Consider the following 72,089-nt stretch of genomic DNA (forward strand, 5'->3'; position numbering starts at 1 on the left):
GGGAGCCCCGTTAAGTTTTCCCGATGGCTTTTTTTTTTTTTTTTTTTTTTTTTCAATTTAATGATTAAGAAAATATTGTGAATTTTTCTCTTTTTTAAAAAATATTTAAAAGTGTTAAAAAAATAATGTGAAAAACAAAACAAAAAGATTAAATTAAAAAAAAAACTAAAAACAAAAATTAAAAAAAAAAAAAAAAAAAAAAAAAAAAAAAAAAACAATAATCGGGAAAACTTAACGGGAGCCCAAAACGGGCTCCCTATCATTTTTCCTTAAATGTAACAACAAAACACATGTGCTAATTATATATGATAAGCATGTACATGTAGTACTCGTTTAACGTGGATTTGAAGCATATATGATAAGACCCGATCCAAGTGATGTGTGCTATTATAGACCATATATACCTCATCACAGTGTAAGATTTTTTTTTTTTTTTTTTTTTTTTTTTTTTTTTTTTTTTTGCCCTCTTTTTCTCTCTCTCTCTCTCTCTGATATTGGAATGAACAGTACTTCCTTTAGTGGTAAGACCCCCACCGGCCACCTCCCTAGCTAATTGTCAGTTTCCAATCTGGACTAGGTCGAAAGAGACCCTTCTGATCCCTCCCAGCTTCCTCTCTCTCTCTTAAAAAAAAAAAAATATCTTTATTTTCTTTTTACTTTTTGCCATTTTGTCATGGAATACACATTATATACATCCGTTAATTGTCCATCCCTGGTAGGCCTGATCTCTTGATCTCTGATTTAACCTCTCCACCTGTAAATCCACTATATATATATATATATATATATATATATATATATATAATATATGTGGCATGCACCATGCATATCACAACGTGCGTGAATCACGTACATGTCGCCTTCCTAAGCAGTAATTTGTGATTTCTCTATATCTTCTCTATATATAGTAGGTACCTTTTTAGCAAACATTGAAGTGAAGTTGCTCACCAATGTTGTCTCTCTGTCCAATCAAAGCAAACCCACCCCTTAAGATTTCTTCAAAGTAATTCTTAGCATGCATCCGCTTCTTGGCCGCCGGCGGCGGCCTATTGGTCAAGAAGATATTGGATCAACCTTTGGTCCTTTATTATTTTATTTTAACCTTTTTTTTAGCAGTATAGGACTGTATTAGAGTAAATATTAAGGCGGCCTTTTCTTTCATCTATATAGTGGCGTTTTTTAGCAGTCTAGGACTGTATTTAGTTTTGTCGTGACCCCAAATTTTCCACCCTCGGAAACCAAACCAAAAGCAATATTGTATATACAGTATATTATATGGTTGTGGAGCTTCTCTGTATTGATCTCCCATGTCTAACATATATTAATTGTCCAGGCTTTCTGGATCCATGACTTCAACACACTTAGACCCACCTCAATGATCAACGACAAGTGGTAGTAGGAGAAAAGTGTAACGCAGTCGACCAACTTGATGTTAGTCCCGATTGTTTGTTTGCTTTTGAAGAACATGTTGAGTGTACGTATATCTGTATTCATATGTCCTGTCTACAAAACATTTAGGGCCTCTCGATCGCTAGCTTTCTTTGCAAGAGTAGTTGGCTTAAGTGTGGCTTGAAATCGAAAGAGAAACGGAAGTACTCTTGATTCTTTGCCTTGCAACTTGTTAGGGTTACCCTCGTCCAGCTGGAGAAGAGAGAGAGAGAGAGAATGCCCCATAGCTGTCTTCAATATGGCCAGAATAATATATACACAGACATATAGATGAGCACGAGATGTATAGGTAGGAGGTGGGGGAGGTGCCAATTTGTCTGTTACCTATATATAGCTAGCTAGCTAGCTAGCAAGATGCATGGCATGATGGGAGAATTTGTGGGGTATTTATTGTCCGATTGTCAATCACAGAAATGAAGAAATGGGTGTGATTTTTTTTTTTGATAAAGAGTCAAGAATCACCTATTTACGAGTGACCCCGTCCCGATCTTGCAATTTCCATACAAAATCTCCAAGCATTGAATCTTACTAAGGCAACTAATAAGAGATAGATTAGAAGAGCATGATTGGATTGGATTCGTTCTCAATACAATATTCATACCTGCTACTCAAATCATGGACTGTGGGACACATGCATCGGAGAACACCCGTCCCCATTCACAGATCAGAAAACGATAGCTAGCTAGCTATGGATCAAAGTGTATGTGAAGACGAGATCAGAATTAATGTACGTTTTAAATTTAAGGAATACTATAACTCTTTACTCGCCTAAAGATCAGTTTGTTATTATTATCAATATTATTATACTAATTAATTATTCTATCCTATATAGTTATTACTTTGTCACCGACTTTTAAAATGTCATAGTTTTCCTCATTTTTAAGATTTGATGGTTATCATTGATGATAATAATTAATTGTTGCAATATGTGTCATCTTCGTTCACATATTTAATTAGGGGGACCAGCTAGGGCTTTCTTTAATTTGGGGCTCAAATAATGAGTACTGTTGCGTTGTTATATATATATTATTAAATTTTTTTTGGAGACAATTCCCGGCCCCCATAATATAACTTTGCCCCTGCATAATCCTACTGACAGCAGCAGCTAGCAGCATTAATCATATATATATACATATTTATATATATATATATATATATATATATATATATATATATATATATACACATACATATTCCATGGCAGCTGGGCTTATCCCAAGATGCAGATTAATCTGAAACAGAGTAGATCAAAAATTGGTCGGATTAATACCTTAAACAACTATTTGAGCATGCTTCAGCCCTAATTAGTAGTATTGGTACTCCTAGTTGGTGATCATCAATGATTATAAGTTACGCTCAGGAAATTCTAGGCCTCTGTTACTATATATATGAGGGATCAAATTAAGCAAGAAGATATATATACAGCATTCATGCATGCAGCTAGCTAGCTCCTGCCAAAATGAATTAAAACGAGGGTGAAGCTAAGATAAGTTATATATATATATATAATATGTAATTACTACAAGAAATTAATTTATAGTTAATAATTATATTAACTGATCATCATCCTAGAAACATTTTTATATTTTTTTGGTCATAGCCTCTCCAAAATTTAGGGCCTTTCATTGATCAACATAATGATCTCTCAACAAGAAGTCCAAAACCCCCATCATGATATTATATATATATATATATATATATATATATATATATATATAAGAAAGTGGAAACGAATAGTAGCTAGCTAGCTAGTCATGAGCCAATTAATAAAGCAATTAAAGCACAAATTCAAGTACAAAATGATGAAATTGAACAAACTTATCTCTAAACAAATATCAGGCCGGCTATATTATATGATGATCATTGATCACTAGATTCTCTCGATCGATCTTTTTCTACAGCCTGTTGGGTCGGGCATCATTACGTTCATGAACCATGGATTATTGATAATAATTATTGATTTTCTTTCCAATTAAATTAAGTAGTAGTTTTACTAAAATGATGGAACCACTAAGACCAATATTATAGTGGGGAGTTTTAAGCACCTTGTCAATAAAGCTAAACCTAACAACAACAACAACATCATCATCATCATCATTCATTAGTTTTTTTTCTCTGTAGAAAACCAATTATTTTAGTTTGGTTGTTTTCCACTGTCTTTTGCCGCCTCCTAGATATGATCTCCAGGCCAAGGTAAAATAGATTTAGATTATCCCAACGCCATATCAAACAAAAACTATGAAGATTCAGTTAATCTTATCCAGCATCTCGGGCGCCATCTCTGTGTGTGTGTGTGTGTGTTATATTGCCTTTTACAAGTAGATAAGAGGACATGAAAAGACCATATTCGGACATTGATCATCTAGCTTAATTTTCCATATAATATTACATATATATATACATGCATACGACGCATTTTGACCATAAAAACTGTCCCTACGTAGACCAAGTTTTCTTTTTTTCACTTGACCAATTTGTTACTGTAAAAATAATATATTGCCATGCATGCTGATCTTAAGAAAAATTTAATTCAATTGAATTGTAAATATGATGAGTGCATGGAATCTAGGTTGCAATTAGAATACAAGTAGTGCAAAAATTGTAAATTCACAACACTTGACCATATCGGTCTAGTTAGAATAAATCATACATAGCTTTTGAATCTCATAATGGACAGCTAATTAACTCAATTATATAAAAATTCATGTTTCAAAAGGATCTTCAAATTTTAACTTTTAGTGGGTCAAAACAACTCTATAATGTCACAACTGAAAAACTGGACAGAAAGTTCACTCGACAGTTGGGTCGAGCAAAATCTCGAGAAATACTTTTTCACTAGTGTTTGGACTCTCCAAGTGGCCTAAACAAACTCTAAGTGTATATAAAATAAGAAAAATGCTTAATACAGTTGGTTGGGGAAACCGCGAGAGAGTCGGTGCCCGCGTGGAAAATAAAACGCATCGTTTCCCTTTTACTAAACGAATTGTTTTGTTCAAGACGACACACGAAGACTGCCTCTCCCCCATCTCTTTCTCCCTTTCATTCTCCTCCTCCTCCACACAGACTGCGTCTCATGTTCCCCCTCTAGACCATAAGATTCAATTAGAGCTTGATATAAGAGGAGAGGCCGGAACAATCACCCAAGAATAATATGCCAGATTTTTCTGGTTCAATTATAAGGAAGTTCATTGTACATTTTCTTCCTGTTATAGTTTTCGAGTTTTCTTGAAAAATCAGAGTTGGTAAAGTGAGTATTTGGTTCAAAGATTGGTCGAGTGTGGGCATTCTAAGTTTCTAAAAGTTAGGGTTCTTTCATATTTTAACCTCACTCTGAAGTAAAGAAGATTTTTACCCAATCGAACCCGTAATACACAGATATGTTCTTTGGTCTTTCTTGGCTTCAATGCAACAACCCACCAACGACAAGCACTGAATCTCTGTTGAAGCTGGTACGAAGATAGTGGAAGCTCAGCCTGGTACGATGGCGAAGAAAAACTCAGCCTAGTAAGACGGTGAAGACAACTCAATCAATTACCCACGAAGATTCAGTTGAGATTAGTATTTGATTGAGAAAAGAAAAGCAAAGATATGTCTTCTTCATCGTCATGTTTTCTATTTTTTCAATTTTCGTCTCTTTTGTTTTTTTTAATAAATCGGCTGACACGGCAAGCGGATTGCCCCTCGATTACTCACAACGACTGTTCATAGACGAACTGATAAAATAATATTCATGACTTCTAGGACTTGGAGAGATGCCAGAGTTGTGTTATTCAATGTATTATTAAGAGAAAACCCTAATTAGAAGATCCATTACTCCTTGAAAATTGATTTTTCTCTTGATAAACAAACCTCCACCACATTGTACTTGTGTTAGAGTATTGTTGAGTCCATTTGTGTGGACTTATTCATAATTGGTTGGAAGGATTTCTTGGAGCTACTTGGGTGTAAAGATCGGGTTGGTGCTCTCAGTGAAACTATAAAAAGATCGGTGGTTCGAAACTACTAGAGTGTAGAGATCGAGTGAAATACTCGTGGTATTGCAAGCCATATTTATAAGTTACTTCAGTGTTTTTAAAGCACCAAATTGAAGGTTTTATTGAACATCTCTTTCGGATAACCCAACATTTTTAAAATCTACCATACTAATGTTTACGTATTTTTACCAAACAATAAATAGTAAAAACTTTTGGTAAGATTCTACGTACAATGAAAGCTCTATCTATTTGCTACCGCAATGATATCGAACTCCATTAATCTATTCCGTGGTACTTAAAGCATCGTTATAGATTCACTCGCCCTACCAAAATCTAACGCGGCTAAAAGTGCAAGACTGACTCTGCTTTTTCTTCATTTTATTTATTTAATTTTATTTTTTGCCTGGAGATGGTTAAAAAACTTTTTGTTTTGGAATTACTCGAGACTAGACTGGACAGGCGAGCCTAAGGGCTGGCCCAGTTCACGATTTTAAAAAATACAGTCAGCTAGTGGTTGGGTTGGGTTGGGTAACTCAGATGCATGCACTTGACATAGATACACCTACAATTCACTCGTGTCGTTTTACTATCTCGCATAGGAAAATCGTTCTGAAAAGTATTTAGTACGACTCTTTCTTACGAGTAATGATCACATCAGCACCACCCCATCGAGCTTCCTATGTGTACGAAACCAAAGCACCAGTTTTTTTTTTTTTTTTTTTAATTTATTTTTGCATGAGATCATTTTAATTTTGTTCCCTTAATTCCTCCGATCCTGATCTATTTAAACCCTCCTTCAGCCCCTCACTTCCCTCTCATTCTCGCAGTACTCTCTCGCTCCCTAAGCATATACATACATACATATTAAGCAAAATGCCTTCTTCTTCTGTCACCCTTGTTTCCAAATGCACAATATGCCCTGAACAAAAATCCGACATGAAACCCCTCAAGCTGTCTGTCTCCGACATGCCCATGCTCTCATGCCAATACATCCAAAAGGGCGTTCTGCTCACCCTTCCTCCCTACTCCATCGATGACCTCCTTTGCTTTCTCAAACGCTCTTTGTCTCTCACCCTCACCCACTTCCCCGCCCTTGCCGGCCGTCTCTCCACCGACTCCGATGGCCACGTCCACATCGTCTGTAATGATGAGGGCGTCGATTTCATCCAAGCCAAAGCCAAGCATCTATCCCTTCACGCCCTCATCTCTCCGGGCCTCGACGTCCCTCCCTGTTTCAAAGAGTTCTTCGCCCTCGACAGAACTCTCAGCTACTTGGGCCACTTCAAGCCCTTGGCTGCCGTCCAGATTACCGAGCTAAATGATGGCGTTTTCATCGGCTGTACAGTCAACCATGCCGTAACGGACGGGACCTCCTTCTGGCATTTCTTCAACACATTCGCTGAAGTTTGCAGGGGAGGGAAGAAGTTACCCAAAGCACCAGATTTTTCTCGCAACACTGTGTTCAATTCGCCGGCGGTGCTCAAATTCCCACCCGGTGGTCCCAAGTTGACCTTTTCCGGCGACGAGCCGCTGCGGGAGAAAATCTTTCACTTCAGCAGGGAAGCGATTCTGAAGCTGAAACACAGGGCCAATAATTATAATCACTTGCAAAACGGTCATGTTGATCAGTCCGCTGTTGAATTACTCGGAAAGCAATGTAATGACAGCTGGAAAACGGTTAATGGAGATAACAGTATGCCTAATGGTAAGATATCGTCTGTCTTGGAGGGTCTGCTGAGGAACAACCTCTCGAATCGGACGATGGAGATTTCGTCCTTTCAATCGCTCTCCGCCCAGCTGTGGCGTTCGGTGACACGTGCGAGGAAGCTGACGGCAAGAAAAATGACGACCTTTCGAATGGCTGTGAATTGCCGCCATCGGCTCGAACCGCAGATGGACCCGTACTACTTTGGAAACGCGATACAGAGCATCCCGACAGTTGCCGCGGCCGGCGAGCTTCTGTCCCGGGATCTGCGATGGTGCGCCGATCTTCTGCACCGGAACGTGGCTGCGCACGATGACGCCACGGTCCGTCGGGGAGTAGCGGATTGGGAGAGTGAGCCGAGGTTATTCCCGTTGGGGAACTTCGACGGTGCATCGATGACGATGGGGAGTTCCCCAAGATTCCCCATGTACGAAAACGACTTCGGGTGGGGACGGCCTCTGGCGGTGCGTAGCGGTGCGGCGAACAAGTTCGATGGTAAGATCTCGGCGTTTCCGGGAAGAGAAGGCAAGGGAAGTGTGGATCTTGAGGTGGTTTTGGCACCAGAAACAATGGCGGGGCTTGAGAAGGATACAGAGTTCATGCAATACGTATCGGGCAGTACCGCCGTGTGATCAGAACTTTGTGAGGTTGAGGTTTATACCAGAGCGAGAAGGGAGGTGCTGCAGTTTGATCGATCGTTCATTATTGGTTGTAGTGGATGAGGATCTTGATAAGTTCAAGTGGTATGGCGCTGTGAGGTTGCTGGTTTGGAGGGTTGTGAACTTGTGATTGATTTTCCTTGTTCATATAAATTAATTCTCGTAGAAAACGACCGCTTAAGCAAACGACGATTTGGCTGTTTACTGGAAAAGTGTAGTGTTGGTGTTTTGTCTTAATTTTTAATTATTATTATATTTGCTTTCACTTTGACCAAACACAATTAATAAAAGGTACTTTCTCAGCGTTAGTACGAGGGGAAAATAAAATCACACAACCTGAAATCGCCGGTAAACCAGAGGGCCGGGGCTCGTCTTTTTCTCCCTCTTTCGTTTTTAAGATAACAAACAAATCCAAGCAAGATCCCGTGAGCCTCCGTTTGGATATATATAGCTACGCAGTAAAGTTGACGTGAATTTTAGATGATTTATAAATAATAATTTAAAAATAATGAACAGTAATAAAAGATAGTGAATAGTTTGTGAATATTAATAAATAATAATATTGAGATAGTTTGATGTGATCTTACTGATTAAATATAGATTTTAGATGATTTGTAAATAATAATAAAAATAATAATAAAATATATATGAGTAAATAATTTGTGATTAGTTTGAAAAATTCTTAAAACAGTTGTGTTCATATCTAAATATAATTCCTATAATATTATATTCTTATAATAAATACTATACTAACCATCCCATGAAAATTATACAATAAATTACATTAATTTTTAATGTGATGGTTTAGGAATATGGGATTTCTCCCCACTTCATAAGCCCACTAGACTTCGACCTGATACTCAGCCCCAGGAGTCAAACTTGCTCATAAAGTAAGTCACCTGCAAGAAAAAGTAAACAATGATGGCTGATGAAATAGACAGGCCTGATGTCGCTTGGTCGCATCCCGCTCATGGAGACTTGTACAAGGCAAAACAAAAAAGATGAAGAACCTTTGATCTTCTAATATATGAATATCGGACCACTGAATATACCAGCAGAGTAAGACAAATCAGGAAACCATGTCACATTAATGACACTACTTCCTGAGCAACACGCCACATTAATGACACCGTCACAGGGGCATGCCAGATTTAAAGGACTCTGACAAAAGGAGTAGTAAAAAAGACATGGGCTCCACAAGGGCAGACACGATCTGTCCCCCCTAGACTCCTGATATAGATAGTAATTTCAAAATACGAGAAACGTTTTCTGATCCCTAGACACTTATTATTTACAAATTTTCAAAATACTCTACTGACTTTGACATCGGAGACTTCACAGCCCCAAGGCCACCCTCTCGTAGTGTCTTTCTTCTCTATCTTCGCAAGCCTAGTTCTGAATAGCTAAATTGCTGGAACCTGGCCCAACAGCGTACTAAACATGATGTTAACAGTGGCGCTATCTATACGATCCTTATAGATCTTACGTGTACTTTATATGCCTGCAACAACCCGTTCTAGACAACTAGGAAGCTCACCAATAGTGCTGACGAATATGGAAATTAACCAACGAGGAAGCCAAACTCCTAGGGTTGGAGGAGGAGACATCGCGGAAGAGAGGCGGGAACATACCTAGGAAGGGGTGCCTCCGAGTGGCAAGGTGAACGCAGTATGCCCTACAGTGGATGACTACACCTTGCCACTACCGCCTGTCTGTGCCCCAGCTAAAGGCAAAATCCAAGATGAGCAAAGGCTTAGAAAAGTGGAACCAAATGAGCCGTTGAAGTTCGTTCCCCTAAACTCGGATCGGTCAGAAGCCATGGCAAGGTTTGGTATTGAACTGGCACCTGAGGCACAGAGCATTATGATGTATTCGCTTAGAGCCACGAGGACATGCTCAGAATAACTCCCGAAGTCATACAAGACAACCTTAGCGTAGACCTAAAGGCCAAAGGAGTGAGGCAGAAAAGTCAAAGTGTCAGTGCAAAAAAGAACGTCGCCATAACTGAGTAGGTGGACCGTTTGTTAGCCACAAGATTTACTCGAGAAGCCCACCATCCAGAATGGCTGTCCAACATGGTGCTCGTAAAAAATCCGAGCAGCAAATGGAGAATGTGCATCGACTTCACCGACCTCAATAAAGCCTGCCCAAAAGACAGCTTCCCACTTTCCCGCATCAATTTGATCGTTGACTCCACAATGGGTCACTGTATACTCAGCTTCATAGATGCTTACTCTGGGAATAACCAGATTTACATGAACCCAGATTCGCCTTTGGCGTTGGATCGGAGAAGTTCCTTGGATTCATGGTTTCCCAACCCTAAAAAGGTGGAGGCCATCCTCAACATGGCCCCGCCTCGAAGCATAAACGAGGTGCAAAGATTAGTCGGATGAGTGGCAGCTCTCAACAGGTTCATATCAAGATTCACCAACAAGTGCCTACTTTTCTTCAAAGTTCTGCGAAAGGCATAGACATGAGACGACGAGTATGACCTGGGGTTCGAGGTACTCAAAAAGTACCTCACAAGCCCACCGCTCCAGCCAACCCAGGTATGGGGAAACACTGACCTTGTACCTGTTAGTCTCCCCCCAAGCAGTCTCTTCGTCATTGGTGCGCAAATTGAAGAGACATCGATCTCGTCAAACAACATTTCTAAAGGCCCTAAGAGGACAACTACCTAATAAGGGCGAACGAAGACGACATAACCAAAAGAGTTTATGGCCAGCGAGGTTGTCGAGAATAGGTTAGGCGTTGGCGGGGTAGACCATAAAGCTCTGTGTGACGACAATCCCCCACGTCTAACGCCTAGGCTGGCCATAAAAAAAGAGAGGGAAGAATAATAAGGAAACATCGGAGAAGAATATGCAAAGACAAGTGGCCTGGCACAACAAAGTATAAGATAGTTTCATTAATTATCAGAAGTTACAACATGAAGCCGCAAGTTACAAAGAACAAGCGTACAAAGAATAAGGTACAAAGAACAAGGCAAGTTACAATGTGAAAAGCCAAATTACAGCGACATACAACATAAGTTGAGTTGATACAATAGAAAGTTGTAAAGGCGCAAGCAAACCAAAGCTTGATTAGATCATATTCCATTAGAAATAGTGAACATGAGGGCAAGATGACGATATGGGGTAATCTTGGGGCGTGAGAAGAGGCGTTGCGTGATGGAGTGTGCGAAAATGAAGGATGAAAGCGAGGTTGAGCTTTGGAAGAGGAGGTTTGAAACTGGAACCTCGAACAGCATAGAAGTGCAAGACCCATCAAATGAGTTGATCGAAGTGCTGCCGAGGAGAATCGACCATCTGCAGGCAGGATTATGTCCAGTAGAGCTACCCCTAAGGGCGTTTGGGATTAGATCCCTCCCGAGGAGGGCAGTCTGTTCCATGGGCACTTCATCCGGAGGAAGCTCCCACACACTTAGAGCCTTTAAATTGCATCGGGAATTCCAGAGGATGTGAGTCTTCATCCTCTCCAAGCTGTCAGTATAATCAAAGTGCCAGGCATCATCGCGGACACCATGGACATACGACAGCTCCTCCCGCAAACCCAGGATGGTAGCATCATAGGCCTCTAAAGCGTGCCTTGCCTCGGCCTAATTGGTCTCCAAATCCTTCATCCGTTTCCTCTTGCCTTCCAGGGCATTTCTCTTGTCCGTCAGAGACTGGGAAACCTGCTCGTACTGCCCCGACAACCACTTATATGATCGATCTTCGAAGTCTTGCTGCTTGCACAACTCCAAGTTTTCGGCCCGCAGCCACTCAAGCTCCTGCTGACAGTTGTCATAAAAGACTTTTGTAGCCTCTCCCTCTCCTCAGAGCCAAGCACCACCTCGAGATAAAGAAGGCCAACCTCATCGTGAGACTTCGACAAGTCAACAAAGGCATCCTCAACCTCTTCATTCTTCTTCCGCTCCTCCGCTGCACAGCGTAAAGCTATCTGTGTGAGCGAATGAAGTGCTCTATTCTAGCTCACCACCTCCTCTAGGTCATTCACAATGAACGCTGCCAGACGCTCCAAGCCCTGCCACAAAAGTCTGGGTCAGAATCAAAGAAGGAAACGAAAAAGAGGTGCAAAGAGCTTACACAAAAAGATCTTATCCAGTGAAAACCCTCTTAAGCATGCTATCAGCCTTGCAGATATGGTCGGCACAACTCTTTGCAGTCGTTGGCAGAAAGTCCGTTGAGATCTCATCAACAGCCTCCTCGTATGTGCCAAGGATTACAGACATCGTAGCTACCTTAGCCAAAGGAATGCCTGCCATCGCCTCCTTGACCCAGGCAACGACCCCTGCCACTTCATCACTAGCTGAGGTGACCTTGACCTCTGGAGAGTGTAGTAGAGGAGACTTCGGGATGAAAACCTGTTCAAGGGATCCCCCGTCCTCAACAAAAAGCTTTGCAAGCGAGGACGAAGGATCCTGCTTGAAGGCCATGCCGAGGGATGATGAGACTATTGAAAGCCCCCTCGCAACCAAAGGGCCCGATGGGGTCTTAGGAATAGTTTCAACGGCAGACCCGAGGACTGGCTACTCAGGTTGAACATTCGCGACAACTCCTAGAGCCAAAAAAAAGCACGAGGAAGGTTCGCGATTGTCATCCCATTCTTGGGCGATGACAACTCTGGCTGAATAACGATCACCTCCGCAGAAGGACCCCTTGGAGGAATGAAAAGGTCATTGAAGTCAACTCTAATGGGGGAAATCTTCCAAAGTTCCCTCTCCTCTCCACTAGCGGGCTAAGAGAGCAGCTACGGACTCGGGACATGACCTCCCTTAGTGGGAAGGCTACGTCAAAGAACAAATTGGCTGGGGGGGCCAAATGCCGACAAAGGCTGTCCTCAGCTAACGGAACCTCCAAAAGAACTTCTTCCAGATGGGCCTGCACCCAAGCACGGACGACCTTGATCCTGAGTGTCTCGACTAGGGTTGGGGTAGGACGACGATCCTTATCATTGCCCACCACCCCCATATGGCACAAATAGGGAATGCGTGCCAATTGGCCTGGCCAGTAGAGAACTCTCACCCCTTGACAAGCAAAAAAGAAGAGCAGACGAGTCCACCCCCTCGCATCAATATACTGCGACTGCAACCGAACCAATGTGGGTGAGGAATTACTCACACACCGTGAGATTTGGGTACTTAGCCTCGGCCTCCTCCAACGCGTGATGCCAAATGACGCAGCACGACACAAGGATCCTCCACGCACTAGGAGGGAGCTGAGCAAATGCCAACTTGAAAAAATTCAACATTTTTCGCACTGGATGATAGAAGAGCAGTCTGAGGCTGCTAAAGAACATGGCGGAGTACACTGCCACTTTGGAGGTGTAACCCTTAGATTCTACCACCCTTTCGGTAGGTGGAGGCACCTCGAGTTCTATAGTCTGAGGAACTCTGTAGGTTTCCCTCAATGACTCCAACTCAACGGGAGTCACCTCCAAACGCCACGAGAAACCAGCAAACTCCTCTGGAACGGTGTCGCCCTCTCTGTCTGCAGCACGGGCAGTGTCAGAAGATCTAGCCAACCCAAAAGGACGGAAGGATTTCTTGGGGGCCATTAACAACACAAGGAGATTTCTTGGGAGCCATTAACAACATAAGGAAAAGATTTCTTGGCGGAGTAACTGTAAGAGGATTTCCCCACTTCATAAGCCCACTGGACTTTGACCCGATATCCAGCCCCAGGAGCTAAACTTGCCCATGAAGGAAGCCGCCTGCAAGGAAAAGTAAACAACGATGGCTGATGAGACGGACAGGCCTGACGTCCCTCGGCCGCACCCCGCTCATGGGGACTTGTACAGGGCAGAACGAGAAAGACGAAGAACTTTTGATCTTCTGACATAAGAACATCGACGAACCACCGAAAATACCAGTAAAGTAAAGCAAATCAGGGAACCATGCCGCAAATATGTCATCACTACACGAGCAACACATCACATTAATGGCATTGTCACAGAGACATGCCACATTTAAAGAACTCTGACAAAAGGAATAGTAAAAAGGACATGGACTCCACAAGAGGCAGACACGATCTGTCCCCGAGACTCTCGGTATAAATAGTAATTTTCAGATATGAGAAATGCTCTTTGATCCTTAAACTCTCTCATTATTTACAAACTTTCAAAATACTCTACTGATCTTAGCATCGGAGACTTCACGGCCCTAAGGCCACCCTCTCCTAGTGTCTTTCTTCTTTATATCTGAAAGTCTAATTTTAAAGACCTGAATTTCTAGATCCTAGCCTAAAACCTTACGTAAAACCACGTTAACACTGTTTCCATGTACAGTGATCCACTAAAAAAAAGTTTTATTTTCTCCTGCCAGCATGAACTCAAAAGTATGGAAATTAAGATACGAACGATGTAACTGCTGCAATTAATACTTACCACTCATAAAATACAATTTTGTCAAACCCGATAATGATCTATTGGGGGATTTTAACTCAACGTTCTCAACAAGGAGTCTATTATTTTGTACTCTCTATGATAACAAGCCCCAAAATCAAGAAGTAATTGAACAAATTATAAATATCAGTGCAAAGATGCAGCAATCAGATTGGAATAGTTTCTAGCTGTTAGCTAGGGCATCATTAAGTTCATGAACCATGGACTAATAATCATACACTTTCCAATAATTAAGTTGTCATTGCCAAATTAATGATGGAATCACACTACCAAGACTAATATATATTGTACGTAGTGGGGAGTTAGCACCTTTGTCCAAAAAATCATCACCTAACAATTAATTAATACATGATCATCATTCATTTGTCTTTAGGAATCCATTTATTTAAGTATTGTTATTTGCCATTGTCTTTTGCTGCCTCCTCCAAGGCTAAGGTTAGTAGATTTAGATCATTATATAATTTTCAACCATATCAAACAAAAACATATGAAGATTCATAGAATCTTATCACCCATCTCTCTCTCTGTATATGTGTTTTGTTGCCATTGGAAGTCGACCATGAGAGGACATGAAATGACTATATTCAGAAATTCAGCTTTTCAAAAACTATGATCACTTGGTGTCCGCAAAGGGTCAAAATGCACGCGCTGTATGAAAAATGTCCCTACACGTAGTATCCCCTTTCCACATGTTAATTTCTTCACTTCCCAATTATCTACACATCCTACCCGTGACCCATGTGTGTAAATTTCAGACCTTAATCTCAAAAGTATCACTATCCTTCGAAACAACGCGGTAAATAGCATTATGTTTTTATCATATTATTTTTTATTTCTCTCTCTTTTTCTCTTTTACTTTCCCTATGCACATGCAATCCTTCCATGCATCCACAGTTGTTGGATAATCCACGAGTCCGCTATGCAAGAAGCCACCACTGAGCCATAAGAGGGTTGATCCGATAAGATTATTGCACAAATATATACATGATCTTGTATTGATGTAGAGATATATATGTAAGGATGTTAGCCTCCGACTACATTAATATCTATATCTAATTCCTTGGTACTGAGAACATCGTGTGAGATTCACTCGGCCTACCAAAATCTAATGCTGCTAAAAGTGCAGTCTTAATTTTCCTTCCTTCTTTCCTGCTTCTTTCCTTCCATGTCCTTTTCTTTTTAGTCTAGAAAGATAATAAGAAGATCATGGCAAGTGGCATTTAACTTTTTTATTTGGAATTACTCGAGTGACAGGTGGGCCCAAGCAATCTCCCTCAGTCCTCAGATGCATGAACATGGATACATGTACAATTGACTTTGTGTCTTTTCAGTATCCTAGCTGCATGCATACGAAATTCATGGTGAAAAGTAGGACTCCTATTGGTTTCATTCATTATAATCACATGAGCTCCAAAGCCAAGTGGGTTCGGCTATATATCATGTGTACCAAAGTTTGTGAGTTTTAGGTCAGAAAAGTTTGGAATTTTGGGATGAGCAAAGTAATATTGTGATTTTAAAACCTATTATGATCAGAGTAGATTGCCAACATGTTTCACAATTCCACAGATGCGATCACCTACACAACCAAAAAGTATAGAGATTTGGAGGGTTTGATTGGACACTTCCGATGTCTAAGTCAACTAATGTTAGTATAACTTTTTCAGCCAAAATATTAAGATCCGATTGTAGTCTAACCCCTATAAATAGAGTTTTGTGATTTCATTAGATACTTTTAAATAACTGTCTCGCTTGTTATTTGAAATCCAAGTCTTTAGAGATTTAGGACTTATCTTATTTCTAACGAGCCAATCATCCTATCATCCCAAGATACTTGGACAGTTAGGGATTTGACTTTATTCAGATTAGATTCGTCTGGGAGTAGACCTGATAATCACAAGTTCACTGGAACATGCGACCCAAGCCCACAATAATGCCCAGCGAGCCCTAAAGAGAGGATTAAGCCCTTTACATAGTCTTTTGAGCTCAAGGGACTCATGAGGGAGCTAGAGCTAATTGCTGTATATCTGCTTGATCTCTTTCGTAGGTAGCTAGATCTGCATGCAGTAGATAGAAACAATATGCCATCTTCGGAGCAACTACGTACATGTCTTTGACGGGGCCCATTTCTTTGATAAGATCATTGAACGTCAAAGAAGGCATGCAGCAGATGCATAAATAAATCCAGATCAGTGTCTTCTTTTAACTAATAATTTCCATTTCGAGAATGTTTTATCACGACGTTGGAAAATGATTAGGGAATTTTTAAGGCTGTAAATCTTTTATATTCAAAAATAAATAAATAAATTTATGGTCTGTATCAAAAAATTCATTTTTTATTTTGAGAGCGTGCAGAACGTGCATGCCGGCCCTAAATGATTATAATTAAGAGTATGTCATAATCAATCATGTTCAGATATTTAACGCTATAAATTAAAGAGGTTCCTGGAGTAATACTCATGGCCGATTGCCTTCAAATATATATTATGAATTAAGTACTTGTTGTTTTTATTTATTTACCATGCAGCTTCGTATAATTCAGAAAACACTTCAGTTTTTTCGAAGCCTCTTTCTAAAATTAATTAACATATCTCTGTGATACCAAAAGATTATAACTTATTTATCAACTAATTAATGATCTTTTGTTAACTTTAATAAACTTTGTTAATAATTAGGAAGTAGCGCCTAGTTCTCATGACCATATATCTAATCGTAGGACTGTACGAATTAATTCTCATTTTATCTCTAACTATATATATAATATATATATATATATATACTTATTTGTTTGAGGCGAATAAATAAATCAGCAGTACTTTGGTGCATGGGAGAGGGATGTAAAGAGATTTGAGATCCCGCGGCCAGTTTCGCCTTTATAATTAGATACGAAACAATAATATTTATATATATATATATATATATATATATACTTATTTGTTTGAGGCGAATAAATAAATCAGCAGTACTTTGGTGCATGGGAGAGGGATGTAAAGAGATTTGAGATCCCGCGGCCAGTTTCGCCTTTATAATTAGATACGAAACAATAATATTTATTTTACTGAAATGGGGCTGATCATCAAGGCGCATTGATCGATCAAATGCCCACTCAAGAAAATTAAACCACTTTGCGCTTCTTGAACTAAAGATTGCTTTCTGCTCTGCATGCGCGCGCTACATTTATATATATATATATATATATATATATATATATATATATATATATATATATATATATATAAACACATACAAGACCGCTTTGGAGCGGTCCGGCTGGTGTTATGTATTTAACAGCCCTCAATTAAAATGAAAGCTTCTAATTTTACACTTCACGCTATTGCCCCTGTTCTAAAATTCTGCTTTGCTAGGGTTTGTTTCGATTGTGTGCTATGCCTGCTGCCGGGGGCCCTTCGGCGTCATCCTTCTGTCGGTCTTTTGCCGACATGGTGGCTCAAACTCCACAACCTTTACCTGAGGTTGTGATTCCTCTGAGGCCGCCTCAAATTTTGGATGGTGAAGTTTTCATCAGTTTCACAAAGAAGGAGCTCGTGAGATCGGCATCCCCATTTGCGTTTTCCTTAGTTCTCAAATTCCTACACCAGTGCCCTTCCTTGGATATCATTCGTTCAATGATATGCAACAGATGGGGCTTAGAATCCCAACCAGTGGTTTCGGCTATGGCCAAGCCCAGATCAGTGTTCTAGGTTTCGGCTACGGCCAAGCCCAGATTGGTGTTCTAGAGATTTTCAAACGAAGAGGACTTTAAGAAAGCTTTTTCCAGGGAAACACTTGATGTTAATGGAGTCTCGTTCCATATGTTCCACTGGTCCTTCGATTATAACGATGCCAAAGAATCTTCAGTGGTGCCGGTGTGGATCTCGTTGCCAGACCTCCCCCCTAATTTCTACCATGAATCCTTCCTTCAGAATATAACAATGCCAATTGGAAAGTTCGTTCAACGTGATAATTGCACTCATTGTGTAACCCGCACTGATGGAGCGTGAGTATGTATTGAAATGGATGCCGCAAAAAAACCGATTGAGTCTTTCTGGATTGGAGTCCTTCATCAACCGGTAGTAGGCTTCAACAAGTGATCTATGAAAATCTTCTAGCTTATTGTGGTCACTGCCAGGTGCATGGGCATAATATTCAGAAATGTAAATGGGTGAAACAAAAAGGTGCACAAGCTGTGTCGGATACCACCAAGGATGGTAAACGATGGATTCAAAAAGAGACGGAGAAAAAGACGGTTGAGCCTCCCCCTGTTTGTATTAAAACAGAGCCCAATCTGATTCTTCAAAATGTTGTTGATGGTGAGATGCAGCAAGTCCATATGATTACTATAGAGGAGATAGAGGAAGATCCTGAACCGATTACTGCGGATAGGATTTTTCAGAATGGTGATCCAAGTTCTAATGAACATATGAATGAGTCCCCAAAAAGTAAGGCTAATGAAAATTTGAGTGAGGCGAATACTGACGTTGGCATGAAGTTCTCTAGAGACGCAGTGATGTGTATACTTTCACATACTGATAGCAATGGTATCCATGACATGGGGAATTTATTAATCAATAAGACAGGTCCTGAGATGATGAATGAGAATCAAAAAACTGATATGTAGCAAGTCTGTATAGGTTTGACAGCATTGAAGAATGTTGATGGGGTAGATCGTATTGTGACGTCAAGCTCTGTTGATCATGTTGAGACGTCGGTCCTTGCTCCTTTTGTGGAATTTTTTTCATTTGAAAGTAATAAGGCAAGGGGGGTAGTGGAAATGTTATCTCAGGCTGAGGGTGATTTGGCGAATTTAGTTAAAGACATACGTGTAGAGGGACCTTGTTCTAGAGATGGGAAACAAAATGATATACATCTATGTGCTGGCTTTGAAAATGAGCTGGATGATAAAATAGAACACATAGCAAAAGGCAAAAGTTATGCCTCTGATACTGAGAAACAAATCAAGGATGGAAAAGTTATACAATTGAGGAGCTCTACCAGGTCCCGAAGCAGGCCTCTCAAATTTAATCAATGTTAAGTTCCATTTTCTACTGGAATTTAAGACGTCTTGGCACCTCTAAGATGATGCTTCGTAAATTGGTACGCAAATTTAAACCTGGTATGATTGCTATTGCTGAGCCTTTCTTGTCTGACAGTAGAATGTGGAGTCTTCAACGGTATCTCCGCTTGTTGAATGGTATTTTTAATGAATCTGGGAATGGAAAATTATGGGTTATATGGAACGAGGCCTCAAATGTCAAAGTTCTTCATCAGGGCTCTCAACACATTTCAATGGAATATCCGGAAGCTGGGAAAGTGCTATGCATCTCATTTGTATATGCTAGATGTACGCATATAGACCGTAGAGAACTTTGGGCTACTTTAGCTACTAATATTCCGAGCAGTTCCTCTTGGCTCATTTCTGGGGATTTCAACATTATTCGGGTAGATTCTGAACGTCGAGGAGGTAGACATAGATCGCCTCTAGCAATGAAAGAGTTTAATTCTTTTATTGATTCGGTGGGATTATTAGAAATGGGGTCTTTTAGCAATTCTTTTTCATGGTGTAATGGTCAATCTGGCTTGTCGCGTAGCTGGGCGAGATTAGACAAATCCTTAATGAACTCGACAGCTATTGTGAATTTTCCAAGTGCGCACATGCAATATTTACCTCGGACCAACTCCGACCATGCTCCAATGATAATATGGATGGAAAAGGTGATGGCTCGATATAGTTTCTCCTCTTTTAAATTCTAACAAATGTGGATTTCTCATGAAACGTTTTTTGATTGCGTAAAAAAAACTTGGCTAGATGATGATATTAATGATAAGGGGTTGTTTAGACTGGTTTGGAAGCTTAAAAAAACTAAGGGATGTTTGAGTGCATGGAATAAAACATCCTTTGGGCGAACAGACCTTAATATAAATTTTCTAGAGACTCGTATTGAAAATCTAGAGGAAGCCTTACAACATGGGTACTCAGAAGGTGATGAAAGTGATTTATTGATTTCTCAGTTGGAGTTAAATGTCTGGCAACAAAGGGAATCCATTCAGTTAGCTCAACAATGCAAACAAAACTAGTTGTCGAATGGTGATCCTAATATTCAGTTCTTCCGAGCCTTGAAGAGTCAGAATAACACTATGGTGCATGAGATATCTCTTCCGGATGGTCGTCAGCTTATTTTTCCAGAAGACATTCACAATGAGGCTGTGAATTATTTTGCGGACTTTCTTGCTTTCGAACCTGGTAGTCAGCTCCCGGTTTTGTCTCATTTGGTAAGTCCGGTGTTCTATGAAGCTGACACTATTGATTTTTGTAAGCTCCCTTTAATCCAAGAAATAAAAGAGACTATCTTCTCTATCTCGGTGGACAGTAGTCCAGGTCCGGATGGATTTGGCTTGGGTTTTTTCCGTTCTTGTTGGGATATTGTTGGTAAAGATGTTGTCGATGCGATACAAGATTTCTTTAAAGGTACCACTCTTCCGAGGTACTATTCGGCTACGTCTTTGGTTCTTATTCCGAAGGTAGATCATCCAACGGGTTTTGATAAGTTCAAACCTATTAGTTTGTGCACCGTGATGTATAAGGTTTGTTCCAAAATTTTGGTTAGACGTCTTTCGCCTTTTCTCTCTAAGTTTATTTCTCCAGAGCAAGGTGCTTTTATTTCTAGAAGAAGCATTTTGATAATATAAGTTTGACTCAGGAAATGATTCACAGTATTAATAAGCCTCATCGAGGGGGCAATCAAAAATTGATATTGCCAAGGCTTATGATAGCATCAACTGGGATTTTCTTTTACATCTGCTTAAACACTTAGGTTTCTCGGAAATGGCCTGTGGTCTTATAAATCAATGTGTTCGTTCTCCATGGTTCTCGGTAGTGATGAATAGAGTTTCTAAAGGTTTTTTCCCAACTGGCCGAGGTTTACGCCAAGGTGATCCGATCTCGCCATATCTCTTTATTATGGTGGAGGAGATTCTTTCATGCATGATTAAGAAAACCTTTCGGGACGGCAAGATATTGGCTTTCTATCACCCTCGAGGTAGGCCTATTTCTCTCATCTTCTTTATGCCAATGATATTGCAATTTTTGCAAATGGGAATAAAGCTTCTATGAAGTCGATCAATGAGATTTTAGAGCTTTATGAAAATTGGTTGGGCCAAATAGTGAGTAAAGCTAAATTTTCTATTATTTTTTCCAAGAGGATTTCTTTGCATAGGAGAATATCTATTCTTAGTATTACTGGCTTTGTGTACTCTACCATTCAAGTATCTCGGCATTCCTATTATATCTGGAAGACTTAAGGCTGTTCATCTTGATGATCTGGTGAGCAGGATTCGACGCCGAGTAAGGGGTTGGCAAAATAAGTTTTTATCTAATGGGGATCGACTATTACTTATTAAACATATTCTTGCTAGTATTCCCATTCACACTCTCTCTCTTATTCATGCTCCTTCGTCAGTTCTAACCATGATTCAAAAATGTATGTCGAATTTTTTTTTGGTGCTTAGAGAGGGCAAACCAAAGAAACATTGGTGTTCTTGGCAGTTTATTAGCAAGCCTTGTCAAGAGGGAGGGTTAGGTATAAAGGACCTCAAAGAGGTTCAAAAATCTCTTCATACGAAGTTTGCTTGGAAAGTCCTTAAGGAGAACTCATTGTGGTCGAATTTCTTTTAGGGCAAATACATAAAAGATAATCATATTTCTCTTGTCAACCAGGCGAAAGGAAGTAGTTTTTGGAAAAGTATTATGTCCTGTATGCCGGAGGTTCTACAAAATTCCAAATGGAAACTAAAGGATATTTCCTTTTGGAGGGACAATTGGCTTGAGGAGGGCTTGCTTTGTGAAATATTTCCAATTTCTGATTGTTCGAAGCTGAGAGTGAAGGATTGTAGAGTGGAGTCTGGTTGGGATGTATCTTTGATTCAAAGATTAATTGGGGAGATACATTCGGCTGCTATTCTTAATACTCTTTACAATGCTAAAGCAGGGGAAGACATTTTAGTGTGGACAGGTAACTCTGATGATAAATTCTCTACTCACAATGCGTTGGACATTTTGAGAGTTCGATCTCCTAAGGTACAGTAGTCGCACTGGGTTAGGAATTCTATTTTACCTCATAATATTTCTGTTATTATTTGGAAGGCTCTTAATTTTTCGTTAAGTGTTGATGATCGGTTGAGAAATGTGGGCACTCATATTGTCTCCAAATGTGATTGCTGTGTTAATGGCAGCTATGAAGATCAAAACCATGTTTTTGCAGGTGGTGATTTTGCTCGAGTGATATGGAAGAAAGCTGCGGTGCTTGTTGGTTTGAATTATGTGCCTTGGCAAGATTGGCATAACACTATTTCTATGTGGTTCGGTAAGGCGTCCAAACGTTCTCAATTTGGCCAACTCTTGGGAATTATTCCTATGATTATCACTTGGCGACTCTGGCTTCAAAGATGTAAATGTCGTATGGAAGGTCTCTACAGCTCTATTAATGCAGCTTGGAGGGAGATTTTATATTGGATTGGACGAGTGGGTGAAAAATTGAAAGCAGGTACAATCCCTATTTCTCATGATGATGAGGTTATCTTACAAACTCTCAAGATTCCTATTAAACCACCGAAAACAAAATTTATGAGCATTGTCAAGTGGCATAAACCTATTCAAGATCATGTGAAGCTAAATGTGTATGGCAGCTCATTAGGTAATCCAGGTCGTTCAGGTGCTGGAGGGGTAATAAGAGATCATAGTGGGAAGTTGATTAGATGTTTTGCGAAACATATTGGCCTCGGATCTAGTAACTATGCTAAAGGGATGTGGCTCCTCTTTGGATTACGGATTGTAAAAAGTCTGAATTTAGTTAATGTTGATATTGAGCTTGATTCTATGGTTGTTTTCCAGTGGGTGCTAAAATCTCATTGTGGTCTATGGTATTTTGAAGATTTTTGGAAAGAGATTCTTGAGATTCTTGGTACATTGAACTATTCTATTTCTCATGTGTATAGACAAGGCAATGCTCCTGTGGATTTTTTGGCTTGGATGGGTTCAGATGGTAATAGTATTATATGGGAGGATTTCTCTTTACTCCCTCATTTACTAAAAGGAATGTTGAAGATGGACAAAATGGGTCTTCCTCATGTTAGATTTGCTTAATTCTGGTTGCTTTCTTGTAATATTTTGTTGCTCTTGTTGGTTCTTGGTTATATTTTTTTTTACACTTGGGTTTTGGGAGTTCTTTTATTCCTATCTTGTAGCCCCCCAAGTGTGTTGTTATTTCCACTATTTTCCTCTGCCATAAGTGAGGGTTTATGAATAAAATTGAGGAGGGGTCACTCTTGGACATGTGGCCCCAACTCTTCCTTTAAAAAAAAAAGAAAAATAAAAGTAAACTTTGCCACGTAAGCAACTCTATCGAAAGTTGGATGAAACTTGTCACACCAAAATAATATTCATAAACCCAACGGGTTTCTCTTATCAAACTTCATTGTTCTATTTCATCCATCAAGCCGCTGTAGCTCTTATCACACCCAAATTCCGTCGGTTGGGAGTTGGTTATCACCGTTGTCTGCCATCCCCATAGCCACTTACATGGTAATCTTCTAATTTCTATTTTTTCGTATGGGTTTGTATATTGCAAAATTTAAGTCTCCATCCCTGCAGTGATTTCGTATGGGTCTGTATATCGCAAATTTGAAGTGCCCATCCCTGCCTTGATTTTGTTTGGGTCTGTTAGCTTACTTGATTTCATTTGGGTTTGTCAAAATGAAAAAAAAAAAAAAATCTTTTGGATTTGTCAGTTTATGTGAACGAGAGAAATATAAAAAGAGTTCTTGTTTAAATGGGAAAAAAAAAGAGTTTGTTTGGGTCTATCGGTTTATGTGAAGGAGATAAATATATGGCAGTGGCATGCCCCTAATCAGAAAGTTCGTTTAGCTTCAGTTCCATTTTACTTGATAAATGAGAAAGTAGAGAAAGTTTATGCCATTGAATGCTTGATAATAATTAAACTAACGCCAAGAAATGCTTTGTTTCAGTTTTCAATCCTTTTTGTTATTTTTTTATCCGACAACATATCGCAAAATTTGGATTTTTAGTGAAGTTACTTAAATGCAGTATGAAATTTTTTGTTGTCCTTTGTTATGTTATGGATAGTTAATTTAACCTATTTTTACTGTAAAGTTAATTTAACCCCTCTTTATTTTGATATGACAAGGAAGAACGCAGTAGATTGTGAGCTTTGAAGAGTGGAATGGGTTGAAGGTTTGAAGAGTGAAGTGGATTGAAGCTTTGCTACTTTTCTTTCATAGTCTTTAATTGAGAGTGGATGTAATTGGGAGTGAATGCCTTGGTGCTTTATGTAAATCTGAATGTTATGAAACGATCAAGAGCTTTATTTATTATTCAATGTAATGCCGAATGTTTCGAAGCTATCTTTTTATGTGACTGTCTTGATATGGTATTTTTTATGATTTGAAGCTTTGCTATCCAAATTGTGTTCGAAACATCTATAGCTAACATTTTCATAACATGTCCAAAAACAGGTACAAAAAGAATACAACATTTACTATTTATATAAAAAGAACAACATTCAACATTTTCATTACATTCAGTTGGAAAAGAGATTAACATTCAATATTTTCATTACATTTAGCTGGAAAAAAGATTACAACATTCACCACATGTCCATTACATTCATTACATTCGCCACCACATGTTCATTACAATAAAAGTAACCCATGACAACAACAATACTTTCAAGGTTCTACTATACTTCTTCTCTATTGCTTTAAATTTGACTTGCTCAATCGCAACACGTTCATGAAGTACCATCTTATTCATTCGTTGCGCTAACTCCAACGTTATCTTATAGCAATATGACAAAATAGAAAGATTCGACTGAAGTGAATTGGATGCATGGTAAATTTGCCTCACAACAGGGAGCTGAAAAGCTTCATTCTTCATCCCCTTTTAAGCACGTACGTTAATACACAGTTGACATAGGCTGCATATGGCTGGTGGGTGCTAGATCTTAATGGCCCTTTTCCAAACACAAAAAACAATTATCATGTGGTAGAGCTTCATGTGAACATAAAAACTAAAGCACTCTAACCAAAAACAACTTCTTCACACAAAATAAATAAATAAATAAATAAAATGTTGTATTGCTCCCCCTGGTTTGCAAAGCTAGTAATAAAAAAGATATAAAGGATAGTGATCGATTCAAAATATTGATCAAGGTGCTTACAGGATTGCTAAGGGCTATTTTGTATCTTGCACGTATAATAAGACAAACATTGTGTTTGTAGGCAGTAGTTATCTCAGTTAGTAAAAGCTAAGACTTTTATTCATAAAAGCTAAGACTTTTATTTAAAAGCAAGTATAAACTTCAGAAGACCCCTACCCAATAAAATATACATGAGTTATGTTAGTTTACAAATCTTATATGCATCACTAATTCTTTCTAGGACCCTTGCATTATATTCAAAACAAAGAATCAAAATACCAATACATATTAAAAAGTCTCTGTTTGTGGCGGATTTCTATGTCATGGGTCATGTAAAGTGTCACAACAGAGTGTAAAGTGGGTCGTCTTTTTCAAATAAGGGGACATACAGCTCATAAGCATTTTGGGTAAATATTGGTAGCTCATTTTCAGGATTAAAAAACTCTAGCTTTTCATCCAATACCTCATTTGAGCTTTTCTTCAAACATCTATTGTGCTTTCCTTTTAATTCATCATTGTAGCTTCATCTCAACCATTGCAATTCCTAAATACAAACATTCAACACAACAACTTCTTACATTCCTTGCATTCCTTTATTAAAACAAAGCATTCCCTTATATGAACACAACCCAACCCATCAATGCAAAAATGGATCCACTCTCAGTCTTTCATACGTACACAGTGCAAAAATAGAGTGCATGGGTTGCGCTATGGATGTAACAATTTCAACTTGGATGCCTTGGTGCCAATGCTAGATTACCTCTTAGAATGTGCCATCTTCAATATGGTCCGGAAGAACAAGAAATTGCAGAGCTAAAAGGTGGGCTGCGGAGATGAGTGTGGGCGAGGGTGTTTGAAGAGTTTTGTCATGAGGTGGGTGAGGGTGGGCGAGGGGAATGAAGGGGACAATGAGATCTGAAGTGAGAGGTATTTCTTGCTAGGGTGCGGTCACATTGCAGCTCAAATGGAAAGCCTACGTGGCACTAATCTATTGGAAGGCTATTTTTTTGGGGTAAACGGCAGGACCAGTTATAAGATTTTCTCATATACATATACATATATATATATGTGTGTGTGTATATATATATATAGTACATGATTAACCCAATCCACTATAATGGTCGGTACTACCGCATCATACGATTCTAAATGCATGAAATTATTTTATTTGCAAGTGGACTACAAAGAATATATATTTTATATTGTTGGCATTATAAAATTTATTTCATAATGAAATTCTAATTAAATTTAATAAGGTACTAGAGAATATATTTATATACTATTAAAAATATAATACAAATAATTAAATTTACATCTTCTCGATCATCATCTTAAATTTTTAGATAAATGATAATTTCACACACACATATATACACACACGACCTTGTAAATATATATTTGTCATATGATAGTAGCTAGTTATAAGCTAAATAACTAAAAGTAAACGTGACTTGTATATGTTGAAATCAAGCTAGGTACGTACTAGTGACAATCCGCGTCACCAAGCACATAAACTGATGATTTTCTTCTTTTTTATCTCTGATTTTGCTTAAAAAGAGCAGTGAGTGATCAGGCCGGGAAAAAGCAAGTTCACACACATGATCATCGTTTATTGGATATCTTTTTTAAGAAACCCTCAACGTTTTAATCATTCTGCTTCTTATTTATTCCCCCACTTTTGGGCAGATCACGCGCATGATGATCGGTCTTTCTGATAGATCTTATCCGTACGTCTCGATCGAGGTTTTCTTTGTCCCATGATTTTGGCAGTATATATACTTTTTGTTTAATTCTCAAGATGATGATAGATAATGATGAGCGCATCATATAATTATATGCAGATAGAACAGAATCTTGCAATGTGATACATATGACATTAATTATGGGCATGAAGGAATTTCTACCATGAATACGCGGTAGTGCTTGTGAATTAATGCATGTTTTCCCAAATGTGAACAAAAACATGCCAAGGTCGCGCCGTTGAAATAAATATATATGGGCATGCATCCATGCACATCATCATCATGTCCTATTACATGCCAGCTAGTAAAGTAGTACTTGATCTGCAAACGTAAGTAAAACATGAGGTGTATTAGTGTGTGTATATATATCATCCGTGTCTGTGCACGTTCTACGTTTTAAAGGCTAATAAATCAATTCATTTGGGTCAAACTTAATAATAACTCTATACGTACATGATATGATAAGCACTGACTGGCCTTTTAAAGAAGCAGTAGTATTTATTAAGCGTGGGCTGCAGGCCTGACTATTTACCTTGCCTCCGCATGGTGGGGCGGGTAATCACTTTTCGCCCATGCTGGGACGGGCCTCCTACTCCGCATATAGGGCCCTTAACGGGAGCAGGTGGCGGGGAGGGCCCAATCCCACCCCATCCCGCCCCGCCCTCGCCTATATTTATATATATTATTATATATATATATATATATATATAAACATAAATATATATTACAATTTATTAGATTTGTTTATAAAATATATATTGATAAATTTTAAAACTACATAATTTAAAAGTTAATATACTATACTTTACATAAAATATACACTAGTAAATTTAACAATTACATAGTTTTTAAATTATAGTCATATTTACAAAATTTAAATTTGTAATTTAGTTCTAAAAATATATTTTTAATTACTTTTACACTTAGAAATAATTTTTAAACCAGGTAAATGTAGTATTTTTTTTTAAGTAGATGCTCAATCCGCCCCGCACCCCACCTACTGGGGTGGGGTACCCTGCCCCACATCTCAGGGGTGGGAGACAGGGGTGAAAACCTCACCCCTCGCCCCATGCAGGGAAGGTGTGGCCCTGCCCCGTAAGGGGCGGGTAGCACCTTTAGCATTTATGGCACAATATTAATTAATATGGCAGCAAAATATAGCAATGGAATGTTTTATGATAATAGTGAACTATATTATACGTACGTCCAGCTTGTAATACTCATGAAAGCATTTTTCGAATAAAGGATAAAGGGAGCAAAACTCATGATTCTTCTTCTTCTTCTTTTTAATTTTCTTCCTCAATTTGTGAATATCAAGTTTTTTTTTATTCAATTTGGAAGCAGATGGAGTAGTACTACATGAGTTGCTAAAGATGGCGATCCGGCAAGTGATTCTATGTATTTCCGGCCCTCTATTGGGTCTTTGAATCTTCATAGCTAGTGGGGATACCTTAAGCATGGGGCTCATTCCCTTTGCGTTTAGAGCAATAAATATTGAATTAGAAATGGTTGAAGATCCCTATAAATATTGAATTATAAGGATCTTAATTGATCATTTCTTAATTGGTAGGGGACAAAGAATATATTACCAATCTATTGTATAATGATTATTTTTAATCACATGTATCACGTGAACACTAGTTATGGTGTACATTAGTTACTCCTCTACTATATATATATATATATATATATATATATATATATATATATATATATATATATATTCTTGTACTTTTCTTTTCTATATAATACAAGTTTCTATAATTCTCTTCATACAATCGAGTCTTCTCATTTTCCCTCTAATCATGGCATCAAACGTAATTCTAACCCTAATCCATCAGTGACGATTCCTCATGGCCATTTCCTTCGACAATTTGTCATCTTCTTACGTTGTTCAATGCCACAATTCTGAGGATTATTCCAATCCGTTTTATCTTCAAAGTGGTGATCATCCTTGAGCGATTCTTGTCTCCCAGCCATTGAATGGAGATAACTATCTCACATGGAATCAATCCATGTCTTTGGCACTTATTGCCAAGAACAAACTCTGCTTTGTTATGGTGCTTTGCCACCACCTGCTGACACAGATCCGAAGTATAATGCATGGATCCGATGCAATATTGTTGCTTTGTCGTGGTTGCTCAACGTTTTGTCCAAGGAAATTGCTGCTTTAGTCATCTACATCAACTCTGTTGAGGAGATGTGGAATGATTTGAAGGAGAGATTTGCTCAAAGCAATCGACCTTGTATTTTCCAAATCTAGAGAGTTGTTGCCTCCCTGACTTAAGAAAACTCATCTGTAAGTTCTTACTTTACACGCTTGGAAAGTTACTAGGAAGAGATGGTTCATTTTTGCCCTATGCCTCCATGTTCGTGTGGAGTTGTCAAGAAGATTGTTGATTTTCAACAAGAAGATTATGTCTGCAGTTCTTCTTAATTTCATATCTATAAGATATGACTCATTTACGGAGTTAGATCTTACTTTCTGATCTGTTTCCCCTAATCAATAAGGTTTTTTTCTCTCATTCTTCAAGAAGAAAAACATAGAGAAATTGCTTCATATTCTTTATCTTCAAATGAAGTTGTTACTATGTTGACTAATCGTGATTCTAGTAATTATATGAATGATTCTACTGGATCAAGAAATAGCAAGAACTCTGCTACTCGAAAGGAACGTCCTTACTGTACACACTGTGGTTTATCAAGTCATACAATTGATAAGTGTAACAAAATTCATGGGTATGCACCTGGATACAAAGCCAAACCTCAGCACCCTATTGTTAATCAAGCCACTGCTAGCCAACCTATTTCAAATTCAGTTTTAACTCCAAATTTTTCATTTTCTCAAGAGCAATGCCAACAACTCTTTACATTCGTTCAAAATCAACCTAACATTTATTCTATGAATCAAGTAGGTACAATATTGCCCATTCCTTCATCTGCACCATCTACTTCATCTGCACTCTCTATTCCATTTTCAGGTATTTCCATTGCTGCCTCTCCAATATTTTCTAATGTTGATGCAAATATCGTTCACCCACAATCTTGGATTCTTGATTCTGGAGCAACCGATCATATGATTGGTTCTCTGTCCCTTTTTTCTTCTATCTCTAATAATAAAGTTACTCCCACTTCTCCTCTAGTTGATGGTTCCTCCAATTCAAGTACCCTTTATCCCATTTCTTCATATTTTTCATAGTTCAAATTCTCTTCATCATATAAATATTTCTGTTCATCAGTTGAATCTCTCTATGAACCTAAATACTTTCATCAAGCCATCGCATATCCTCATTGGAGGGATGCAATGACAGCTGAAATCAATGCCCTTGAAGCTAATAAAACTTGGATTTTAATTGAGTTAGCTCCTGGCAAGCAGTATATTGGTTGTAAGTGGCTTTACAAGCAAGTTGAAATCTTATGGCACTTTAGAAAGATATAAGGATCGGTTAGTTGCCAAAGGTTATACTCAACGTGAGGGAATTGATTACTCTGATACTTTTTCTCCTGTTGCAAAGCTGACTATTGTTTATTATTTCCTTGCTTTGGCTGCCATTTATAACTGGGAATTACATCAATTGGATGTAAACAATGCATTCCTTCATGGAAATTTAGATGAAGAAGTTTACATGAAACTGCCTCCTAGTTTTTCTAAACCTGGAGATTCTTGAGTTTGCAAGCTAATCAAGTCTTTGTATGGCTTAAAGCAAACCTCTTGTAAGTGGTTCTCTAAGTTTTCTTCAACTTTGGTCACCTATGGTTTTTATCAGTCTAAACCTAATTAGTCTTTGTTTACAAAGCAGTCTGGTGATTCTTCTGTGGCATTATTGGTTTATGTTGATGACATTGTTATTGCTTCCAATAATTCACAAACTATTGTTGATCTTAAGGCTTCCCTCCATTTACATTTTAAGTTGAAAAATCTTGGGAGCCTTAAGGTATTTTTTGGGTCTTGAAGTTGCAAGGTCTGTTAAAGGCGTATCTCATTCTCAAAAAAAATATGCTCTTGAAATTGTTTCTGATTCAGGTCTTTTAGCTGCTAAGCCTGCTAATTGTCCTATGGATAAGAACTTACGACTCTCCAAAATAGATTCTGCAGGTCCCTTTGCTTGCTGACGCAGCTTCTTACAAAAGGTTTGGTCATCTTCTTTATTTGACACTTACTCAACCTAACCTATCTTATTCTGTTAATACTTTGAGTCAGTTTTTTTATCAATCTTGATAGTCACATTATGATGTTGTTGTTAAGGTGGTCAGATACATTAAAGCTATTACAGGTCAAGGATTATTCTTTACCAGATCATCTTCTCTGCAGCTGCGAGATTTTTGTGACTCAGATTGGGCCACATGTCCTGATTCTCAAAGATCTGTTATTGAATTTTGCCTTTTCAGTGGAGATTCTTTAATATCATGGAAGTCTAAGAAGCAAGTAACTATCTCCTGCTCATTTGCTGAAGCTGAGTATCGTTCAATGGCTTCTACTTGTTGTGACATTAAATGGCTTATTTCTCTGTTTGCTGATTTTGGCATTTTACTCCCTTCTCATTCTGTGTTGTATTTCGATAGTCAAGCGGCCATTCATATTGCTATTAACCCAGCTTTTCATGAAATAACTAAGCATATTGAAACTGATTGTCATTTAGTCAGGGATATGGTTCAAGCTGGAGCTGTAGTGACTCTTCATGTTTCTTCTGAACATTAATTAGCTGATTTCTTCACCAAGCCTTTGGCCTCAGATAGATTTCATACTTTTCTTAGCAAGCGGGGTGTTCTTAACTTATACATTTCAGCTGGATGGGGGCTATTACCAGTCTATTTGATAATGATTATTTGTAATTATATGTATCACGTGCACACTAGTTATGGTGTACATTAGTTACTCTACTACATATATTCCTGTACTTTACTTTTTTGATGATATAATACAAGCTTCTAGAATTCTCTTCATACAATCGAGTCTTCCCATTTTCCCTCTTATCAGAATATACAAAAGAAAAAAAAAATCAATCTCTTTTTACAACCTCCAAGAATACATAGGAAATCAAGTTTCTTCCTTTTGCATGTTTCATCTTCTTAATTTAAGCCAATTAATGACTAATCCGCATAAAGCACATTAGGAAGCCGCGAGATGTGGGTGCAATATATTCGGTATTGAAAAAAACACTCGTGATTAAGCCAACAGTACCTAAGGTAGGAAACGTTGAATTAAGAGTTCTTCTACTCATCATGATCTTTGTGTCACACATTTGTTAAGGAAAAATAATAAAAACATATGTGTGGTGTAAGGATGATGAGTAAAATTTTTCTTGAATTAAACTTCAAGTACTCGATACCAAACAAATCTAGAGTTTCATGTGTCCCCTAGCATCTCCACACATCACACTTCTTTTAATTTATGTTTTCCTTTTTCCCATAACAAGTATGTGGTATATGGATGATATGTAGAACAACTTAATTAGTTTAGTAAGAATGAAATAAAAAAAAATATAAATAAAATTTTAAATATGTATGATATGTTGTGTGGTGTCTGATGATGAGTAACATAGCCCAGGGAAAATTTTCATAGATCAAAAACAAGAAAGAGGCCGTCAGAGGCCAACTGGGAGTCTTCCAAGTTGAACCTCTAATGTCTACAATTGAAAAATCTCTCATATTTTTCCTTGGAGATCGATGTTTCCAGCTTTTTCATTGATTTTTGAATCGGAAGACCTTCTTGTATGTTTACTATAACTTGCTCTTACATCTTGTAAGGGGTCCAGAGATCTCTCAAGTATTGCTTGGATCATGCCCTTTTTTAGGGTTTTGTTGACCAGAAATGACTCATGCACACACACACACATATATATATATAGAGAGAGAGAGAGAGAGAGAGAGAGAAATTCTTCTCATTAGCCGGTTTATCTAATTTACACTCCACGCCTGATGTGTCAAATCAGGTTCACTAACAAATGAACTGGCTCTTCTTTCTCGCCCCAACATCTTCCCTTTCACGTCTTCCTCCCCAATGGGGTTTGTCTCCTCTTCTTCGTGAATCTTCTGTGCCTTCGTCCCTAGCTTGCCTAAGACTTGATGATCCGCGAGCACTAATCTCCTTAGTCGCTTCTCTCTATGAAGCCCAATGTGAGCCAAAATTCGAAAATCGACCTCTGTCCCAAAATCCCGAAATCGATCGAATGTGTGCAGCTTTTTCCTCCCCACAGCACTGGCCTCTCGTGCTATACTTAAGATTGGGTTGTGAAAATAAATATGAAAAAATGATTCAGGCAATGGAAGCAACTTGTGTACTTATTTGGTAACTTGTCGCAAGGTGAGATTCTACCAAATTCCTAGAGCCTTAAAAAACGTGCAACCTATTACTTTGACAAGTTTGTCTACTAGTCACATTGAAGTGGTTTGTCTTACTGACTTGAACTACAAGTTCTAAACGATGTTATCTTTATGTAAGATAGATTTGGGAGTGTTGGCTTTGGTGTAAATATTTGTGTTCAATTGCTTGAAGAAAAAATGTTTCATAATTATCTTTCTTTAGCTGATCATAATATCTTCTCTTAAAGCCCATGAAGTGCAATAGAATTGGGTGATAAGATTTTGGTGGAGTAGCAACTAGCTTTAGAAATGTTTTTACAGCAAATTGATTTATCTCTCTTCTAATCATAAGGGAAACCAGTCAAAAGCCCATTTGGGGTTCTGCTTTTTTTCCCCCCTTAACAAAGTTTAAAATTTCAAGGATGGAAGTTGGGAAAGAAGGTTCTTGTTACAAATGGAGGATTTGTTTTCCCATAATTTTAGCTTCTGACTTGGTAAATTCATTATGATGGAATATAAATCCTCTAGTTAAATCCAAACTTTGGCTTTTAATTTGAGTAAGGAATCAAAAAAGGAATGGATTCACACACACAAAAACATAGACTCACATAAGCACAGAGATCGGTAGAGAAACACACTAGTTCAACTGAGCAACAATGAAGAAGAAACTGTGAAGAAATACTTCAAGATTTCTAAAACCCAAAATGCACGTTTCATTCAAGCAAAGGGAAAAAAAAGTGCAACGTGATGGGAACTAAGGTGAGCCTAGTCTTAAAGATCCTTCGCAACTTTCAGGTAGGCCAATTACAAGGTCAAGAGTCAAGAAGATCAAGGAGGTAATGGAAAGATTGATGCAATCCACTTGGGACAAGTTTAGCAAGAGACCAACAGTCAAGATGGGCTTGAAGGATGAAGATCAAGTTTTGATTCATTTGATAAGCTATAGAAGAGGGCAACAACATGACTTAAAGACTTTGGGCACTTGAAGGCTTTCAACATGTTTGATTCATTTAAATGATTTATTTTATTAGTTTAGAATAATTGAGTTTATTATGGGAAGGACTTAAGGGGGGCCTATGTAAGGGCATGTTGGAAAAGTTATTATTTTATTGAACTAGGGTTTGGGTTTTACTGTAGCAAGTACTGTAACGCGTACTGTAGTCGCGACACTATTCATCAGGGGTATTTTTGGGAAAAGTGGCTTTATTTTGGCTTGGGTTTAATTAGGTTTTGCTTTAAATACTCTTTGTTGCCTCATGTTAAGAAGTTTATGAAATTTGGTGAATTTATTCATTGTGAGTTGAGTTTTACTCCTCTTGTTCTTGATAGAACTTTTGAACTTATCAAAGGTAAGTCACCAACTTTGTGACATTCCTTCTTTGTAATCTGGGTTTTTGAGACGGGTTCTTCAATGGGTCTGAATTTCAATATAATCTAGGTTCTTGAAACGAGTTCTCATCGGGTTTAGATTCTTCATCCATTTGACTTGATTTTGGCTTTCTTGGTGAGTTTTCAAATTGATTTTGGATTCAAATGATTCTATTTCCTACGGGTTCATATCACCACGTGAGGTGTGTGGCGTTAGTAAAAAGTGGTTGATGTATAGAAGTAGCTAGTATCTGTAAGCCTACTAAGGAATGTGGTTTGGGTATTCGAGATTTTTAGGACATTCAAAGGGCTTTACATATGAAACTTGCTTGGCGTCTTATTAAGGGTTAGTCACTATGGGGATACTTTTTTAGAGCAAAGTATGCCTGGAATAATCAATTATCTCTTTTGGTGCCTAATAAGGGCACTCGGTTTTGGAAATCCGTTGTTCGCTGTATCCCAGAGGTTTTAAGAAATTCTAAGTGGATTGTGCGCGAGGGGAATATCTCCTTTTGGTTTGATAACTGGGAAGATGGGGGTCCTCTTAGTTCCCATTATCCTGTTCTTGACTAGCCTCTATTAAAGATTAAAGATTGACGTATTGATAATGGTTGGGATATTCCCTTACTGGAAAGACTAGTCGGGTTTTAAAAAGATTCTGAGTTGTGTCAGTTTTTGGCCATGAGAAAGGACGGGCAGGATGTTTTAATCTGATTGAAAGATAGTGATAGAAATTTCTCTACCAAAAGTACTTGGGATTGTATTCGGGTTGGGACGCCTTCCTTACCTTAGGCATAGTGGATTTGGCATAACTCCCTTCCTAAGAAGATTTTTATTGTGATGTGGAAGGCCTATAATAACTGTTTGAGTGTTGATGAGAAGATCAAATCTGATGCTGTTCCTATTGTTCTAAGTGTAATTGTTGCTCTTTGGGTCATATTGAGGATTTGAATCATGTGCTTTGTATTGGGGATGTCGCTAGAAATATTTGGTGTATGGCTGCTATTTAGTTAGGGGTGAACATGAGTGTTTTCCATACTTGGAATGAGCAAGTTAACTTTTGGTTCTGGCGTGCTGGAAAGTCTTCTCAGATTTGGATTATTTTTTGTCTTCTCCCTTCTATTGTTTCCTGGCAGCTTTGGAACAGGCGCTGCAAAGCTTGTTATGTGGATAAAATTGATACAGTTGTTTCTATTTGGCATGTCATTAAAGTTTGGATTCATAAGATCATGCAATTGATAATGAAAATTTCGTGTGTTTCTAATCAGGATGTCGCTATATTGAATTGACTGGATATTCCTATAGTTTTTCCTAAGCCTAAGATGGTCCGTGTGGTGAGGTGGTCTAGACCTCCTCAGGGTTGGGTGAAGCTGATTACTAATGGTAGTAGTTTGGATAATTCTGGTCCGGCTGGTGCTAGAGGTGTTATTCGTGATGACTTTGGTCGGTTTAAAGTGGCTTATTCTTTTTTTTTTTTTAGGTCAGGGCTCCAATAATTTTGCTGAATTGAGAAGTTTATGGGAGTGGGTTAGGAGGTGCTATCAGCTTGGCTTCTCTTGGGTTGAGATTGAGATGGATTCTCAACTTATTGTTAATTGGCTTATTGAAGGTGTTTGTCTTATTTGGTATCTAGAGGATTATTGGGATGATTTACTTGCTTATTCAGAGTGCATGGAGTATCGAGTGAGTCATGTTTATTGTGAAGGAAATGTTGTGACTGAGTTTTTTGCCAAGAGAGGTGCAGGGGGTTCTGACATGGATTGGTACAATGATAGTGATCTTCTGCCTAGCCAGTTATGGGGTCTTCTCAGAATGGATAGAATTGGACTTCCTTCTCTGTGCATTTCGTAGATTCTACCTGAGGTACGGTTTTTTGGTCTTACTCCATCTAACTTTTCTATCATTTTTTGCATGTGTTGCTTTTTCTTCTTGCAGGTTTTGGTTTTGGTTTGGATTTGTTTTTGGTTTTGTATTGGTCTTGTATTTCTGATCATTTAGTTTTGTAGTTTGTTGTTTGTTGCTCTTAATATCTGGGAGTTGGTTTTTATTTTGCTTATTTGTACCTCCTAGGCGTCAAAAAATTGTAACCACGGTTTTCTCCCGCCACAAGTGAGGGCTATCAATAAAATTAGAGTACCGTCCTCTTTCTGAAAAGCAAAAAAAAAAAAAAAAAAAAAGTATAGAAGAAATGTATTACTGCGTGGTAGTAGATTGCTTGAGCCCGTAGGTTATTTGTTGGATCACTTCCTTCTCCAAGAGCAGCAGCTTGACCGGTGAGCCCTTCACTCTATTGGGTCGAGCCTGCCTTCCAAGTCAGGGCCTTTTTTTGGGTACTATTTAGTTTCTGTTTGTGCTTTTATGCCTTTTTATCTTTTAATGGAATTTGGGCATGAACCTCTTAGTCAGTCTGTATGGAAGGCTGAGATTTATCCTCGCCATCACAGACAAATCTCTAAACTATTTCAAAAGGATCTTTGGATATAATGTAGAGCTCTTCGTTCAAGGGATTACTTTAATCCATTTACGTAATCCTGAGAAAAAATCTATACATATTGACCTAAAGTGTTCAAAATTGCATTACTAGTCTGTCCAATGCAAGAGAGGCAACCATGAACAACATATTACATTTTGTTGGAGTTTCAGAACGGACGCTCCAGTTAAATTCAAGCGAAGAATATATATATATATATATATATATATATATATATTTAAGAAAAGGAAAATACTTTAGCTACAAATGATCATATAAAAATAAACCCACAAACTGATGTAGCTTGATATGATACGTCAGATTGTAAAGTTACTTTTATTATAAAGTAAATTTAACAGATTCCTCGATGCCATATCAGTTTGTAAGTTTACTTTATATAATCTATTTGTCTATAACAGTTCTCGATTGGCTGAATGGCTACCTTAAGGAAGTTGAGAATGGCCTAAAGCATCCACATGAACTCATGCAAACATATGAAATATCTAGGCCTGTGAAGTAAGAGGCCAAGTTATACTTCTTTCTTTGTTAACAACATATGTACACATGAGAAAGCATAGCCATCTATTTGAAACAAGCGAAAATGTCAGAGGACGACCACAAGAACACAGAAGCTGAAAAACTTTGCCTTGTTATATAGCATCAAATCGACATCTAAGTCGATCATGCCATAAAATACAACAGATTTGACCACAGAGAATGGTCCAGTATATACAACAAATGAATGTCTGGCAATCAATCACACGTACATCCCATAAGGTCTCCTCTGCAGTCCAAGAGCAAAGGTGGCAAAAACCAGTAATGAAAACCCCCAAGAAATTTTTGCATCACTTATATAACTTCTGGGGAAGGGAAAAGGCGTTTTGCCAGCCATTGAAGAGGTCTCAATAGTTGCGCTCTCTTCTTGCGCCAGAACCAGATGGCAGCATTGTACTGTTCATTTCGTATCTTTCGGGTGGCTGCCCTCCAATCATACTTCTCCATTTCTTCACGTGCAGCTTTCCCCATGATTTCTCTCAACTCTTGGTTGTGCAACAAAGTCCTCAATTTGCCCACGCAGTCATCAAGATCACCAGGATTGAACATAAAACCAGTTTTGCCCTCCTGGTCTGGAGGGATTATATCTAGGACTCCCCCAGCACGAACTCCCACCACAGGAATTCCTGAGGACATGGCCTCTAAAACAACTAGCCCGAGTGTCTCAGATTCTGAAGGCATAACAAAAACATCTCCACTGGCATATGCCTGTGAAAGCTCTTCACCTCCAAGCATCCCCGTAAATACTGCAGGCATGCCAGTAAACAAATTTTCCAGCTCCTCTCTGCCAAGAAAGAATGTTTATTTTGACAATCAATGCAGGTGGTGTGTAGTCATGATAGAGATAGAAATTGACATAGGACTACTGATATTGTACTATGGTGGCCTTCAACTACATTACGAAATTAAGAAACCCATGATGTGTCAGAGTACAGTACCTATATGGGCCATCTCCAATGAAAGCAATTCGTGCTTCTGGAAGCCTGTCCATAACCCTGTTAAACGTGTTTCCATATGTCAAGAGTTGCATTCTCCCCCCGGGAGAGGGGTGGGGGGGTGGATCATGTCAAACATTACAAAAATAAAGGACAGCATGATTGAAACTTCAACTATGACAGCCCAAATACCAGAAATTGTAAGACCATCCCTCCCTGAGCTATATTTGAGCATTACCTCTTGAGGAAATCCAAACTCTTCTCAACTCCAAGTCGCCCAACATGAACTATCAACGGTTTCTCGGGTTCACCATCACTGCATAGGAGATAAATGTATATCATTAAAGTGAAACTCCTAGGACATCAGAATGAAAAGACAGAAGAAACAAAGGATTAGAGGATTGCCTTACCTTAGTCTTACTCGCATCTCATGTGAGCGGAAACGGGGGTTGAAGCTTTCAGAATCAACACCCTTGTTCCAAAGACGAATCTTGTTAGCTGGAAACAAGCAATGTAAGAAACAAGTCAGAATAGGATACGGCGGCACAGGCCCAGATACAAGGTGTGACACTAGCACAAAGGGCATCTAGTGGGTCTACTATGCTTAGGGAGAAAAAAAAAAGAAATCTAAAAAATGGAAAGCATACAGAAAAAGAGCATAACTTAATATATCAAACAGGTAATGATTAAGGCCAATTACATAATGTAATTTAACAATATACTTGTAGGTTTATAGTTTATACTCACCTGCTGTCACACTAGCTGCTTCAAGATCCCTACCAATCGCAGCAGAGGGCACCAGTGTAAGATCAGCTGCTCTGTGTAGGAATTCTGAAATTGAAAGGCCAAAAGGTTAACTAAATTTCCTGGCATCAATAGTTAAAAAGAAAGCAAGAAAAAAAGTGTTCACTTACTTATAATCAACCACATGGGTTTCACCAGCCAACTGAAAGTGTATCTTGGAATGTAACTGGAAATTAAAACAAGAATCAGCCTTCCCTACAGTGCTAATTGACATATCTTAAATTAAGCATTATATTAGAGAAAAAGTTCACTCTTTGGATTAGGAACACTACTATAGTTTATAAGAGAAGCAGCATATGGCCATGAATTTGTGGGTGCTCCACTCATTTAATAATGAGAAGTTGATTACAATAGCACATGCAAACAAAGTGGAAAAGCCAAGAACAAAACTCACACTGGCACATGAGTATGATAAGACATCACTATGGGGACACATAATAGTTTTGCAATCGCAAGAGCTCCGAAAACCTGCAATAAAGTCAATGAGTGGAAAAAGAAAGAAGAGGAGAAAAGGAAAGAAACAAAATTTCTACCAAATAACAGAAACAAGAAGCATTTGAAAACTTACCATTATCCCAGGTGATGAAGCATGTATTATGTCAGGCTTAAATCGAGCAACCTCTGAAATTATTCTAGGACTAAGTGCCAGGGAAAGTGGCACTTTCTGATACCAGGGGCAGGGAAAGCTGGAAAAATGATAATAAGCAAATCAGAAGGTTAGGCAGAAAACCAAAGTTTTCACAGCTAGGCCCTTATTCAAAATCAAAACATACAAACTTTGCAGCTATGTAGATCAAATAATTCATCCAAAGGTGGACTGCACAAATGGTAGAAATAAACTAAATGCTTGCTTGATGGAAAAATGTGCAAGAAAGATGAGTAGGAATGTGATGAAACCTAGAATAAGGACCAAATTTTTAGTTAGCAAAAGGTGACCTATTGATAACCCTGACCCACTATAGACCGCCGAGCATATGTAAATATCTTGGATGCAGGTATACATGAGTGACTTGATTTATGATAAAGCATGAAAAAGACAAAAGGAACACCATTTGAAACACAAGAAACTAAGTTCGGATAAAACATTCCATTGCCAGGGACTAAGAAATGGCTAGCTGAAAAAGATTCATGAAAAGGTTTTTCTGTAGTATCTAGGTCTACTGTATTTTTTGTTATCCTTGGTAAAATCTAGAACTTGATTAACAAAAACATTGAAATGTGTGGCCAAGGGGAAACCCACAGCAGAGTCAAATAATTTTTTTTTTTTTTTTTTTGGGGAGGAAGGGGGGTGGCGGCTCAAACAATTACACTATCTTAAAAAAAATAAAGGCGGCACAAATACCTTCATTAAAAATTTAAAAAAAAAAAAGCAGAAAAATTTTAAAAAGAAAAATGCTTCTCATTTTGTTTGGTGGCCAACTGTCAATTTCTTTTATTTTTTTCAGCTTTTTTAATCAAATAGTATTATATTGTGCTTTTGAAAACTGTATCCCCCCCTTTTTCCAGCCATAGCAGAGTCAAATGATATCTGTTAAAAAAGGGTTGATTATAGTTCGTTTTTTTTCCCTACTACTTTATATAACGGAAGCATAATTATGTATATGAGGAGGTTCTAAGGAGAAAGCTTTTCAGATTAGGTTGACAGGAACCTGCGTGATCCAATCAATTTTGCTCCATAAAACTCTTGAGGCACACCTTCATGTGTGGTCACCACCATCACCTACACCATGCATCAATGAGCAAAATTCAGTCAATCATGCAAGGACATTTCAGAATCCAATACAAAACCAATGTTAAAACTTTCCCTGGGCATTACGAGCCAATTTGAAGAGAAAATGATAATACAAGAATATGCTCATGTTCAAAGTCAATCTTGACCAGGATGCTTTTATAGTTAGAATGACTGAAAGGCTCACATACCGGAATTATCAAACAAAACTTAAATCAAAATCATCGTGAAGATTGAATTTTTAATAACACATCAGGAAACAAGATGCTAATGCGCACTAAGCCAAATGAACTTGCAATGAGGCTTATGTCAAGCTCGCATGGCTTAACATTAAAAAATTAAGTCAAGAATATACCTATAACCTAGACAACAGAATAAAGGGCTGCAGAGATATAAAGAATGTACCTCATCCCCCATTTCACGCAAGTATTTGATAAAATTCTGGAACCGGTTCTTATACCCTGACACATATCTGCAAGAGAAACACGGAACAGATAGCTTTCAATGATCATTCAACTTTCATATTGCTAAAATTCATTGCACCTCACCATATGTTTCAATAATACCAGAAAAACCCTAATTTGTTACATTATTGAACCACATTAACTCAAAGTACATAATTGTGTTAAAACAATTTTAAGAATGTCTGAACAGATTTTTGGGCTATAAGCAATTCTGTGCCAAATGGATACCCTCTTTAGGGGTTCCAAGAAAAAAAGATATTCAACTGATGCCTAACACCAAAAAAATCTTTAAAATCATGCATGCATATACACACGATGTGGATAAGGATAACCATTGTGATTCCTTGAAGAGCTTATGCCCCTTCCATGACCTCATTGTAGCTCACAGAAAAATGAAGGCAATAGCTCATACCTCATACCCGAGATAGGCAAACCGGCAGTAATCAAGTTTGAAAACATTCATATTCATAGATAAGCTGAAGAAATTAGCAGCTACTATAAATAAGATCCTCATTCAAAACAATTACGCATGACAGTCACAGCACTGACTACTTAATCTAAGGCATGGAAAATCACACAGAAGTGCCTAAAGCCATGGAATAAAGATGCACACTGCATGGAAAAACGCTACAAAATCCAAAGCCTATGAGACAGCATCATACCTTCAGAAATGATGGCACCAATAACTGTTATAGCTAAATAGCCTAGTTTTATAGAAAATTATGCACAAACTAAATGCATCCAAGAAAACACTCTCATCAAATGACATCTACAGCAGCAGTTGGCTGAGAATCGGCACAATCACACATAAAAAGGCAATACTAATGATGCTATACTAAAAGAAAAATATCAATGATGCAACACATAAAAACAAAAACATCCAGAAAGTTATAGTTGAATATATTTTTAGTAACGCCATCCCAATAATCGAGAAAGGACTCTATTAGATCTAACCTCAGCAACCAGTTAGATTACATGACATACTAGGCCTTTTTGTTTTCGAATGAAGGACTAATTGTACCTCCAAGACCGTTGACCGTGCCATAAAGTAAGGCCAAAGAGCAGCAAAAGATTAGATTACCCAACATGAATTCCATAAAAAGGTTAAAACCTGCTTACAGCTACTTCAAAAAAGGAAAAAAAGGAAAAAAAAAAAAAAAACAGCTTACAGCTCTAACTAATAGCCGAATGACATATAAGAACTGGAAACCAGAAGAAGTGATTACTTTCCATAGTTGGACCCCACACCATATTTACCAATTAAACTAAACTCACACCAATTGCAAGAAAGGGACTTTCGCATCCGGTGCTCCACGTATCCGAAACCCAAAAAAACAAAAGTTCACGGATAACACAAATGATCGAAAATTCTGTTTTTTTTTTTTTTTTTGGAGGAGGCGCAAGTATCGATCGCAAATTCAAGAACCAAGTGAAAAAATAGATCAAACAAAAGCAGCAAAGCATTAGGGAAACCGGATCTCTAATCGTTGAAGATCCCATCAGAACAAGCACGACGAACTCTGTTCCAGCACACCAAATCAAGAAGAAAATGAAGAGAGACTCACGCAAAAGGGGAAGGCTCGACAAAGAGCGCAATGCGGCGGGGCCTAGAGTTGGTCTCGGAGTCAATCAACGGAGGCCCCTCCTCCTCCTCTTCCCTGACTTCGTCGATAGTCATATCGCTTGCTTTAGGCACAAAAAAATCTCTCGTTTGCCTCTCCGCCCGCCTTTTGCAAAACAAGGAAACGGGTTTTGTTCCCTGGGAGATAAAGCACAAAGCTTTAGGAGACACCGGACCGTACAGAGCTGACGAAGACGAAGCAGAAGGAGAAGGAGAGGTACAAAAGGAGAGAGGAGAGAGAGATTGATTTATAGAGAGAGAAGTGGTGGTCATGATGGTGATGAGATTATAAATATAGGCATGTAATGTTGAGAGTGCGTGTGAGTTTGAGTTGGCTTCGGAATTTTGATTGATAAATATTCGTATAGCGGGTGAGATTTCAGACTGCTTTTGAAGGGAATCTGAAAGAGGCTCCCAAGGAACTTCTCTTATCGGATATTCTTTTCCCAAGCCGAGCCTGTAGGAACTAGGAGGCCCCTTGGAGGTATCAAACCAAATGTCTTTCGGCATATGCTATTCACCACCTCCCCTCTCTCTTCTCCTATCTCCTACTTTCCTTATACCTATTGGTTTCTCTCTACCATATGATACTATAATTGAATCTTATATAATAAAATTGAATAATGTTATAAGTTTCGAATATACAAGTCTCATATATTTCTTTTAAAAAAAAAAAAATTCACTATAAATAAAAGTTAATCTTTTATCACAGGTCTAAGATTTCTCTTACTTTTTTTAATAGAAATACGCAGAGTTTATACACTCTAGAAATGTATATTATATTGCTCAATAAAATATATATATTGTTGCAGTTCAACATAATAAGTTAGATCTATTAAATAATAAAAAGAGTTTTTATAATCTTATAGATCATAGTAAATCATGTTAGTATGTAAATTTTTTGTATAAGATTTATGTGTGTAAGACTAAACATTCTCATACCATATATATTTTTTAAAATACGAGGTAACTTTTTAAATAATAGGAAATCAAAGGAAAATAAAAATAAAAATATTAGGATTTCAGGGCAAGAAATTACATTCGACTTTTATGGTATGATTCGTTAGTTAACTACGCATGCTGTCATTGACCATAAGTATGTTAACTGTCCTTGGAGCCAATGACCACCACACAGATTCCAAGCTTATTATCACTACGTACGATTCCGCTAACGTAGTAATAATGAACTGTCACCAACACTTTTTCTTAAAAAAATCCATTTGCCATTATCGTCGTCTTGGCACTGTCTTTAGCATTTGGAGTGTCGGTTTTTTTTTTTTTTTTGCACGAAGAGTGTATGAGATTTGAGTGTCGTAACTCTCACACATAATGTTTCTGTAAGCCTTTAGAGTGTGGGCGGTGTTATGCTGGGGTTGGGGCTGAGAATATCTGCACAAAGTCTCACAAAATATAATGCTTAGTTTATAAAAGGACTTTATGAAATAATTTCATAAATAGATGCAGCTTGAAATACATTATATTCATGTGAACCTCTTTTAAATCTAAAGTAACTCAAAAAATTCAAAACGGGTACATCATGAATAGCATTTAATTAATTCATGATGGCAAGGTGTTCCCTTGAGATCATTTTGATAGATTTTTTAACTGAAAAATGATAGTTACAATCGCGAGTGTACAAGCGTCGCGCGATCACTTTGAAAAAAGTGAATAAATAAGAGACTTATATGAAAAAATTAATTTTTTAATAGTAGACTTTACTTATTTTTAAAATAACTGCATAATATTTACACACTTCATGACTACATATAGCATTAATCTTTTTAATTTGTCTTCGGTCTGCATTTAGATTAACATGAATTCATTCTTAATTAGCACTTCTTGATGCTAGAAAATCTCAAACCCAATTGTCATTAGTTGGTCGAATGATCAAAAAGAGGGTGTCAAATGTCAATGCAGGAAGATACGTGCAGCCATAATTAACTAACTAGATAATATGAGAAGGATGTATGATAAAAGAATAGTTTGGGGAAGAAGAATCCACTTTATATATACATACATATATATATATATGCATCTTTTCATTCTCATCTTTATTTGCTACAAGGAAGATCAGGCCAGGGAAGAAAATGTAAAGGAGACAAGACAAGTCCAAGCCAAAATAAAAGAGAACCTTATCATGCAGATGATGTCTGGCATTTTGACAGACATGCATGCTATGTCCCATCGCTCTTTTATAAACTTTAGACGTTAAAGTATGGTGCCTTAACCCTTTTGTAAGAAATGTATTGAAGTGTGACTATAATCAGATTATATTCTTCACAGCACTTACATATAAACGAAATATGAATCATGCATGAACCTTCTCTTTGAGAGGAATAATATATTTGCCTTGGAAAAAAAATTAGATTTGATTTACTTAAAAGGATTCTCAATTAGAAACAAGCTGGATTTCTCGTATGGACGTACCAACATGATGAATGTAACAAGCTGTCTAGAATTGTTCTTGTACGTCACAGAATCATATTCTAATCACGAAAAGTCGTTGATTTATATATGGGTCCCATTTATAATATAATTTTCACATTTGTCGGTTCCTTGTACTTACGTTTGGAAGTATGCATATATACTGTTTTTTGTGTTGGGGAAACTATTAAGGAAAACAATATTCCCACACCGAGAAAATCTGTCGTTTTTTTTTATTATTATTACTAAGGAAGTATTTTTTAATAAGTGTATGATTTTTTTTCAAAATATTTAAAGAGTTTAAAATAATATTTGAAAATATTAATTATTAGGGCTCCACTTGGTGGGAGTAGAAGCACTCAACTTTTTATTAGTTTGGTACGTAATGTTTCTTTTCCGGAAAAGATTTTAGTCATAGAGAAATTAGACAAATATATTATATATATATATAAAAATTGTCGTGATTTTATGTGTATACATAGTACATGAAATTATAAAATTGATAATTTTATTATAAAATAGATCTAACGTATCATATAAAATTATATTAATTTATAATTTATTTTTATAAAATCTTTTTGCAACCATAAAATTTCTCTTAAACGGCACTCGAAGAAAAGCTGCTACTTTGATTGAAGTCTACTTGAAAGTCAACCTCTTTGCAAGCCAAGTAGAACAGAAGATAGAGGAAACCATAACTTTAGCTAGTAGATAAACTACTTTCATTAGCAAGCGGTACTCTCATCGAATAGGGCAAATATCATGCCCAATCCAAAAAAAAAAAAATCATTAGACTTGACTTATAGAAAACAACTACTTTTCCATTAGTGAGTACAGTTCAAGCGGAACTGAGACTTGAACCTGAAACTCAAGGTTAAATGCCTACGTAACTATTCGGTCCGATAAGTGAAAGTAAGAAGGCTTGCGTAAGGCAACTCTATTTAGCAAGCAAGCATAGGAAAGAAATCCCCCCGGGAAACTGACTATTAATAGTAATCCATTAGTTCTAGCTCGAAGTTTGTCCTTAGTTGTCTCGAAGTTAGCTACTTGGCATGAGTAACTTGGGCAGTCTTAGTGAGTAGCTTGGCTTGCTCATGCGGGGCAGTCTTAGAAAGAAAGTAACCAGGGAATTCATATACTAATCTTCTAATCCATATATGATATATCTTATGATATAGAGTCTCGTTTATTCTCGTAACCATTGTCATATCGTTTAATTATTATAATTTTTTTAAATTTTCATAAAAAATAAAATAAGTAATTCAAACATTTTCAAATCTCAAAATAAAAATAATATTAAAAAAATATATTCTAATAATATTTTATTCAACTTTTAACTTTTATCTCATCTCATTTTATTTGTAAAAATAAATGAGGTAAAACTTTGGTCTTCGTTAATTTCACACAAACCTCTTTCCTACGTACGCACCTTCCCTTCCCACATAATAAATAATATGCTATTTGAGGCCATTCATGTGACTGGCAATTTTTGTCTGTCTGGGCAACCTATTCTACTTCGAGTTATTTATAACATAAAATATTAGAATTTTAAACAATTCCTTTATGCTCCAAATGCAAAATAATATAAATATATATATATATATAATAAGGCTCAAACTGTTGAGATTACGTCAGGTGCATGACTGTACTTCTAAGTCTTATTATGTACATTATTGGAGGCTAAATATCTAAGAATCATAAGATATTCCTATGAATATCCTCCAACTACCAATTTTCTGTATTGGGTCACAAATGAATGGTGGATGCAAGAGTCCAACTCTACTGGTAATGAATCATTACTATTTTTATTTTTATTTTTATTATATTAGAAATTTGTTTGTTACGTACGTAATGGAAATTTTTGTGGTGTTTTATGGGGAATTGGCGCATGCACCCGACTTGACTGAAAGCATGCAACGTCAAGTTGCGTTTGGTTTTTTTTATATATTTTTTTCAAGTAATTAATTGCTTGTCTTTGTCGTGAATAAAAATAACATACAAGATTAACAACCGATTAATTTCTTTCCTTTCCCGTTCGATAATGTTTTGTAACAACCTTAAAATTGCACATGACTAGGATTAATGTGCCAGCTTCAAGACATTAATTGGAGGACTTACAAGTGTTAATTGCTACTACAACACAATTGAGTTTTTGTAACGATTTTAAATTTGTGGCAGTCCTGAAACCGTCACCAAAAATCATTTTTTGTGACAGTTTTAAGAAATCGTCACTAAAGATAGATGAGAAAGGGTTATACGTTTGAACTATAATAATATTTCGTTCGAACGTCACTCAGACGATGTTGTTTTGGAATGATTACATTCAAACGTATAAACTGTTACGTTCGAACGGTTTATGTATGTTCGAACATTAAGCTCACTTACGTGCGAATGTGTAAGTTATTCATTCAAGATCTGGTGTGGGCCCAGGCTCAAGCCAAGCACGCCCCCTTCCCTGTCCAATACTCTGACGATGTGAGGTCATGTCTAGGGGGTTCATGTACTCAGTCAACTACTCCTCCGCTTAGGATGACACTCTCTGGTCCAGTAATAGCCGAGTAATGATCACCCCAGATGGGAGGTTGTCAGTGGATATGATACTTGCCTCGTAACAGATCCTCTCAAATATTCACAGTGGCAAGTCGATGGGCTGTCTACATGCCATTCATATGAGGAACTATGTGCGAGTCTAACTGAAGGTATACATCTGTATAAAGGGGAACAAATTAAATCTACTTTTGAAATACATTCGACTGTATAACTTAACATTCAAATGTAAAAGAATAACATTCTAACGTACAGGTAATCATGTTCGAATGCTAGGAGTAAAAAGAACCACAAAACATTATATTCAAACTTGCGAGTGTATTCGAACATATTTAAGTTAACATTCGAACCTATGCAAATATACATTCGAACGTTAGGACTAAAATGTCCCCCGAGTCCTTACATTCGAATGTTTGATGTATACAGTTTGAACGTAAATATAAACATTCAAACTATAGAAATGTTACATCCGAACGTTAGAATTCAAATGGCTATGAAAAAGTTACATTCGAACATTTAAGTGTATAAATTTTGAACGTAACAATACATTCGAATGTAGACTAACATACATTTGAAGTACAAATGATCATTAGAACGTTGACTGTAGGACGTTCGGACATTTAAACCCAGAAATGAATGAGTTGACTCAACCATTTCCAATTTCCTCAAATAGGACGTTAATCTTGTAATTGTCATCGTAGAAATGAAGTTTACACTGAGTGTAGATTACTACGGTAGCCATTTGGCCATTGGCCACTAATGGTAGCCGAAAAATCAAGAATGAACTCCGACTACTCAAATTTATTCCGGCTCATACCAAAATCTTCTATATACGTTAAAAAAACACAATAAAAGGGAGAGAATTAGTGTGTATATATATATATATTATAAAGCATACTGTATTTATTAATAATGGATATTACAACTTTGATCTGAAATATACATAACAATCCGACTATAACATTAATAGCTCCCTAGTACACAACTGTGACTGACATGGTCTAGTCTATGCTACAAACCACCGTCTGAGAGACAACACAACTCTGTCTAAGATAGAGTTTACAAACCCCATATTCTGTCTAAGACAGAGTAGAAAACACACTTTATGGACAAAAGTCCAAGAGATTGTGTTTTTTGTTTTTATTTTTCTAAAAACAAAAGACATAACAGAAATTAAAGATACATGAAAAAAAACGAATTAAACCTTGGAAAGACATAAAACTATATTTTCAACTTTGGAGGAAAAAAATACAAACAAAGTGATTGTAATGGTGCGTGAGAGCCACGCACCACCTTGGGAGTATAGCAGTCAATCAAGTTTGAAGTAACCAGTGGCCCCTGGGAGTATGGGAGAGAGTTAGTATATATAGTAATATAATATATATATATATACATTATATATATATTTTTTAATATAATATATAATATTAAAAAATATTATATATTACTATATAGATTATTATAATATACTATATAGTAATTTAATATACTATATAGTTAATAACTATATAGGTTATATTACGGACCTGAACCTCTTCTCCTTCCTCTTCCCCTCCAGAAGAGTCTCCGAATTTTTTCTTCACAAATTGACAGTCCACCAGCATTAAACTATTGTTCACTACTTCTGCTCTTCTTTCTCAAAACAAAATTAAATTGGGTTATGAAATGGAAATACGTCATCAAACCTCATCCCTCTCTCAAAACCATTATGTTTTTAGCCCGCCAAGTTTCTGTCAAGTGGTGGGAAAAATACAATTATAATCATGTATTAAAGATGTTTTTAAAAGTTACCAAAACTCCAATACTATATAGTTAATAACTATATAGGTTACTATACTTACCATATATACTATATATATACTAAATTACTATAATATACTATATATACCATATACTAGATTGCTATATATACTATATAGTAGATTACCATATATACTATATACTAGATTACTATATATACTATATACTGAATGACTAACTAACTATCTTAGGTTACTATACTAACTATATAGGTTACTATGCTAACTATATATATTATATTATCTATATAGATTACTATATACTATATAGTTTACTATACTAATTATATAGATTATTATATATACTATATAATTATATTATATATACAATATAAATATATATTATTATATTATATAACCATATAATATATACTATATACATTACTATGCTATATAATTATGTTAAATATACTGTATAACTATCATAAAACCACGTTCGAAAATTAAATATATGTTCGAATATGGTAGGATTTATGTTGGAACGTTAAAATGAACGTTCAAATGTTTTTGAAAATAATTGGTGGGACCTTTCTCGCGTTATTTCTATGGCATATACGAGGGACCTAATTTCAACTATGTTCACATGTCAACAGTGTTAAGTTCTACTGTAATCCCCGTACGTTCGAACATGGAATAATTAAATTTGAACGTTTCTGAAAAAATTGGTAGGACCTTTCCCGCGTTAATTCTATGGTATATACAAGAACCTAATTTCATCTACGTTCGCATGTCAACACCATTACATTCAAATATTATTTTAGTACGATCGAATGTGGATTAGTTAAGTTTGAACATTTTAAAAAAAGATTGGCGGGACCTTTCCTTTGTTAATTATATGGCATATAGGGGGACCTAGTTTTATCTATGTTCGCATGTCAATAAATTTAAGTTCGAATGTTATTTTGGTATATTTGAACGTGAAATAGTTAAGTTCGAACGTTTGTGAAAAAATTGGCAACACATTTCCTGTGTTAACTCTATAGCAATACGGAGACTTAATTTCATATACGTTTGCATGTCATAGATGTACGCTCGAATGTTATGTATGCAAACAGACTTGGCAGGACACTTAGCGGGATTGGAAAATTTTACAAAAATTTCAAACTTTTACTATAAACATTCAGAAGTTACGACAATTTGATGCGACAACTTTACATTTAAAAAGTCGTTGCAAAAGGGTCATGTACTAAATAGAACGCCGTCATTCTGTTTAGTTTAACCTATTGAAGCGATAAAAGTCGCTGCAGTAGTTGTAAAATTTTGAAAAACAAATTTAACGCCCTAGACAAATTTAGGGTGTGTTTAAGACGAGGGTTTGATGCATTTTTCCCCATTTATGTTGTAATGTGATTGAGTGAGAGAGGGTGTAGTGTTGTGAGAGAGAGTGAGAGGTTGAGACCGAGAGAGATAGAGGGAGAAAAGTAATTGTAGTGTTTATTTTGATTTGTTTTATTTTGAATGAATATATGTTATATTTATTTTTAAACTAATTAATGTTGTGTTTATTTTGAAGGAATATTTGTTGGAGCTTGTTGAAGGTTGTGTGATAAAAAGTTTGTGATTTTAGCGAGATATATTTTTAAACTTGATTGTGTGATTATATTTTGATTATATTATGATTTGTTGGATTATATTGTGATTTATGGGATTTGTGAGATTATATTGTGACTTGTGGAAATGTATATTGTGTTTATGTTGTGATTTACTTTGTGATTATATTGTGATTTGTGGGAAGGTATATTATGTTTATGTCATGATTTACTTTGTGATTATTTTGTGTTTCGTGGGACTTGTAGGATTATATTGTGATTTGTGAGATTATGTTGTGTTTATGTTGTATTTTATTGTGATTTGTAGGATTATATTGTGATTTAGAGACGCATTTGCAGGAGCGACAAAGAGACCAAGATGAAAGAATACGCATTGAAGTTGAAGAGCAAGTACATATCAGGAAGATGCAAGTCCAGATGGAACGTGTTATGTCACTGCAGCAGGATCGTGTTGGACGAGAAAAAAATGAGAAATAAACCCTATCATTGTTCAAAACTTTTGTGTTTTAATTTTGCAACTCTCTCAAATATTTTCATAAGATGATATTATTTGTTGTGTAATATGATATAATTGGTATGCTTTTTAATTTTATGAAATTATTAATTCTGATCAGTACGTTCGAATGTAAAAATAGAACGTTTGAACATAGATTTATGTTCGAATTCACGTTCGAATATTATTATACAGATGTGCAATAAATATGTTCGAACATAAGGTATTACGTTCGAATGTATACACTCCACAAATGTTCGAACTTATTTTGTTAAATCCAATGAATATTTCTTAATGTTTGAAAGATTAAATAAGATATGTTCAAATGTACTGATTAACCATCCAAATTTTAGATCTATGACATTCAAACAATTGCCTAATAACGCATAAATGCAAAATTTAAACGTCACAGTACAAACGTTCGAATGTTAGATTTTTATCGTTCGAATGCTAATCGGTCGGGTAGATGCTCGAACGTTACTTTATGTGATGGAACTTAACTGTCACAAAATCTCTTCATATTCGAGCGTTGCATCTCACGGAAGACTTCCAACCGTCACAAAAAAATTTAATTGCCGCTTGTATGGTAAACTGTCAAAAAATACTTTTTGTGACGCATTTTTTGTGACAGTTGTAGTGACAGTCTCAAATCGTCACAAAAAGTTTTATGTGACGGTTTTGTCCGTCACAATAAATGAAATCTGTTGTTTTAGTGTGTGGGTCTAGTACTCCAAGCATATATAGGAAATTCATAGGATCATTGAGTTAACAGTCTTCCGAGTACTACTCCGGCCCTCCTTACCCCAAATAAAAGAAAAATTCTCCAATTAATCTAGAATTAACTCTCTTTTTTTGGCATATATCTTTTTGGGAAAAGTAAAAGAAGAAAGAGAAGATCATTTTTTAAGTGTATATATAAAAATATTTTCTAAACAAGACTTCATTAAGAATAAACACATGGAGAATAAAAATAGGAGATAGGAGACCCTAAACAAAAACAAAAACAAAAATAAAAATAAAAATAAAAATTGTTATATTAGATGCAGCATAAAAAAAGAAATGTTTTATGTACGTACAAAAGAGGTTTCACATAAATTAACTTACAAATTGATATAAATTGATGTGGTATATAAGATTGTAAATTTATTTTTATTATAAAATAGATATAATGTATTACATAAAATCATATCAATTTATAAGTTTATTTTTATAAAATTTGATTGTAATACTTCTTGTATAAAAAATATAACAAACAAAATAAATAGACAATGAATACAATAAGCTGGACTCGGATCACTCGTATTCAAAAGGCATTTATAAAGAATTGATTTTATAATCCAACTAGAGGATTCGAAGGGGCAGTACTACAACCATGCATGCAAGTACGTACGTAGTACTGTTCCAAAGGTTTAGAAGGAATTAATTAAATCTCTTGCATCTTTTTCTTATGGATCCTGAAAAGCTGAAATATATATATAGATTAATATCTAAAATTGGATCACCTAATTAATCAATAGCGGCTCACTGGGGACATATATACTTTTGCAGTGCTAACTCGTGAAGTTGGAGCTAGCAAGATTTGAAGAATGGAGGTGGGGACTCTCATGTGTCGTGTGTGGTATTTAATTTGTAGCTAAATAAATTAATATGTGTAGTATAGACTTATGTTAGTCGCCCCTACTCCGGTTGTACTACATCTAATTTTTTTTTTTTTTCAATAGTCCGGGTCAAATGATAATAGTGACCCGTCCTCGAGTTTATTCAAAACCTCACTTTTGGCGGAGTAAAACTGTAGTTACAAGACCAACCAAACAAACAAAACAGAAATGACTTCCAACAAAAAACAAACAAACTTCCAACAAGCAAAACCATTAGTACTGTCTAATGTGAGAAAGACCAACTTTATCAGTTCTTAGAAGTCCCCTCAGTAGAGGAGGAACCAATTCCAAATTGTTCCATGAAGACATTATAGCACCATCATCCGATGCAAGTTGAGCCAGATAATCTGTTCGAGGCATTACCTTGCCTACATCTAATTACGCTGCATATATATATATCAATATTCAATTTCATATATATATATATATATATATATATTATATATATAGGAGATCGAGTGAGCGAAAGCGTAAAAATAGGCGCACGAATTCACTTAATTGTACTCAACCACACGTGAAAGTTGAGGTCAACTTGGAAGAAATTAAAGGGGGGTGGTCTGGTCTGGTCTGGTCTAGACTGGACTCCTAAAGCATCTCATGACTCACATGAGAATAGTATCAAATTAATTAAGATAATAATAATAATAATAATAATAATAATAATAATAATGCCAACATGTGCACGTGAGTGCTGGCATTCATGTTTATCACTGTAGCCTAGCTTTTGGCAACTTTTCATCATCAATTCGATGAAAAGGGCTCGATTATTCGGTTAAAAAAATTATGTTATATATTATACTTTCATCTAACATCTTGGAAAGTGCATGCATATATATATATATATATAACTTTAACTTTATACATATAACATGGCAGAGGATAACGTGCCAACTATCTCAATCCTTGTTCCTGGATAATTCAAAACCCTAGGTAGACGCTCCGAGTACTTTGCATCTAGTTTTGTTCCTCTTATATCACTATAAAAAATTACTTATTTATCGTGAATTATTTCCTGCTAAATTAACTATTTGCTATTAAAATGAGTCTAATATTATCGTCACAAATAATCATTCTTATTGTAAATAATTCATCATAAATATTCATTTTTCTTGTAGTATATATTTTTATTTGTTAACATATATAATAGCATTATGTTCCATAATTCTTATTGCTTTATTTTAGAGGTAGTTGATAATTATCTTGCCTATGTTGTTAGTCATCTTCATGTGAAGAATCAAATAGTGGTGATATATAAAGAAAAGTTGCTCTCTTGGCAAGCCCGTCCTCAAGGTATAATGAAGCTTAATTTTGATGGTTATTTGTTTCATTCTACTGCATTGGCCGGTATTGGACTTATTTTACGATACGATCATGGAACTGTTTTGATGGCTTCGTAAGGAGCATGGTATTTTTGAAGTTGATGATATTGAAGTTTTAACAGCTTTGAGGGGTCTACAGTTAATTTTGCGGATGGGTGTGACTAATCTAATTTTGGAAGGTGATTCTTTAAATAATATTGTTGAAGCTATTCGTTCTAAAGAAACTAATCTTTCTAATCAGGGATCTGTGATAGCTGAAATTCAAAGTTTACTTCTTCGTTTTGTCTCATATGATGTACTCCACATTGGTCGCAAAGAGAATGAAGCTGCCCATTACTTCCAAGACATGCTTCTTTTATTGATGATACGTTACGGTAGTGGCATTCTTGTCCAGAATTTATTCACTCTAGAGTTCTTATAGATACTGCTATGTAATTGTCATGTGATGGATTATGTACTTATCTTCTTTATGAATGAAGGTCTATTGTTTTCAAAAAATAAAAATAAGCTTGTTCGCTTTACTATGAGTATTATATATTTATCTTTTTATGTTGGTCTTTTTTTTTTAGGAAGTAGACGGTATCTTAATTTTATTGATAACACTCATTATTATGGAGGAATACGTTACAACCGAACACTTGGGGATTATATATAATCATAAAATCTAAACCCAATCATCGAAATAGAATATAGGATAACTCTTTTTTTAAACATCAGAGTCTAAAATACGGCAAACTCAAATAATCCATTCTCAATAAACTTCTCACCGCCGGCGGCAATTCCATTATGTTATCCCAAGATCTCGAAATCGCATCGACACCCATACGTGCCAATTATTCCGCTGGGCTATTTCCTTGCGATAAACATGTTGCACACGATCAATGATCAGTTGTCACTCCATTATGTTGCACTCTTTTTATGTTGGTACGTGGAAAGTGGAAAGAATGAAGATAAAAAATCATAATCACTCGATTCAGTTTTTGTTAGGAATTAGATACATTCTGATAAATTGTTGTTAATTTTTTTTTTAGAAGAAACTATTGTTTTTGAAAAATGTATTGAAATAGCAGTGGATGCATGCATGCATACATACATATATATATATATATGTATATATATATAATATATATATAGGAAAAATATAATTGTAAACAATTCTATGTACTAATACGTGCACTCATTCAATATGATTGGTTAAAAAATAAATTTTATTGAAAACAGTACTAATTTAAATTTAGAATATGAAGACAATAACATTAATACGTAGATTGGTACGCAAACTTGCTTGTATATAGCAAAACTCATATCAAAATGTACCAACTTGGAATGGCTGGGCCTGCTAGTTGCGCCTGTATTAATGTTAAGTCCAAGAGTAATAGCTAGCACGCTATAAGTTGGATAAATTAGGCTCGGCATGCATGTGCTACAGTTGGTCTGTTTTGCTAACAATTACCCGATTGTTTGAAAACTCCCAAAACGTACAGTTGCAGGAAATCTAGGGTACGTATCCCATGCAACCCTAAATTTTATAGGGATAGATTGTCGCTATACAAGACATCGGCATAAATAGCTATGAGTAATGAACAACTCCAATATGCCTACGCTTACTCTAAAATACAAAGGGATCATTTTCTGACTTAAGCATGGGAAAGGTCGAGCGTCAATATTTCTTTGTTTTTCTTAGTTTTATAGATGAAGAAGAGTTACGTACAAGACTAGAAAATTTCATCATTAACAAGGAAAAAGATTAGGTGCGCACTGAGTAATTTGAATTTCAAACTCATCCAGAAATTAATGAAGTTACGATTGAGATCTGAATTTTTCTTTAAAATCTGGATCTAGCGGCCTTAATTGGACCGGAATCTTGCTTTAAGGAGACCTCAATAAAAATAATAAGAATGTCTTTAATTCAATTTAATTTTCTCAACATTCTAGATGTAAAAATGACCATAAAATTAAGGACCCGTTTGGATTGAGAAACGATCTCAACTTATATCATCTCATCTCATTATTATAATTTTTTCAAATTTTCAAATAAAATACAATAAACAATTTAACTTTTTCAAATCTCAATTATACTTTTTTAAATCTTAAAACAATAATAATATTAAAAAAATAATATTCTAATAATATTTTTTTTAATTTTTAATTTTTGTCTAAAATAATTTCATATCATCTAATCCCACTATTAGGCTAACTCCTCCAAATATGTACTGTACATCAACATGACCTCTTTCCCAAAGTTGTTTAGGGGTCCAAGTTACACTAGGCCAGCCCAGCTGTCCAGATTCGTCACTACCCCAAAAAATTGAAGTGCTGACTTGTGGGGGTATTTTTCAGTTTAGCAGATATTAATGAAAAATATTCCGACTCTATATATATATATATATATATATATATATATGAATAATATTATATATCATATTTTTATCTTATTTTAATTATATTAAATATTATATAACATATTTATCACCATTAGATGATAAAAAAATACGTAATAAATAATCATTTAATGGTAATAAATATATCACATCTTACTTAGTTAAATAAAAATGAGATGATAATATAGTGTATAAGATTTATATATATATATATATATATATATATAAATATATTTGATATTTTATCAGTTGGGGGTAAAATGAGCACTTGTGCAAGGCCCACTAAAGACCCATGGAACATTGAAGGCCCACTATATTATGAAGGAAGAGAGGAAGCTGAGAGGACCTACAAATACAAGGAGTTAGGTTGCGTTTGGATGTTGAACTGAGTTGAGTTAAGTTGAGTTGAGATAATAAAATATTGTTAGAATATTATTTTTTAATATTATTATTATTTTAAAATTTGAAAAAGTTGAATTGTTTATTATATTTTATGTTAGAATTTGAAAAAATTATAATGATGAGTTGAGATGAGTTGAGAGGAGTTTAAATTCCAAACCTACCTTTAGTGGACATAAAGTAAGGAGAGGAACATAAAGTTTGAGGGGAAATAATATAAATCTGAGAGTGATGTAAACATACAGCCAAGAGATAGACTAGAAGATGAGAGAGAGGCAACAAGGGAGAGGGTCGACTTCATTTGGAGAGTGGAAGGGAAGAGAAGATCCAGAGAAAGCTCCAAACTCATTTTTATTAGAGAGTACTCCATGGCCGGGACAACTATATAGAGCTTAGTGAGGATGGGGAATTTGTACCAAACTCAACATATAATGGAATATTTTACACTCCAATATATATACCCGTAGACATAGGCGCCCTTACCGTCGAGCCACGTACGTAAATATTGGTCTTCTTTATTACCTGCAATTTATTATTAAGTGAGTCATGATGAATGAACACCTCCAACGTACGTCACACTACCTTCAAGAGCAACAATGTGAGAGAAGTTCGAGAGTCATTCGATCATACCATTGATTTTGAAAAATACATTATCAGCATTATCATCTCGAGGTTTTATGGTTCCTATATATTTATAATCCTTTTTTTTTTTTCCTTATAAACAAGAAACATTCATTAAAATCAATTAGAATCCTTACAAATAGAAATCTTATTAAGGCAAATAACTTGACTTACAAAAGAAGGATAATAATCCTACCACATCACTACATCATCTACTTTCCATACATGTCTTGCCAACCTATGAGCAGCCATATTACCCAAATGGTTAATATGCACTACGTTAGCTTCCTAAAAACGCATTAATAGTCTTCGGATATCTTGGAGAATAAACTCAAAATCCGTTAGGAACTCAGATGCATCATTCAAAGCATGAACAAGTAAGAGGCAACCGGTTTCCAACAACACTTTTGAAACTCTCATTTGAACACATAACTGTAATCCCCTTAACAAAGCTGTAGCTTCAATAAACTCTGCAGATGATACTTCTTTTCTAGATTTACTACAAGCCATTAGAACATCCCCATTATGGTCTCTTAGAATGACCCCTACCCCAGCAGAATTTCTATCACAAAAAACAACCCCATCAACATTTAATTTCAGAAAACCAATAGGAGGAGGATTTCAAGAGACAACACTATTTATCTTTGTATTAGAGACATCAAACACTTGCACCTGTCTGTACTCATATTGTAAGGAGAGAGCATTATTGACTATTACATTAAATTGCAAAGAGACATGTTCATAAATAAACATATTTTGTCTATACCAAATCCCCCAAGTGATTGCAATAAACCTGGACAGCAACTCCTCAACACCTCTATCGCAAGCTAAATTTGCCAAATCCCAAAAGGACATTTTAGAGGCTTCCGTACCTAGAAGAGGGCAATATTCCACCCAAACTTTCTTCACAACTGAATAGTAAAACAGTGCATGAGCCCCATCTTCACTAACTCGAGCACAAACCCCACACTTGTCATCTTCCAACACATATCTCATCTTCAAATTCTGATAAGTGGGTAGCAATTCTAGACATGTCTTCCATGCAAAAATCTTCATTTTCTGAGATAACTTCACACTCCACAAACACTTCCAAAACCTTTTGTGACTATTTTCTCTAGAATTCTAACCCCTTCCTAAATTTGACACTGATGTAGCACTTTATAAGCACTTCTAACAGAATAAACACCATTCTTCTCATGAACCCAACATAAAGTATCATCTGAGCTTATAGAAATATTCATTTTTAGGATCTGATGCACCATATTTGGATTGAATAGAGCTCTTAGTTCTTGGACCTTCCACCACCCTGTGTTTTCATCAATTAGATTCTGGACTCTCCAATTCTCATCCATCTCATGATCAACTTGTTGAAATTCCAGCAAAGGAGAATCAAGAACCCATGCATCCTTAAAGACACGAATTGATTTTCCATTACCCACTCACCACCTACAGCCCCTTGCCAACCCTTTAACAACTTCCCAAATTCCCTTCCAAATATAAGATGAATTAAAACCAACTTTGGCTTCTAATAAGTAAGTATTAGGAAAATACTGGGCTTTATAAAGTTTGTAAAGGAGAGAACCCTCATTCTTCAGAATTCTCCAATCTTGCTTGGCTAGAAGAGCCAAATTAAATAATCTTAAGTCTTTAAAACCCATGCCTTCTCTAAATCTTGAACTGCAAAGTTTCTTCCAACTGACCTAATGAATTTGATTTCTCTGAACTTGATTTCCCCACCAAAAGTTAGCCATCATCATCTCTAATTCATAGCACAAAGTCTTAGAAAACAAAAAGCAGCGCATAGCATATGTCAAAATAGACATTGCTACTGCCTTTATAAGTACCTCCCGACCCCATTGTGACAACAAGTTGCCTTTCCACACTTGTAATTTCTGCCACAACTTCTTCTTAATACCCGAGAAAGCTTGTTTTTTGGATTTCCCAACCATAGGTGTTAAACCCAAATACTTTTCTTATTGTTGGGTATAGCTGCCCCTCTAAAGCTGCATAATCTCAGTTTTAAGCTCAGCATTCACATTCCTACTAAACACCATCGAAGTTTTGTCTTTATTGATACACTGCCCCAAAGCCCTCTCATACTTATGCAATAAAGAATGAATCTTAACATTTGTAGTAATATCAGCTTTACAGAAAATCACACTATCATCCACAGACAACAAGTGATTAATCCTAAGGGCTCCTCTACAAATTCTAACACCCTCCACTACATCTCTTCCTACTGTTTACTTTAACAACAGAATCAAGCCTTCAATACACAAAAGAAACAAATGAGGAGATAGTGAGTCTCCTTGCCTTAATCCTCTACTTGGAATTATAGGTCCTTTAGGGCATCCATTAACAAGCACTAAAAAAGAGACAGTCCTGGCACACTTCATCACTAACTTTACTAAGAAACTAGCAAAACCAAGAGCCTCCATCATTCTTTCCAAAAACACTCATTCCACCCTATCATACGCCTTACTCATGTCAAGTTTAAGGGACATAAATCCTTTTTTTCCAGTTCTCTTATTTCTCAGAAAGTGCAACAATTCATAGGCTATTAGCACATTATCAGAAATCTGTCGACCGGGAACAAAAGCACTTTGAGAATCTGAAATCACTACAGGCAGTCCTCTCTTTAGTCTATTTGCAATGACTTTTGATAAAATCTTATAAAGCACATTACAAAGACTAATAGCGTGGAAATATGCTACTCTAGAAGGAGTGGCTGTCTTAGGAATTAAAGTGATGAAAGTATGATTTAAATTCCTAGGAAACTCATCAGTATTCAAAGCTAGCAGCAAAGAATCAGTAACAAATTTACCTAGCACATGCCAATACTTTTGAAAAAATACTAGCGACATTCCATCTGGTCCAGGTGCTTTTGATGGGTACATTTGTTTAAGTGTTACCTCCACCTCCTCAGCTAAGTACGGTTTGGACAGCTCAAAATTCATCTCAGTAGAAACTTTTGTCTCTATCCCGGTTAACACATTCTCCATCTCCACATACCCTGCTGCTGAAAATAAAAATACTGAAATAATCAGTGATTAGAACATCCATCTGCTCTCCTTTAACCCAATATCCAGTGTCATCTTGCAGCTGTACAATATTCTTCTTTCGTCGGCGAGCAGTAGCTTTAGAATGAAAATAATTGGAATTATGATCCCCTTCCCGCAACCACTTCACACAATACCTCTGTTTCCACATAAGTTCATCCCTCTCCAGCCACTTTTGAACCTCCTCCCTAGCTTTATTATGTTCATGTTATAGAAAAGAACACAGATCCTTTTCTTGCAACTCCTTCAATCTCATCTTTGCATTAGTTAATTCTTTCTCAACATGACCAAAAGAATTCGGATTCCATCATCCCAAATGCATAGCACAGGTTGAGATTCCTTCCATAACACGACTCAAAGAATTAGAACCATCTACTTGCCGCCAAGCCTTCTCAATAATGACTGAACATTCTTTCTCCCCCACCCACATGGCATCAAATCTGAACAACCGTCTTCCCTTTCGTCGAACAAAAGCCCCATCTGTCTCTAACCACAAGGGATTGTGGTCAGAATAAGCTGCCACCCCATGTTGAACCTTCATCTACGGATACAGATCACACCACAAAGATTTTGCAAGAAATCTATCCAATCTCTCACAAATTAGGCCATCCCTTTCCTTCCTATTACTCCAAGTAAAATGAGGACCCGCAAATCCCAGATCTCGTAACTCACATGCAGCTAACACCTCCCTAAACTCTCTCATCTGACTTTCACTTCTTAAGAGGCTGCCAAATTTTCCAGTCCCAGAAAGAATTTCATTAAAATCCCAAAATGTTAACCACGGTGCAAACACCCCACGACCTAAGTCATTTAACAACCTCCAAACTTCAGCTCGCATACTACTCTTTGGGTGACCATACACCCCTGTCAACAACCATTTCCCCCATTAGCATTTGTAATAACCGCATGAATATGATTGTTGGTGAAATTAACAATAGACAAATTTACATCATCCTTCCACAGTAACGCCAAGCCTCCACTACGACCCACACAATCAATAACAAAACAATTACGAAAACCAAATTTGAACTTACACAAATCCCATTGTCTAGACCTCAGCCGTGTTTCTTGCAGGAAAACAACATCGGGAACTTCTCGCGTGATTAGATCACGGAGACTGCGAATATCCCGTGGGTTCCCAAACTCACGGAGATTCCAGCTTAGGAGTTTCATTGGTGCCGATGGAGCTGTCCAACAGGCCGGGAGTTTCTTGTGGAGGAATTGCATACGTACGTAGTGTTATAATGATAGAGAAAGTGACAGGAAAATTAATAAACTAATTCTACCATGATAGAGAAAGTGTAATTATTATCACAAATCCATTGATCATCACAAGGCCAAGAGTCCAAAGTTGAAAAATACGGCAAATTCCTCTAAATGTAGCTAGCGTTATTGAAGAAATTACTAATTCTGATTATATATATATAGATAGATAGATAGAGAGAGAGAGAGAGAGAGAGATGATACCAGTATATATCTAAAGTTTATAATGAATCCTTAATTTTCCATATACGTTTTATACATAATATCCTAAAAGGAATTGGTTTGCTATCTACGAGTCGATTAATGAAGATTCAACTAATTTAATAGGAAACAACATGATCTTTAAAATTGTCGAGATTGATAAAAGGATAATTATATATATACACTTATAAATATTTTATAATCTATTTTGCAATCAACCAATATTAATGCATTTCATAAAAAATGAAATTTGATTTTACAAAACCACCTTAATTCCATTTAATTCGTAGGTAATATTTGCAAAGTAGCTGATCATGTAAGTTAATTATTTTCCTAAATAAAATCTAATTAAGGATGCACGAGCACGACATAATTGTTAGGATTTGAAGTTGTTGTGTTCGAGTACATGTCCCAAATTTGAAGAAAAAGTTTCATTTCTCTGAACATTTTAGTCTCCCTAAATTATTGAAAGTCTAGTAAAGGTCGGCTCATTAGAGTTTGCAGAAACTCTTTGGTCGTAATGAAGGGTAACATCAGTAATGATGTTCTCAATTTTCTTTAGGGTAACACGATGCAGACAAATTCTACTATTATGTCATCATTAGAATTTTAATCATGTTCAAGTTCAACCAATACTTAAGAAAAACACAAAAACAATTCAACCAATATTACTTGGGTTTAGTTGGTGTTCACACTTTGTGATAAGGATTTTGCTATACATCAGTCACTATTTATTTTTATACTCTACACCTGACAGTTTTATTTTTTTTAATTTTTTTATAATGTGTGGAGTGTAGAATAGGAAATAATAACTGATAAGAAGAATTATTCTTGTAATAACCGTTAGTACGTTTTGATGGAGAAGTCTTTTAAGAAATTTATATTGTTAGAGCAAGATGGAGGGAGAAGTCTCTATCTCTCTCTCTTTTTTTTTTTCAAGTAGATATAGACATTTAAATTCGAACTATTTAATTATGTATTCTTATTTTATATAATTGCTAAATTATGTTTATCTCAATTTCTATTTCTTGATGATTCTATTAATTGTAACAACATTTGGTTGATATTAGTATTCTAATCCATCTCAAAGTCCTGCAACTATATAACTCTCGCATATATAAATTTCATGATAAAAAATATAAAAAATCATTTTTTTTTCTATAAATGGGATAATAATTTCACTTTTGGCTGACTAATTCAACCCTAATAATTTCACTTTTGGCCTTTTATTTCGCTTCATTAAATGCAATAATGGACATGTCTTCAAAGGCGTATTTAAGTCTTCTTAATGAAAATTCAAACTCCAAACTTGTGATCTGTATTAGACTACAAAATCTGTGGTTTTGATATGAGCTTGGAGTCTTTAATCAACAGCTTTCTGTATTCCAACTTTTAATGACAACCATTCCCAACTTCCTTTTCTTTCGTCCAAATGCATTAATTAAATGCAGAGACTGCAAACAAATTAACTGGCCGTGGTAATTCAACGTTTTCATTCAAAGGCTGGAAATTTTAACCCAAAACATTGGTTTGAATGCTTTTCTTTTGGAACGCTGGCCATTCAACGTTTTGATTCAAAGAGTAGAAATTTGGTCGAACCCAAATTATAGGATGTATGTATACATAAATGAGTACACATGACTACACATCATGTTAGACATGATGTAAACTTGATCAATTTCCATCAAGTTTGAAAAACCTCGATATCCTGGGCTAGTCGTAAAGAGTAAGAACTTATCTTTTCAAATAATGTGAGATCTCATTCACCAACGTCTTCATATCTCAATAGAGTATTACAATCATGATCTCTCTTTTTAAATCACTACATTTTATCATGATGAGAAATGTGGCATGGTTCAAGTCTCCCATTTTTAGTTTGGATCAACTTTAGTACCATTTGTAACAATTTTCAAGTCACATATGGACATATATTCCAATAGAAATAGCCAAAATTACAATTAGAACTCTAATTTTTATAATTAATTAAGAATAATAACTTCTCATTTTCAAGTAACGTAAGATTTTATTAATTATAATGCTCTCAACTCTTGGCCAGAGAGGGGTATTACGTAAGAATCTCATCATACGTGCAATAATAATTTGTTTGAGTTCTTTTTGGTGCATTCTACTAGTGTTATCAACAGCATGCAGCAAGTTCTAGCTATCACGTTCTTATGTATAAACAATATATATTATTTCTTGTTGTTGAGAATGAATGCACCCCAAAGGAAACCAGGGGCCTTAGTACCTTTTAGCTCCCAGTCAAAAAACACGCTAGCAAACAGACTTCACTGCAGGAATTTCTTTCAGAAAAGGGGGCAAAAGAAAGAAAAAGATTTTCCTCATTTTCACGCCAAGCCCACACCCCCTATATATATATTCAAACAGATTCCCTCTATCGTCCTCTCTATGTGTTTCTCTGTCTGTCGACTGTCTCTCTCTGTATGGAATGGGTGGGCCATGAGTTTTAGAATTCTGATTCTGAACAGAATCAAGATGGCCAACAAAAAGGGAAAGGGTAGGCCCTGAGAGAGCACCTAAAAAGCAACGCTGATTAGAAGAGTATCAAGTGCTTGGTTCCTCTTTTAACCTCACAGCTTCATTTCTCTTTTTGTTTTTGACCAAAGCCCCATTTCATTCTTGAACTTGTAAAAACTCTTGTGAGCATCCAACACTTGCTGCTGGTCATACTCAAGTAGTACCCACACGACACCCACAAAAGCTGGTATAAATGGTCCAAAAGGTTGGGGGATCGTATGACTTCGTAAATTACACTAAATAGCAGCATGCATCAAATCTATGTGATGGCTCATGCTGTCATGCACGTATATATATGTGAGATTATGTGCTTTGCTATATGGTCTTACAGTCAACACAGCCTCTTTGAACAAAAACATTTGTTTCCTACCCAATCCTCTCTTTATCTTTTTCTTCAATGTCCTCTTTTACTTTTTCTCTTTTCCTCGCATGAATTCATCAATAAATACTCCCTACAACCTAACGAACTGTCCCCTCTCCTCATAGATTTCCCTCCCTTCCTCCCTCCCTCCCTCTATTTGGGTTGAAGTCTCCCTCCCTCTCTCTCTCTCTCTCTCTCTCTCTCTCTCTCTCTCAAACAGGAGGAACTATCATATTTTTCTCTATTGGGGAACAGATCAAATGTCGAGAAACGCAACCAAAAGAGTGAGTTTCAGTCCGGATGTCAATGATAAGCCAAGCATCTTTCCCAAACATGGTGGTGGTACTAGAGTGGCTGGAGGGAGGAAAAGGGTCATTGGAATTTGGACTTTCAGGCTGCCCAAAGACTCCTCAGGGTTTTCTTCTGTAGATTTTCTCCAGCGCCTGCAGGTCAAGGTGGTAAGAGCAATACGTTTTATGTCCATGAGAAGGAGGTCTTCACGCAAGGTTTCCTCATCATTGGTCAGGTCACGCTCGGTATCAGATCCCATCGACTCCCATCGAGCTGAAGCCATAGAGGACTGCATCGAGTTCTTGAATTCTTCCTCCTGCTTGCAGCGTTCGAACTCAGTCTCTGCAAGTTCTTACTAGAATTCAGGCTGGCTTGTCTTTTGAAAAGATGTATATGAAAAAGATTTCATGATTCATTGATCATAAACAAAGAGTACTGTACGATTCATTGATTATTAGTAAAACATTGTGCAAATTACGTCATTAATGTTGGACATGACATATAGCAAGTAGCTAGCAAATTTTGTGCAAATCCTATATATATAGCTAGAGTGATCTGAATGGTAAGTGGGGAGACCTCACTAGCTTGTTCAATAATCTTTTTAATACAGAGCCTGCTGAGTCTTGGCTGGAATTTAACTTGGGACATAATATAGTGGATCGATGATCATTGGTCCAATCTAAATCATTACCGAACCAGGAAGAAACAAAAAATAAAAAGATGGTGGATCAATTACACTGAAAATTACAGTATGATACTTCACCACCTCACAGCTCATAGACATGGACCATACCGAAGATGTCGACCCGTCTAATTTTCAAAGGAAAAGCCACTGTCAGGACCACTACTTGAAAATCATCGAATATCCCATTTGATACCAGCTTTTATTTCAATCTTTTGACCTAACAGTAGCTAGTACTGCCAAATATGCACAGGCGAATCCCATCCCTATAAGCTGCACTCTCTAAATCTGAATGCTTTCCAGGTACTATCTAGCTAGTGGGACACGAAAACCAACCAGTTTAAGCAAGAGCAATTATTGTTTTAGCAGAACAAAATGTTAAAGGCAGCTTACAGTAATAATTGTCTATCCAGTGATCAAATTTGGCACTCCAATCCATTTGAGTTGGTTGGCCTGTTTCTAGATAAATATGTCATGTTATACATGACCATGATCAAGAATCCGAGGAGAGCTTTTCGAGCTCTTGGACTCCACGACTGGATGCTTTCATCAGTTCAAGGGCTCTCTTAGCTTGCAAGGAGGGGCAAGTGGGGGCTCTACAGGATCCAAGCCCTTGTAATTAAGCTCCATCGGCAGCTTTAGGTAACGGATATGAACGGTCAGAATCATACCCAGAGAGGTCCCCGCAAGCTAGAAATGGGATATATATACACCATTGGCCCTTCCAACCACCCACGTCTACGGCAACCATGAATGATGAAATAAGAAATATCATGATAAAATCAGGACCCGTATACCAACCAAATTAAATCCAAAAAGGAAGATGAAAGATTTGAGAATATAGCTAGCTCCCCACTTTCGGAAATTCTTGTAAATCATCAAGGTTCAAGACAATTAAAATCCTGCATCAAGCAAGATTGCAACTCTTTGTGAAAGAAATACATCATACCTAACAGATACAATCATGCAGAATATCACATTACCTATATCATTTCCTCCATACGGACTTCCCAGCTTTTCTAGTAGGCGATGCAGATTTTTTGGATTATAATATCCTTCACGAGGGGAATAATTCTCGCAAACTGCGCGCAAATGGTTCTGTATGAAAAAAAATGAAAAGATATTAGCTGGTTTTGACTTCAAATCTGCATAACATAAAGATGATTAAGATAACTAGGCCCAGGTTTAACTCAAGAAATAGAGATGATGATCACCAAGATAATTTCATTAATGGGCTGTATGTTTCCGTATTGGACTGGATGATCAGTTTATAAAATCCATTTAATTAAGAATTTTATCCACATCTTTTTTGGCCACTTGGAGAGTATTCATGATCAAGAGAAAATAAGTCGTGACATTTCCCAAATGGTGAAGTTCCAACGCCATAACTTCGGCTACAAAAGGTAAGCTCATTATTCTTAATTACCAGCTTATGTATGTTAAAAATTTCAGCAGTACTTCGCCAAACCTTTTGTTTTATATTATTGATATTTAACAAAGGGGCCGAGACTAGGTTTGAATGGACAAAGGAGTATATGGACTTTTCCTCTGAACATCGTTATGAGATACATCTCATTCTATACCTGATCTATCTCATTCTCGTCTCATTACTGCCCACCAATTTGGGATCTCTTTTTCTTTCTTTTATTTTTTTTTGAAAAAAAGGAATCAAGATTGACGAACAATTTCATATCAATACAATGGAATGAGAGTGGTATATAACATTTATCAATAGGCAGCTGTATCATATCTCAAGAAATTGACGATAATCTTAAAAATTAAGCATTCGATTTTCTTGACAGTACAGAAGACTTTGTATCTTTCCCCTGAAATATTTTTGAAAAAACTAACCACCTAATTCATTAAGTACAAGGGCAACATTTGTTAAACCCTGAAAAGAAATATCAAGGATTCAAAAAATAAAAAAAAAAAAAAAAAGAAAAGCAATATCAAATATGAATAATAATAAAAAAAAAAAAACATGACTCGTACAAATCTAGCTCATGACTAGTTAGTTTGGATTTGCATCAATAAACAAAAAATTCAAAGCGAATTAGTAGATAGGCTTAATATATACATCGTATATTTTGTATGCCTATATCCCGTTTTCTATTAACTATACCTTTGTTTATGACTTTATCATGAGACTCACACAAGGTAAATGCGATAACTTTATGACTTAATTTATGTGACCCACACATTAACGCTTTTGGCCTCTGCCTAATGGTCTGAATATAAAGTTTTCATGATATAAGATTCACCATATATACTCTATGGTGTGTTCAATCAGCATGCATATAATATATATATATATATATATATAAGATTCACCATATATACTCTGCCTAATGAATTACCAAAGGAAAATGATATATAATTACAAAAGTCTCAAACCCAAGGCCGATTAAATATTATATGATAAGATTGAGAACCTGTGAAATTTTTTGCAAACGTGTGAAGAATTTTATTTATAAATTGGTGTATAAATAAGACATCAAATAAAATGTTTATATGATATAAAAAAATTTAATATTCAAAATATTTATTGTACACACGTACTTCTTGTCATATTTCATTTTGAATGATACAAAATTAGTCTCATGATATCATTTCTTGTCCACGTTTTTTTTTTTTTTTTTTTTTTTTTTTTTTTTTTTTTTTTACGGATGAATAAAATTATAAAGTTATTATTGTGAAAACTTAAGAGAGGACACTACAAGAATGCTGGGCTTTTGCCATGAATTCTTTTCCCAATACACACGGTGGTGGCAAATAATTGCCGAATCACACGAAAGCCGTTCATAGAAAATGAAACAAGCGTTTTCCCACAAAATTTAGTCCGCAAGTAAAATTATGTGGGAAAAAAATGTTTTTACGGCGAAACAGGGTTTATTGTGGCGAATTTTGTTCACCACAAATAGTCTGGGAAAATAATTGATCCGTTCGTGGGTAATAATTTTGTTACGACGAAGTTATTGACTTCTTGCGGCGACAATGTCGCCGCAATTAAACGAAAGATGAACACGCGGGCATATTAGTTAATACGCCCGCGTTTTCCCTCTTTCCCTTTCTTCCCCCAATTCCCCCACCCCACCCCACCCCCCCCCCGTCGCTCTCGTCTCTCTTTCTCCCTACGATTTCGACCCGTAACATCACGGCCTGTCTCTCGCAACTACTACGACCCTCTACCCCCTGCAGCGAGACCACACGCAGTCATCTAGAGCCAATCCCCCCACCCATCGCGACCTGACCCAGTTTGCTGCCCTTCCCCAACCACCTCCTCCTGTCGCAGTCCAGTGGACGCACTAGGTCGACACGGTGAGCCTCTCTCTCTTCTCCCTTCCCCTTCTCTTTGTGTAATTTGTAGATTTTCCTGATTGTGTAATTTGTTAATATGTGTAATGTGAATCTGTGAAATTTGTGTTGATTCTACCCGGTAATGTGTAATATGTGAAATTTGTGAATCTGTGTATATGATTGTGTAACATATTGTGTAATTTGCCATTATATGGTTGTGTAAAATCTGTCTATGAAGAGGATGATATGTGGTTGTGTAAAACATATTCACATAAATTTCGAAGAAATTTATGATGCCTTTGTTCTGATTGAAAGCTTATATACTAGGGACCTCACCCAATCTCATATTATTTTCTGTTGGTGGTCTGCTCTGTTTCTACACGTTTCCACTAAAGACAGATCCTTAAACCATTTTGCATCATTATTACTTCCTTTAATTCAGTAGCTTTTGACATCTGCTCCAACATATCTGTATCTACTGAACTACTCTTTGAATTCTAATCTATTTACTTCATTGTCCTCTTGCAAGTCTTCACCAACTTAGTTCAACATTCTGCCTTAAGCCACACAACATAAGCAGGACACCTCCCTTGCCTTAGACCCCTACAATCCTATATATATATAAATTTTTGTTTATTGAAGAATTCAACATTATTTTGTATGGTATCTTCTGAATGTTCTTGTGCCAGAATTTTTCTTTTATGTTGCATTTGAATTAATTAGCCTATGTGAAGCCCAAATCTTTGAGGTCTTTATTTCTACGTCCGTGTCGAGTAGACTATATTTTAGGTACCAGATGGTATATTCCCTTGGGAGTGTAATTTGCCAGTTCTGGTCCTTGCAAGGTGGTTTGGACTGCTTTTATTAAGTTGTGTTATGTGAGAATTTTATGATGTGAAGAAGATGCTTACATAGTAAGATAATGTGTACGAGGATGGTGAGACTTATATTTACAAAACTCTTATGCTTTAAGGTTCCAAGAGAGGCCTGCCCTTTATTTACTTAATTCAGTTGAATTTGGCTATGCCTAATTCACTGGTTTGTTTTGTTGCCTATTTGGAAAGGAGCTTATTAAGTTGCTACTTCAGATTTACAAATTTTGTACTCTAGCCTCTCTAATAAAGAGAGGTTATGAAGGCAGTCAAGTGGGATTGAACCTGGCATTTGGGATTGTTATAAATCATGAGTAGTTTTTTTTGTTCACGGTAAAGAAATTAAGTGATATGTCCACAAAATGCAAAATATTGAACCCGGGGATTCTCTTATATAAGATTGTGTTTATTTTGGCTAATACATGGGTCACAAGATTCCTTTTTTAAGCTTTCTTACCCTTTTTTGTGAACTTCTTTTCCATGTCTTTGTTAATTAATTCAAGTACTTGCTAATATGTTCAAAAGAGAGAGCACAATCTGAATTTCCTCCAATAATTTATTTGTTTCTTTCTTTATCTTATGGTTATATATGGTGTTCATGTCCCATGCATAGAAAGAAGAAGTGTTCAAAAATTAATACTTGAACAATTAAATCTTTAAATGGCCTATATATCCTTTATTGCTCTATTAGGAAAACTAAATTTGAATAATAATTAGTAATCAAGTTAAGTGTGGTAACTTTTGTTGTATAATTTATTTTATTTAGGCATTAAATAGGATATATTAATATGTAATTTATTATTTTAACTTAATGATATATTATTTAATTTTTCTTTCATGATAACATAAATGAATGGATAATGTGGTTTTATAACAGTAGTTGTCATTTAATAATAATATAGTGGGATAGTTGATGATATGATTCCATGTGAACAAAATTTCAT

At 36.4% G+C, this 72,089-nt stretch overlaps 2 protein-coding genes and 2 long non-coding RNA genes across 4 annotated transcripts; 2 read left to right on the forward strand and 2 right to left on the reverse strand.

Moving 5' to 3' along the window:
- The first annotated feature begins 5,996 nt into the window (after positions 1-5,996).
- Positions 5,997-8,052, forward strand: LOC121265960 (BAHD acyltransferase DCR). Its single transcript, XM_041169640.1, has one exon. It carries the CDS (start codon positions 6,297-6,299, stop codon positions 7,758-7,760), a length of 1,464 nt encoding a protein of 487 aa, XP_041025574.1. The 5' UTR covers positions 5,997-6,296; the 3' UTR covers positions 7,761-8,052.
- A 15,598-nt stretch (positions 8,053-23,650) lies between these two features.
- LOC121264016 lies at positions 23,651-24,605 on the forward strand. The gene is made up of 2 exons (XR_005940438.1): positions 23,651-23,766; positions 24,389-24,605. It is a non-coding gene; the product is annotated as an uncharacterized LOC121264016 (long non-coding RNA).
- Positions 24,606-37,778: 13,173 nt separating this feature from the next.
- Positions 37,779-43,962, reverse strand: LOC121264017 (sulfoquinovosyl transferase SQD2). Its single transcript, XM_041167044.1, has 11 exons — positions 43,335-43,962; positions 41,711-41,777; positions 41,226-41,296; positions 40,145-40,262; positions 39,971-40,044; positions 39,687-39,742; positions 39,520-39,603; positions 39,183-39,270; positions 39,011-39,088; positions 38,776-38,832; positions 37,779-38,621 (listed from the first exon to the last, which is right to left on the reverse strand). Exons 1-11 carry the CDS (start codon positions 43,898-43,900, stop codon positions 38,132-38,134), a joined length of 1,749 nt encoding a protein of 582 aa, XP_041022978.1. The 5' UTR covers positions 43,901-43,962; the 3' UTR covers positions 37,779-38,131.
- Positions 43,963-66,949: 22,987 nt separating this feature from the next.
- Positions 66,950-68,329, reverse strand: LOC121264018. Its single transcript, XR_005940439.1, has 3 exons — positions 68,191-68,329; positions 67,960-68,074; positions 66,950-67,878 (listed from the first exon to the last, which is right to left on the reverse strand). It is a non-coding gene; the product is annotated as an uncharacterized LOC121264018 (long non-coding RNA).
- Positions 68,330-72,089: the final 3,760 nt, after the last annotated feature.

This window comes from Juglans microcarpa x Juglans regia, chromosome 5D (assembly GCF_004785595.1).
Source record: "Juglans microcarpa x Juglans regia isolate MS1-56 chromosome 5D, Jm3101_v1.0, whole genome shotgun sequence".
Lineage (NCBI taxonomy): Eukaryota > Viridiplantae > Streptophyta > Magnoliopsida > Fagales > Juglandaceae > Juglans > Juglans microcarpa x Juglans regia.

Bases quoted from the DNA above. Each gene is read 5' to 3' on its own strand.
- LOC121265960 (XM_041169640.1), top strand. From the start codon at position 6,297: ATGCCTTCTTCTTCTGTCACCCTTGTTTCCAAATGCACAATATGCCCT.
- LOC121264017 (XM_041167044.1), bottom strand. From the start codon at position 43,900: ATGCCGAAAGACATTTGGTTTGATACCTCCAAGGGGCCTCCTAGTTCC. The intron at 40,263-41,225 runs GTTCCTGTCAAC...TCATTTTTCCAG, and splicing joins AAATTGATTGGATCACGCAG to CTTTCCCTGCCCCTGGTATC. The intron at 38,622-38,775 runs GTACTGTACTCT...CTTTCTTGGCAG, and splicing joins ATTGGAGATGGCCCATATAG to AGAGGAGCTGGAAAATTTGT.